Source organism: Cupressus sempervirens, chromosome 3, assembly GCF_028749045.1.
Source record: "Cupressus sempervirens isolate cs-2001-9-10 chromosome 3, ASM2874904v1, whole genome shotgun sequence".
NCBI classification, from domain to species: Eukaryota; Viridiplantae; Streptophyta; class Pinopsida; order Cupressales; family Cupressaceae; genus Cupressus; species Cupressus sempervirens.
In genome coordinates, this window is record NC_143120.1 from 825,600,248 (window position 1) to 825,672,336 (window position 72,089).

Sequence of the window (72,089 nt, forward strand, 5' to 3'; positions counted from 1 at the left end):
CTTGTTATCTCTTCTTCTCAAATCCTCTTAATCAATCAAATGATATGACACTCTACTCATGTAGCAATTGTCTCACTAGTAAGGTTTGTCATCAATGACAACATAACAATTGTCCCAATTGTAGTTTCCAATAGTTAAGGACTCTTCATAATTGTATAGTCTCATTGCATCTGTAAGGGCAAATGCACTAGAACAATACTATAATCCCAGGCAATATAGAGGGTTTTCTTCCCAAATCTTTTTCCCCTAGTGCTCACACTTTGTACATGGCAAAAAATGTAAAATATAATTTGATATATATATATATATATATATATATATATATATATATATATATATATATATATATATATATATATATATATATATTTCTTTTGTCATATGATTTTTTAATATAAAATTTGAATATTATTAAATTTTTATTACTACTAAATTTAATGGAAAAATATCTCTATTAATTATTAAAATTTACCAACATTGTAGTCCACATCTATATCTTTAAATATATTTCTTATTTTTATTTTAGATTTTTTAAATAATAGTAAATAATTGAAAAAATTTGATATCGGCAATTGATTTTAGAAAGTAGAATTAGTAAAATTAAAAGTCACATTAAAAAGTGAAAAATTTACATAAAAGACTGATGAAAATTGGAGAAATCAAAAGATGATAAAAGTATTATATAATCAAGATAAAAGACTTGTGAAAATTGGAGAAATCAAAAGATAATAAAAGTATTATATAATCAAGACTTTTATTTTACTGGGTTCATTTTATTTTAAACTATATTAATTTTAGTTTTGTAGGTTAACATTTTAGCTTTAGCAATTTTAATATAATTTATTTGTAAGTTGAATATTTTATTTGAAGTATAGGTTTTTATTTTTAAAATTCTATTTATTTAAGAATTTAATAATACTCTCATTTTATTATATAATTAAAAAATTTATTAATTTATTTTAAATTTAATATACAGACATGTAAAGACGAAAAGAGGAAAATAGCTAGGAAGAAACATAAGAGAGGTAGACAAATAAAATATATAGAAAATCAATATGAGAGAAAAGAGAAAAGAATGGGAGAAAGAGGGAGAGGGAGGAGGGGAGATAGAGAGTATCTCTATCTATGTGTGTGTGTGTGTGTGTGTGTACACACACACACACACACATATGTATATATTCTTCTCCATCTCCCATGTACTTGTTTTAATCTCCTTGTCTACTCTCTATCTATTTCTATTCCTCTTTTTCTCTTTCTCCCTTTTCTTATACCTCCATATCTCTCTACTTATATCTCTCCTACATGATTTCTCCGCATTTCTTCTCTAATATCTCCCTTCGTCTCCATATTTACATCACTTCATTCTCTCTTAACTTATATTTCTCCCTCTCTCTACCTCAATATATATCACTTTCTATCCATCCTCTCTGCATACTCCACGAGTCTATTGATAATGGAACTTGATTATGTTCTTCATTAATAACTTCATTACAAAAACAACAATTATGTTCTTCATTGCAAAAAAAACCTCATATATCGTACAAATATTTTAATCGATATGTTAAAATTTTCTTGATTGACCTTCCACATAAATTCAACATACCCGTTGCACAATAAAGTGCACTAATTAGTAGATTATGTAACGCCCTGCTAGGGAACCCAAAAGAAATTAACCTAAAGTTTTATTGATGTAACCGCAATATCATTAAACAATAAATCTGAATTTGACACAAGATAAGTGTTTTAGAATAACCAAGCTCTTCATTAAAAAAAATCCTCCAACTCTACTCTACCTCTACAATGAAAAAAAAATCTACTTATTACAATTTTGAAAATTACCATATTTGGTAGATTTTCAGGAAAAATGAAAAAATTCCATTTTTGGTAATTTTAAAAACTTATCCTATGAATCCCGATTTTTCCCAATAAAAGCCCCCAACTAAGGCAAGGCTAATTGCCAACTAATCAACGAAATCAAAGATACGATTTCAGATTTATTACAAAAATAAAATTCTAAAAAAACTAGAAAAAACACTAAAAGCCGATTTCAGAGGTCAAGATGAGTTTTTAGGATCCCAAAAAAATGTTGAAAGGATCACCTATTGAGCTGAGCTCATTGAAAATCCAAATAACTCCTTCTATTGCAACTACTTATAAAATTTCAGCCAAAACCCACATCCGAGTCAAAAGTTATGACCCCCAAAAGTAAATCTTCACTAAAACCCACATCTAAGTCAACAACCTTGACCCTCAAATGCCCTTGCATCATTTAATAAGTTTGTAAAACTTTTTTTTTTGAAAGATGATACCTTAACAACAAATATAATATAGTAGAAGTATTAACATTCACATAAACACATACCATAAAACACATTACAATTCTTAATGGTCCCATGACATTGCATTACATTTTTAAGTTTTAAATAATACTAACTCCAATATATAACACATGCATATTAAAGAATAACTTCAAGTAAAAATCCATTTAAATAATATACAATTATATAAGATGTCACTTGGCAATAAACAGAATGCACAATCATCCATTGTACAGGTCACAGGTTATGAAAGGTTAAAAGAAAATACATCATGAAATAGATTACATCATCTTATAAGATCTATGAAATCAAATACAATACACTTAACGGTATAACCATCCATCATAGTACATAAGAAACAAAATGAAATAGAGCACATAATAGGGAACTCCAACCATGGCATCGAACTATCGGATCTCAATGGTATAAGAAAAAGCACTACCACCCAACCTCGTGGAACTTAAATGGCCCACTCCCACTGCACTGAGGAGATAAACTCAAGTCCCAAATAGATAGTAAAATCAAAAGTCAAAACCAACATCTAGGTTCAAGGAATCGCCTAAAAGAAAACTATCTCAAAGGGTAACAAGATACAAGTATCAACTGATCCTAGAGGCAACATAAACACATAGGAAATCTACTATGCAAGTGGGCAAGTGTCATCGCGTGAGCCAACTCTAAGTTTACCATGGTAATCTTTTAATACTCCGGACCCCTTAGTGCCTCTATGTGATATTAGTATCCTTTTGTATATACAAGGCATACTAACAAGTCAACTCTAAGGTTACCACGGTAGTCATTTAATATTTTGAACCCCCTAGTGACTTTCTATGGTACCAATATCTTATTATTTCATTTCAAACCCATTTAATGAAATGTTATCATTTATTAAAATAACCTACAATGGGTTACCTGTCAACCTCTTTAGGGCCTCGACCTCCATTGAAAGCAACTTCCCAACATGACATACATAAAACCTACCGTAAGCTTAGCAAATGCAAAAGATCACAAATGGTCATAAGCCACACATCAATTCTTAAACAAGCAACTTGAACGTACTGAAAACGTCACTGATCATAATCACAGATTCCACCAATATGATCATCCTAACATGACTAATCCAAAATCAAGTAAGCATAAACCAAATCCATGTCATAACATGACATCACTAAGAACAAATCACATAATCACCTCAGTCCTATACAAGCAACTGAGAAGCAATATAAAGATAACTGATCGAAAACTGAAAGTTTATATTAGGAAAGACACATCATCCACCTCAGTTTCACGCAAGAACATTGGAAAGCAATAATCATCATTAGATCAAACTCATCATAGAAACACATGACACATCACCAAGGTTGGGTATAAAAGATCATATACAAACATCATCATGATATCACAGAACAAACCCCCAAACCTCTGGTAAACATCATAACTGGTTAAAGCTAAGTCAACCCTGAAACCCAACATCAGTAAATTACACCTCACATAAAACACATGCAATAATAACTTTTCATAATTCATTAGGTTTTGGAAAACACACAAGTTTAAATTTCACTATAAGTTTCCAAGTTTTCATTTTCGTTTTCAGGTATTATAGATTCACTAAAGTTCTCAAGTCCACCCAAGTCTCAACACTCAACAAAACATAACAAGGTGTTTAAACATAGTTTTCATAGTTCAATCCATTTTCTAAAGAAAACATAAGATTCAATATACAACTGGGTTTTCAATTTCTGTTTTCGAGTATTACAGTTGATAATATTTTCCATTTCAATCAGGGTTCTAGTTCTCATTTCTCTAGTTGTCAAATTCACTAAGGTTTCCAAGTTCACTAGAATCTCATATGGTTCAACAATTCAAATAAAGTTGTTTAAACATTATTTCATAGATCAATTCGTTGTCCAAACATAAGATTCAATAAATAAACAGGTGATAGTTTTTGCTTTTTCAAAGTAGTATATTTGTTAAGGTTTTTTTGAGTTTACAAAAACTCAAGAAGACTTATCAATTCATTTAGAAAACATTCAACTATAAAACCCCATTATTTTATATTAAGAAAAAGTTCCTTATGACTAAAACCCATTTCCCTGTTTAAACCAAACTTCACAACTTACAACTAGCTTAATAACACTAATGTATTTAGTAAATAATAATTTATTCAATTATTCAAAATAATAATTATAAAGTTATTAATAAAATTATACTAATTTATTAATAACTATAATTATTATTTAATAATATAATAAAAAATATTTTAAAATTACTAATCACATTTCATATTAATTAAATTAATTAACAATAATAATAAAATATATTAACTAAATTAATTACTAATAAAATAACTATATTAAAAAAATTAATAATTTAAAATTTTAATAAATTAAAATTATATATATAAAAAATTAATTATGCATTTTAGGCTCGCCAGCCGAATCCTAACTACTCATGGGCAGCCTTGAGCCTGTTGTGGTAGTACCAAGTCTACTTGTGACAGTCTTGGTATTGCATGCGGCAACCAAGATACCACTGAAACAAAGTGAAAGGAGGAGAAAGGGGGGTGGGCGGGTGGTGGCCCCCACCCACCCAAAACTATATTTATTATATTTTTATTTTTTTAAAACCCTTCTTGTGTCAAAACCCAAATTCACCCTAAAACGTTTTTAATTATTTATATAATTTTTAATAATGTAATTACTGTGGTGTGTGTGTGTGTGTGTGTGTGTGTGTGTGTGTATAAAAACCTGGTATAGAAATTTGGACCAAATAGTCAAAAATTATAAAATAAAATTGGTTTTCTTTTTCAAAAACTCACATCCCGATTTGAACAAATCCATATACAGATCCCCAATTCATCAAACAAGGGTTTCAAAACTAAATTCATTCATAGATGTTTTCAAAACAAACAAAGGGTTCAGATTCAATTCATAAATAGAGGTTTCTTAAATGAAGAATGATAAAATCACATATAAGAGTTTCAAATTCAATTCAATTCTAAAAATAGATTCGCAAACATGGAGAAGACATAAAAAAACAAGAACGAGCATCTACTGTACAAACCTACAGGATCCTACCTAGATCTAATGCTAAAATAATGAATGCACAAAACTCGCAAACAATTCCCTTTCCTTTCGAAATCCTCTTTTTGGAAATTCCTCCTCCAAATTCCCCAGTCCTTGCAAAATGAACTCTAGATCTCTCATAAAGAGTTCTCCCCTAAATTTAGGGCTTTGATTGTGTAATCACGCGAGAAGACTCATTGATCTATTTCTTTTATTATTTCATGCACACTTTTTGGCAATTTAAAATATCTTTATTAAATTAATTTTCTTTCTCTTTAATTAATTTATTATATTTTAATTTCATGCAAAAGCTTTATGCAATTTAATTAAAATAAACTTTATTAATATATGTTTTCTCTCTCTCTACTTAATTATGAGACGTTTTAATAATATATTTATTAATTCAACTAATAATATTATTTAGAGTTTATTATCAAAATAAATATTATTAAATAGAATAAATATAAATATGCCTAAATTATAACTTTAATAAAATCTTTAAATAAAATTATTTTATTTAATTAATTTCTCAATTAATTAAATATAATTAAATATTAAATTTTTTTAATAAAATTTCTATTAAATTAACTTTTAATTTGATTTAATTACAATAGAAAATCATCACAGACCACAAGACCAAATACGAAAATCCATCATAAAGTACAAAATACCAAAACAAACTCCAAGGTCAAAATCATGAATTCACATCACTTGACGAATTTGAAAAGGTGAAACTAACTTAGATACTTGTCCTATTTTCTAGGACAATTGGCTTAGGTTAGGATTTGGACTCAAGAGTTATCTCCCCACTTATACCATTGAAATACTGCAATAGGGTATGCTCATCTTGGTAATTTAGGGAAGTTGATACTCGATACTTGTAATTTGCATAAAATCCACGCACATACATACCCATATATTCTAAACTAAACAGGTAATGGCGGGGAGTGGTACATTGTGTAGATTTCGACTAGTAGGTGACTATGACTCCCTCTCTTAACCACATCAGGAATGTCAATCATAAAGTAAAATAGACACATACACCATACACATGCAAGTATGGGGTAAGTAACCATAAAATTGCATATAAACAATCCATCTACTAATCATCGTGAGATGACTGAAATCACTGAATGAACATACATCTATCATTATCAAAATAATCATGAAATAATTGAAATAACTAGGTAACACATCACATATATCAATTAAGTATAAACATTGAATCAAATCCGGTAACCAAGCACTGATAATCGTAAAACATAATTAGAAAATTGACCTAAAAGAATCTGGCACTACAACAGAAAAGTCAAGTAGGGGTAGGCATTCCAGATTATCAATGCAAGTGTTTTTTTTGGTGGAGGTTCAAACTTACGGGCATGAACCTGCAAGCAACCTAGTTGTAGCGAGGACCGCCGTGGAAAATTTCAAGAGCACGAGTCTATAGACATTAACCTCTTCAGCCAAGAACTAATGGTTGTGGGGTATCCATTTTGCCAAATTTAATGAGGCATGATCTCAATCTCATCCCTTATGATATCAAAGCCTTACATTTAAGAAAACTTGGGCATCGACTACAGTGCAACTTATTTGCATTGGATGCCATGCTTCTCACCGTCCCATGACATGCATGGATTTGTCAGCACCATACTCATACTGTCCGCGATCTGACAATGATTGTCAAATCCATTGAAGTAGATAACAATTGCGTTTACCATTTACCTCAATATTTTTGGAGGGTGGATATCAAACTTAAAAGAATAATAATATTTATTATATGTAACATTGTATAATATATTTAAATATTTAAATTTTAAATTTTATAAATTTTAAGTTGCTAATATATTATTAAATATTTTGTTTTTGTTTTTTTTGGATAGATAAACAGGCGAAGCCTAGGTTATTTATTATTATTAAGATTAATTATTATTATGTGCTAATCTTAGAATTTTAAATTAAATTAAATTTATCAAATATGGAAAAAATAATCATTTAAACAAAACTCTTCAAAAAATTTATTACGAAAAATTAATAAGAGAAATACAAAAAAATGATATGAAAAATAGAGACATCTCTAACAAATATTCTATTGACTAAATAAATTATAGAAATTGAAAAACAATATTTAAAAAAAAAACTAAACTAATATAATTTTTTTTTTTAAAACTAAAACCTAAATCAATTTAAAAAATCAAAAGTTTAATAAATAGAGATCACAACATAATCTAATGTGGAGATCACAAGTAATTATTTTTTAAATAAATAAGAAATAAATTTTTGACGAAAAATTTGCAAGTTGGCTGGAAAAGTTGTCAGTTAGGTTGGAAAATTGAAAATTTTTCCCGTTAATTATTTACCAGCTATTTTTTTTTAATCTTCATCCACTTTTAACTCTTGTTTTGATATTTATTAGTTATCTCCACTTATTGTTTTTCTTTTTCTATTTATTAGTTGTGATCTCCACATTACCTCATTTGTGATCTATTCATTTAACTTTTGATTTTTAAAATTGATCTAAATTGTAGTTTTCAAATTTTAAATTTTTATTTTTTTAATATTAGTTTAATTTTTTTTTAAACATTATTTTTTAGTTTCTATAATTTATTTAGTCAATAGAATATTTCTTAGACATATTATATTTTTATATTTCTCTTATTAATTTTTCATAATAATTTTTTTTGATGGATTTGTTAAATGATATTTGATAAATTTAATTTAAATAAATAATATTTATTAATTTTTTTAAAAGATTTTAATAAATATTATATTATTTAAATTAAAAATTATTAATAATCTATTTTGTTCGCATAAAATTATAATTTAAATATCCACTTTTAACTATTGTTTTTCTTTTCTTATTTATTTAAAAAATAGTTACTTGTGATCTCCACATTAGATTATGTTGTGATATCTATTTATTAAACTTTTGATTTTTAAAATTGATTTAGATTTTAATTTTTAAATTATTATTTTTATATTAATTTAGTTTTTCTTTAAATATTTTTAAAATTTTTTTATCATTTATTTAATCAATAAAATATTTATTAGAGATGTCATTATTTTTCATTTTTTTTTTTTTGTATTTCTTCGTAATAAATTTTTTGATGAGTTTTTTTAATGATTTTTTTTTCATATATGATAAATTGAATTTAATTGTAAAATCTTGAAATTGTTGAACATGTTTCTTAAGCAATATTCAAATTTCTTAAATATTGCAAATTTTATATCTATATTTTAATTTTCAACTTTTTTATTTTTGTATTTTTATTTAAAAAAATTTATATTTATATTATTTAATGTTCATTCTACATCGTTCTCTTAAATCTCATCTCCTATCGATGCACTCGTTGCATGTACAAAAGCATGCGATTGCTAGTTTATTATTATTATTAAGATTAATTATTATTATGTGTTAATCGCAAGTAGATTTGAACCCTAGACCTCTTTGATGAGAGACTCGCAATTTACCGATGGGTTGTGGGCTCTTGCCTAATATATTATTAAATATAATTTTTATATTGTATTGCTTATTTATTTTTAAAATATTATTTAATTTTGTGTATAAATTTTATGATTTTTTTTTAATGATTTGAGATATAATAATAAAAAATTTAGGTTCAAATTAATATATATTTGTATTAAATTTTTTAACTTAAAAAATTTAATATACTTTTCTCATTATAATTTTAACAAGGTAAGTATTTCTATTTTTTATTTTAATTTTTAATGTTTTCAATGTTTGTGTGAAATTTTTAAGTTTTAAGACTATTAAAATTAGTTTACATGGATTGCTTATAAAACATATACGAAGCTTACAAAACATATTTGATTAATACACTAAAATATATCTTATATGAATTTAAAATATTTTCATATTAACAAATATTATTTTTATACAATTTTTTATTAAGAAATAAAATATTAATCAAATGATATAATATTTTATTATTAAATCTTAATTTTTTTTACTCTAGTTAATTAAACTTAAAATTATGCAAAAAAAAAAAAAGAAAAAGAAAAAGAGTGATGCACAATACTAAAATGTCTTTATAAATTAAAGAAGTTTTCCTTATAATAAAGCCAAAATGAATATTATCTCGTTTAAGTTACATGATTCTCAACCCATTCGTCTTTAGTCAATGTTATATTAAAAATCTTCTTAAACTCTTTTTTTGAAATTTATTATAAATACTGTAATTTTTGTGAGATGGATGATTAATATACAAACTTTTAGTATCATATTAAATTTTATGGCCGTATATGAATTTAGATAATGCTTAATGTTAGTTTTCTCTCATTGATCTACAAAAGGTAAATGAATTTTCTTATATTCTACTTGTTGTGTTCTCTAAATCATCAACATATACATCATTTAATTTTATTTATACAATTAATGGTTGATTGAGGAAGAATATTAGAGCTAGAAGAGACACAACTCTTCAACTCTATTTTTTTATATAAATCAAATGATATTAAGTTTTATCATTACTATTAAATTTTTATCTTTATTATTCTATTTAATCACTTGTTTAATTTACTAAATGACGAGGTCTAATATATGTGTTCCAAAATTTAAAAAATAATTTCCTATATGATTTTTTTGTTAGAGGCCTAATATATGTGCTCTTATATCATTTTTAATCATGTTTGTTTTTATTTTGAACATTTTTTAATTCAATTAAATTGGTTATATTTCTAAAAAAACTAGAATTCTAGATATGTTTCACATAAAATATAGATTTAAATCAATATAAATTAATACTAAATCAAATAAGTTAATTTTTTTTTTGTCAACAATAAAAATAAATAAATTTATAATTATCTTAATTTTATATTTACAAATTACAAAATGAATTAATAAAATATTAAGTTACCATAAGTATATACATTTAAAATAATATATATATTAATAAAATTTAGAAACCCTAACTTATATATTTTTATTTATTTAAATCAATTATAAAATAAATTAAGAAATCAATTTATCTTATATTTTTAATAATATTTTTAAAACTTAAATTAGTGTCTTAATATATTTTAAATTAAAATAATAAGATTTCAAAATAAATTATTAATTTAATATAATTATATATTTTCAATATTTATATACTAAGTAAATAGTGTAAAAGATATATATATATACATATATATATATATATATATATATATATATATATATATATATATATATATATATATATATATATATATATATATATGTATACATATGTATATGTATATATATATCTATATATATATGTATATATATATATATGTATATATATATATATATATATATGTATACATATGTATATGTATATATATATACATATATATATATATACATATATATATAGATATATATATACATATACATATGTATACATATATATATATATATATATATATATATATATATATATATATATATATATATGTATGTATATATATATCTATATATATATGTATATATATATATATAATTTTAAAGTTTGAGTTAGAAAGGTATTGATCTTTAAATAAAGTAAAAAAAAAATATTTTTAACCCATTGCAACTATTTCACAGTCATTGTCAATGGTAGGACAATATGAGTAATGGTTGACAAATCCATGAATGTCATGGGATGGCTAGTGAGAAAACTTGATTCTTAGTGGTCTCATTTAGAAACATTCAATTTTACAAATAGACTAAGAGCCCTTTGACAATACAAATGTTTTAATTAAATTAAATAATTAGTGGTCTCATTTAGAAACATTCAATTTTACAAATAGACTAAGAACCCTTTGACTATACAAATGTTTTAATTAAATTAAATAAACTTTTAAAAATTAGAGTAAGAGAAAAGACCCAATACTTAAAAAGCACCTAGTAGAACCTTCCGCCAATGTCTATGCCGGCATCAAAACGACTATTTGTTGTTTTTAATAATTAAATTAATAAATTTAATTAAAAAATACTACCTTAATATATTAATTTATTTCAAACTGAAAAACAAGAACCCTAATTTTCTACGGAACTAGACTGTCGGTGGAGAATTCTTTCTGACCTCTTTTTAAATATGGTACGAGGTGGTCAAGTCGAATAGGCTGGATTGGTAACCGCAGGTTTCTGCGTTATTTACAGATGTAAATCTCATGCGGAACATGTGAAGAAGAATCCGTGCTGAGAAAGCAGTGGAAACACGTTTATTGATTCTTTTGAAAGGAATAAACGCTGTTTGGTTTGTCTCAGTTGGCAATAAGAACGAAGGATCTCCATAATTCAGCACTACCAAAATAAAAATTGGGAAGATCCTTTTGAATATACCAGACAGCGAGAGGCGTGACGCAACGTGTAATTGTTTTAAGTTTTTTCTACAAATTCGTGCGCCACCCTCTTTCGACCTCCTATTTTTTGGGAAAAGAGGCCAGCTTGGAGGGTTGAAAATTAAATTATCAGAGCCTATTCTACGTACTTCCGATTCCAGAAATTTGAAATTACGGATTCAGGGGTTTTATTTATCGATTGTTTTTGCGGACGGATTTGGGAAAACGTACACCGTTCAAGGCAGTTTTGTGGTTTGGAGGGTGTTTTTAAATTTATTTCCAAATTGGAGACCCTGAAATTGGGTTTTTTAGGGTCTGTACATAGGTTGCTTTTGTGCAGCGATTGAGAATTTATTGTCACAATGCGGCTGTTCTCAGCAGTGCCGAAGGCCGCGCTTGGGGTTATTTCTTCTCGACAGCAGAGGCTAGGTTTTCAGCTCGGTTCCGTTTTGGGGCAAGGGGATGTTTTTGGTTGTGATGTGGTTTTATTTGGGAACAGACAATTTAATAACATTGCAAGTAGTGATGCGAAGGGAATGCTTAAGGAGAAGAATTTGCTAAAGGAGTGGGTTCTGAGAAGGAACATTTCGACGAGGATGGGTTCTCAGCAGGCAAGGGGTTTCTTGGGATGCGGAGATGGGGATGAAGATTGTGGGCTCACGAAAACTCACGAAGAGAGACGTATTATAGGGTATGTACTGTATAACCTATGTCTTTGACATGCATATGTGAAATTTGACTTATCTTCAGGGAGTTTTATCATCTCTTGTTTGTTTTAGCTTCATGCGTTCTTCAAAATTTGTACCATTTGGTTCCACCTAATAACCAAAGTTCGGTTTGAACACACTTTTTATAAAATCTTGCTTTAGATGAATTTGGTGTTGTAATTTAAATTAATTGTACGCATACACAAACAATTATTTGTCCTGGAAAATGGTAGGGTTGTTTTGTTCAACTTGGACAGTTAACAGCTTACTTTTGCACTTATGTCTTTGATTTTGAAATCCTCTCCATAAGTTTTGGATTTCTGGACTTATGAGACGAAATATACTTTTCGATCAAATTGGTCTGTAGGACATACTAAAATGTGCAGAACAAGTAATTCATTATAAATCCTATCAGAAAAAATGTGAATTTGTTTATTTATTTTTGGTTGACTTCAACCATCTTTTTTTCTTTTCGGCAACTATTTTGTCGAGAGAAACGAACTTGGATCGCCAAACCTGTTTTAGTGTTTAAACAGTTGATTTGACGGGCATTTAGATTCAAATAAAACCTTAGTTTTTTGTTTGGCTGTTCCATTTTAGGTGTTTCTGAAGGAATAACAATTGCAGATCAAAGTTTGAAAATTCGGACTTGGACTCCACATGGCAGCTCAAAATATTGACTCGGACTCGAGACTCAGCACGGACTCCTCGGCATATAACTCTGGCACACACTTGGCAAAGAAATCCTCATAATTACAGAGAAGTACGAAATCAATGCATTTAGAGAACATAATAGTGTTATTTGATTATCAGTGTATCATAACATGGCACCTATCATGAGATGCTTAAACTTTGAGATTTCAGTTGCCATGCCTGTTATGCTTAGGCGCCAAAAGGGTCCAGGCTCAGGACTCAGGGGTCCAAGCCTAAGACTGGGGAAGTCTTAGAGCAGGACTTGGCCGAGTACTTGGCCAAGGAACCCTGGCTGACTTGCCTCGGCCACCCTGAGGACTTGCGAGTTGGGAGAGTCATGCCAAGTACTTGACGAGTCTTCAAACTATGCTGCAAATATCATTTGTATTCATGTCTTATATCACCGTGCAATGGGCATGTTATGGGGAAATAAGCTTCATTTTCCATTTCATTTGAGTTACACAGCTTAGAGTTTTGTTTTTCTCAAAGTCTTTTTGAAATTTTCCACATACATGTGTATGCATGTATGCAGACGTACAGGCATGTTTATATACTACAGACATGATATGAAGGTTAATTAATTGGTTACGGTCAAGCTGGATGCTAACTTGGTTTATCGGACCCTCTTGTGTAATGCCAAAAGAGGTCTTCTTTATAATCAATTTATATCTTGCCTAAAAATATAAATTTTCAATTTATATCTTACCTAAAAATATAATTATTCTTTTCAGATCTTATTATCAAGACCAAGTTTAATGGACATCTCTTTGTATTCTAGTTTTGTAATACTGGGGCCTTATCTTGCAACAGAGTGGGATAATTTTTAATCATCATTTTATAGGGTGCAAAACTGTGCTTTAAGGTGAATATGGAAATGCGAGATACATATAAAAGTAAATATACTACAGACATGATGTGAAGGTTAATTAATTGGTCACAGTCAAGCTGGATGCTAACTTGGCTTATTGGACCCTCTTGTGTAATGCCAAAAGAGGTCTTCTTTATAATCAATTTATATCTTGCCTAAAAATATAATTTTTCAATTTATATCGTACCTAAAAATATAATTTTTCTTTTCAGATCTTATTATCGAGACCAAGTTTAATGGACATCTCTTTGTATTCTAGTTTTGTAATACTGGGGCCTTATCTTGCAACAGAGTGCGGTAATTTTTAATCATCATTTTATAGGGTGCAAAACTGTGCTTTAAGGTGAAATTGGAAATGTGAGATACATATAAAAGTAGACTTTCTTGGACTGGAAGTATAACAAGTTTAGCTGATTAGGTTGCTTTACACATAAAGAAGCATTATATACAGAGTCAGATACAGAAGCATTATATACAGAGTCAGATACAGAAGCATTAGCATTAAAACATAAAATGAGGTCGGCCCTAATATGATTATATCAAAGGTTTTGTTTGCCTGCCAATTGTGCATTCTTTATCACAAGTTCTTTAAGCTATATCCTTAAGTTTTGTAAGCTCCTTTACAATTTAATTTATGCTTTGCATTTTTTTGATTGTTTTCAGATTAATTGTTTATTTTCAAGATAGAACCTCAATGAAATAAAATGTTTTAAAAAATAAAGTATCTCTTATGTATATGATCCCTATCTAAATTACATAGCATTATCTTGGTGCTATTTGGAACTTCTTTCAGTTTTCCATTTTAATTTTGAAAGTGTGTATGCATTTAAGAAATGATATTCTAGCAGACCTTGTGATGCAGTGAATTTCTACACCAAATGATATTCTAGGAAAGTTATTACTGGCAAGATTAAGTTTGGCTCTATATTCTAGTTTTTGTGAAACAGAAGTCATGAAACATTTCCTCAGTCAGGTTTTATTTAAATGGTATTAGATAGAGCTGCAATTTACTGTTTCTCATTAGGGAACCTATGTATGTGCAAGTTCCTTGTCAAAGCATTAATGAGTACTCATCTGGAAGACATCTGTTGGTGATTTTATTATTGTAGGGTCATACATGTTCACCTCACCAAAGGTGTTTTGCACATCAGTCGTGCATAGAGCTGATGCAGAGTAGCCAAATTGAGAAACTGTAGAAGATATAGCAAGAAGGGGAAAATTTAAAATAGTAGTTTTAGACCCTGCTAAGTCCCAGGGCAGAAAATAATCTATATTCTGTCAGGTCAACAGATCAATGAATTACAATATTTTAAAATCCATGTTGTGCTTGTTGGACATTCTTTGAGAAATTCTGCATGATACACTTACCCTGCTTGAGCAGACATCATTTGTAATCATGTCTGTTTTGCTCTACTGCCAATACTTTATGAATCCTTTGAAGGTCACGGCTGGAGTTCTGGTTCATTTTATTCAAGAGAAATTGGTTATTGCTATTTGAATGAGTTAGATTACATGTGATTGTTAATGCAAGCATTAAGAAAATGTAATATCCCTTGCCCAAATTGACTGATTTTAGCTCAAGGAATATTGTCAAACACTTGTATGCTGCCTTTTAATGCTAAGAAATTTGCAATTGATATTACAAGGCCTCTTACACTGAACTAATATGCAAGTGCAATCCTTTTGGTACTTTCAATGAATATGCACGGAAATTAGACATGGAATGCATACCTACAGCCAACTGACATTTTGACAAACAATTGACATACAACTATTATGCTGATCACATATGCTATTAGATGGACATTTCGTCAAACAAATGGTATGCAACATGTATCTCCTTAATTGAATTCATTCTCATGTACAGTGTTGCTATGAGTTTGTCGAGGCAAATGGGCTTACAATAATGAGTATAGTAATGCCAAAATCTGATTCTGAATTATCACAGCAAAATCATATGCCTAAAAATTACAATGCTAACTATTGATAGTTGCAAGAGGAACTTGATAATAGTGATGCCCAAGGATGGAGATGAATCAAGCATAAGTACTGTAGCGTGGCATTGTTCTTGCGTACTGTAGTAGCCAACAATAATTGCATTCTCCAATTTAAGCACAAACAAAGCTTTTGAATTGAAGCTCTCCTGAATATCAAATTCAGTGGATATTTCACCACCTCAAATGGTTGCAACACTGAAGAGTTGATGTTCTCCAATGGCTGACTGAAATAAAAAACTTTAGTTCCTTCTCCCAAGTTTATATCAAATGCAGTTCTTAATAATCGAATCATTAACAATGCAACTCTCACCTCTATTTATTCTTTTCCTTCACCCTTCTAGAAGGAAATAAAATATTATTCAATTGCATTCTCTAGAGGCTTCCCCCTTTCCAAATTAGTTGTATTTTTAGAAAATGCACTCTCTAGAAGCTTCTTCCTTGCAATACAATAATTAATTGTGCTTCTAGAAAATTAAATTAATTAAATATAAAGTCACTTTTTAATTTTAATTTATTTAATGACTTTATAAGAAATTAATTTAATCAATTTCTTCTTATTTCTCCACTTAGTCTTTGGAGAATGTAAAGGCTAAGAGCTCCACTGAGATGTTAAAAAGATGAGGACATTGCAGTCCGCCCTCCTTGAAATTGCTTGTCCTCAAGCAACTTCAAGTTCGGATGCTGCAAAATCTCCTCATTCTCCCATATCGCATCCTCTACAGGTAGGTCCTTCCATTTCACCAAATACTCCCTTATAGTACGCCGCCTCAAGTTCCTTTCCTTGTAATCAATGATAGCCTTTGGCACCAATACCAATTTTCCCTCATCATCCAAGGGTGGAAGCATTGTAGAAGGAACAATATGATGTTCTAGTGCCTTCTTGAGGTGTGACACATGAAAAACGTTGTGCATCTTGCTCTCCACTGGCAAATCTAACTCATAAGCCACCTCTCCCACTTTCTTGATAATCTTGAATGGACCATACTATTGTGGCTTAAGTTTCTCAACACCACTCTTCTTGAGAGTGGATTGACGATAAGGCTGCAACATAAGATACACCAGATCTCCAACCTCAAAAGTATTCTCAATCCTCTTTTGGTCTGCATACTGCTTCTGTTGATTCTGTGCATTGGTTATATTATCCTGCAGAGTCTAAACAATGTCTTGACTCTCCTGCAACATATCACTTGCATTGGGCACTTTATTGTCACTCAAAAGAAAATCCATAAAATTGGGTGCCTCATACTCATACACGACCATAAAGGGTGATATCTGAATAGATATGTGATAAGTGGTATTGTAGCAATACTCACAGAGATAAATCCACCTTACCCATGACTTCCGTTGTCTTGCTATATAATTTCTGAGCTATCCGTCCACCCATTTATTCACTATCTCCGTCTGACCATCTGTTTGAGGGTGGTAGCTAGTACTCGGAGTGAGCTTTGTCACACACAACCTGAATAGCTCTTGCCAAAAGTGACTCATAAACCTGCTGTGTTTGTCACTTACAATGCTCCGAGGTAATCCATGTAATCTAAATATCTCCTTGAAGAACAACTCTGCCACTTGTGTAGCAGTGTATGTAGCAGTGATCGGAAAGAAGTGTGCAAACTTCGTAAGGCGATCCACAACCACATATATGCAGTCCCTGCTTTGGGCTCTAGGTAGTCCTATGATGAAGTCCATAGATAAACACTCCCACTTCCTATTAGGAATCGGAAGTGGCTGGATAGGAGTGTTCCTGCTTATTCTGGTGGCAGATGGGACACTCCTTAACATATTGAAGTACCTCTGCTTTGAGCCCTTTCCATGTGAAGTGCTCTCCAATTTGCCGGTATGTCTTGTAGAAACCAGGATGTCCTGCCATAGGTGAATTATGAAAAGATTTCAGAACCATCCTCCTCACTGTTGAGCCTGGAACCAAAAATATTCACCCTTTGTAAATGATGAGCTCATTCACAAGGGTGTATCTACTGTCCTGAATAGTTCAATCTATGAATCCGATTGTCCACGCATCCTTTGCATACTCTGCCAGGATCAAGTGTCTCCAATCCTCTCATATATTTGTCAATAAGCTCAAATGGGGCCTAAAGCATCAACAATTACATTTTGCGTCCTCTTAAAATATGTAATATCAAAGTCAGAGAACTGTAACTTGCTCACCCACATCTGCTGCCTATCATTGAGATCTCGCTACCCCAAAAAGTGTTTTAGGTTATTATGGTCGGTTTTGATGCAAAACTTGCTACCTACCAAGTATTGCTTGAATTTAGCCACAACATGTATGATGGTTAATATCTCCTTATCATATATGCTGAAGCTCTGCTTTGGCCCTCTTAATTTCCTGCTCTCATATGCAATAGGGTGCTTCTCCTGCATAAGCACCGCTTCAATGCCCTCTCCGGAAGCATCATAGTGTAGCTCAAAAAGTTTGCTGAAATCTGGTAACGCTAACACTGGATAGGAAGTCGTCAACTCCTTAAATTTCTCAAAACACTCCTATGCCTCGGGAGTCGACAAGAAAGCTCCTTTTCTCATCAAATAAGTCAAGGGTGTTGCATGCCTGGAATATCCATCCACAAACCTCCTGTAGAAACCACATAATCCCAAAAAGCCCCTCAATTGTGTAAGGTTTATTGGTGAAGGCCACTCCACAATGGCACAAATCTTTTTAGGATCCATGTGTACGCCTTCTGCACTGATGATGTGACCCAAATACAACAACTTTGTCATACCCCAATCACATTTCGACTCCTTTGCATACAAGGACTCTTTGCCCAATATATCCAACATCATGTCAAAGTGAACCAAGTGCTCCTTCCAAGATCTACTGTACACCAAGATATCATCGAAGAAGACAAGTACAAATTTCCTTAACTGAGGATGGAAAACCCTATTCATTGTTGTTTGAAAAGTAGCATATGCGTTAGTTAGCCCAAATGGCATAACTACAAACTCAAAATGGCCATAATGAAATCTAAAAGCTGTCTTCTCGATGTCTTGCTCTCTAACTTTGATCTGGTGATAACCTGATCTCAAATCTATCTTTGAGAAGAAGCAAGCTCCATGTAGCTCATCTATCAACTCATCAATACTGGGAATGGGGTACTTGTTTTAAATTGTCTTCCTATTAAGCACCCTAATATCAATGCACTTCCTCAATGTCCCATCCTTCTTTTTCACCAACACCACTAAAGAAGCAAAAGGAGACTTACTTGGTCTAATGTGGCCCATAGCAAGTAACTCCTTTATGGTTTTTTCAATTTCATCCTTCAACCTCTTCGGATGCTTGTAAGGTGTAATCATAATGGGCTTAGCCCCCTCCTCTAACTCAATGATGTGCTCAATACCCGTTTCTGGTGGGCAACTTGGTGGAATGTCACTGAACACCTTAGAGTGTTTAACTCTAAGCTCTTGAATATCAGGAGGATATTTAGTCTTCTGCTGTCCCTCCTGTGATGGCATTAACATGCACTCTGCTGCCCACTCTACCTGATCATGTTGAATCAATCTAGCCATTTTCCGAAAAGAGACCATTCTGAAATCACTGTCCATGATTGCCTTAAGAATCTGTGTCTTCCCATTCACTTTAAACCTCATCTCCATCTCCTTGAGATTAAGAGCGAACTCACCAATATCGTGCACCCAACTCATCCCAAGGACTATATCTGTATCTCCCATAGGCACAACATAGAAATCTGCCTTAAAGGCATAATTATTAACTTCCAATGGGAGTCCAGTGATCTTACGATCACAATTGAGGACATAGCCATCAGCTACCCTCACTCTAATTCCCCCAAACTCCTTTGGTTGTATACCACGCTTCTCCACCAACCTAGGATCAATGAAATTATGAGTGGCACCGGTATCAACCAAAGTTATAACTAGCTGTCCAGCAAGTACTCCTCTCATTCGAAATGATCCTTCTTGCTTAATACTAGTGAGACGAGCTTCTCTAAGTTGCCCATCTCCTTCCCCATCCGTGGACTCCATTTTAGACACATTTTTAGCCTTGTCTTCCTTTTTTTAACCATCTATTTCCTATATATCAGACTGCTGGTTTGAATTATCTGATTCTGATTCCTCATAGTATGCCCACATAATTCTGTTAACTTTGCCCTTTGGTCTAAGAGGACAGTCATGGTTTGCATCATAGGGTCCCTTACAGGTAGAAACATAATTTTTTCTTCCTTAAATCATTTAATGTTTCCCTGTCAAAAGGTGTTGGAGTTTTATCTTTAGAATCATTTTTAAAATCAGTCCTCTAGTTTTTTATAAAATGATTTCTTATCCTTACTAGAAGATGCTCCTTTGGACTGTTTTGTTAGGATTGCAAGTTCCATACTTCTTGCCTTTTTCATAGCTTCTTGTAAAGAAATGGGATCCAATGCCTTTATCCAACCTCTTAGTGGTTTGGATAGGCCCTCAATGTAAAGAACTATCAATCTACGCTCTGAAATGTTTGGCATTATGACTGCTGAAATTCACCAATGAAATACTCCAAGTTGTCTGTTTGTTTCAGCTATGCTAATTTCTGGAAGTAAACTTCTGGATCTTTCTTGTCAAATCTTTCAACCAAACTATCCACGAAGTCTTAGTACTCTGTTACCTGATTATGCTGAAGTGTTACCATTCCATGGTACCACCAATCATGTGCTACTCCCTCCAAATGCAAAGTGGCGCATTTGATAGCTTCAATCTTTGTCATTGGCCTCAGTGCTAAGAATGTGTCAAGCATATGAATCCAAGCTTGAGCTGTCATCTTACCACTCCCATCGAATATAGGCATAGTAAGCTTGCTTGTAGCCCTCTTCAGCTCACTATTTGGACCCCTAGGCCTCCTATCCTATGTGAGTGACCTGTAATGTTCTCTCCTTTGATTTACAAAGTGTTCAAAGGTCATCCCTTGCGGTGCCAATAATTCCCATTCATCATTTGCAGCCATAAGGATATCTGCAAATGTCTCATCCTTAGCTTCCTCTGTTGGTTCTTGCACTGGTTCCTCTTTAACAAAAGTAGGATGTGCAGGCTTGTCTGCTATTCTGGAAAGAGTTCTATGAGTTCTAGGTGATCCCACTGCACTCCTGTTACCCCCTTGTTTCTGATTTCGTCTGTCTTGTGGGTTCATGCACTCAACCATGGTGGTGAGTGCTTGCAAAGCTTGAGCCATTCGCTCTTGTCCTATAACCATTGATCTGAAAAATTCCCTTGTTTTCTGATCCTCATTCCTATTGTCTCTTGGTGGGTTACGCTCTTGCCTGTCACCCATGGTGTCTGACTGTTTGATAAAATCTTGTTCCTTGTCAAACAAAGCTCGCCTGACAGTGAAAAATCTGCGAGAGCCAACCGCAGGTGGCTTGTGATTGCTAAACCCTCGAGATGGCAGTATTTAACTCTAATACCAATGTAATACCTCTTGCCCAAACTGACTAATTTTAGCTCAAGGAATATTGTCAAACACTTGTATGCTGCCTTTTTAATGCTAAGAAATTTGCAAATGGTATTACAATGCCTCTTACAATGAACTAATATGCAAGTGCAATTCTTTTGGTACTTTCAATGCATATACATGGAAATTAGATATGGAATGCATACTTACAGCCAATTGACATTTTGACAAACAATTGACATACAACTATTATGTTGATCATATATGCTATTAGAGGGACATTTCGTCAAACAAATGGTATGCAACATGTATATCTTTTATTGAATTCATTCTCATGTACAATGTTGCTATGAGTTTGCCAAGACAAATGGGCTTACAATAATGACTATAGTAATGCCAAAATCTAATTATGAATTATCACAGCAAAATCGTATGCCTAAAAATTAAAATGCTAACTACTAATAGTTGCAAGAGGAACCTGATAACAGTGATGCCCAAGGATGGAGATGAATCAAGCATAAGTACTGTAGTGCGACATTGTTCTTGTGTATTGTAGTAGCCAATAATAATTGTATTCTCCAATTTAAGCACAATAGAACTCCTGAATTGAAGCTCTCTAGAATACCAAATTCAATGGATATTTCACCACCTCAAATGGTTGCAACACTGAAGAGTTGATGTTCTCCAATGGCTGATTGAAATTATAAACCTTAGTTTCTTCTCCCAAGTTTTTATCAAATGCAATTCACAATAATCGGATCATTAACAATGAAGCTTTCACCTCGATTTATTCTTTTCCTTCACCCTTCTAGAAGGAAATAAAATATTATTTGATTGCATTCTCTAGAAGCTTCCCCCTTACCAAATTAGTTGTATTTCTAGAAAATGCACTCTCTAGAAGCTTCTCCCTTGCAATACAATAATTAATTGTGCTTCTAGAAAATTAAATTAATTAAATATAATTTCACCTTTTAATTTAAATTTATTTAATGACTTTATAAGAAATTAATTTAATCAAATTTTTTTTATTTCTCCACTTAGCCTTCGGAGAATGTAAAGGCGAAGAGCTCCATTGAGTTGCTAAAAAGATGGAGACATTACAGAAAACATGCTGTCTGGAAATTTGACTTTGTAAAAAGAAAAGAATTCTTTCAGGTATCTTTAGTGCATTATATTAAAATGCTACAGATTATTACTAGTATATCTTTATTAGACTAGGATGTCCTGTTCGCCCCCTTAGGCCCCTGGTCAAGCCACGATACAAATTGGTAGATGGTTTTGGTCCTGTCCGCCTGTGGGTTCAGATAGGGGCCATTCCAAGGAGGGTGGTTTGAACCAAACCACCCCCAGTTTGGACTTGGTTTTAGAAATAGATAATACTGAGGCGGGGGGAGGGGGGGGGGTGTGGGTTCGGATAGGGATCATTCCAAGGGACCAAACCACCCCCAGTTCGGACTTGGTGTTAGAAATAGATAATATTGAGGGGGGGTGGTGAATCAGTATTCTAAACATTTTTGCCCACAATTGGATATTGTTAATTACTTTATAACTTGCATAAGAAAGTAAACCAACAATGCTGAACAATAAATAAAACCATACACATAGAGAACTCATAACACCATTATTTTGTTAACTAGGGAAACCCTGGCCAAGGGAAAACCCCAGTGGGGATGATACCCACAAGGTGATCCACTAAATAAAAGAATCTTGTTAAGGATATTGACCCTATTAGGAGTCTATCAAGTACATATAGTGTCTCGAGTCCTTGTTAAAAGCCTCAACCTTGTTAGGAGTTGGTAGATCAAATACAAAGTATGCAAGAAGAGCTCACTGCCTAAATGCAATATGCAAATAAGTTTCTTCACAAATATAGATATACATACGGTACTGTCTCACTATTGCAGTTTGTGAATCTTCTGATCATACACCAAATCTTGCATCATACAAAGCTTGTATATCATATAAACTTCCTTCACAATAGTTCACATCACATGTCACTTCATCATTTGTTGCACAAGATATGATTTTTACTTATACCTTTCAATTTAAGAAAACTCTTGATTAGTCGGCCTTGCAACTTCCATACGCTTGGCTAATTATAAAATAACTTCGGGGTTAACATCTAGGATGTTAGCACATCATGGCTAAGTAATTATTTTGATAACAAAATAATTCCTTAAGCCGTACAATCAATTATACTGTCGTGCTCTGTTTTGTTCTATTAATTACCTGTACTGGTAATTCCTTTGTAACTGTTGCCATACTGTCTGTACAGATCTGTGCACTGACATACGTCATCATGACACTGTTGTTTATACTCGAACTCTGTCATCCGTACTTACCAAATCTCTCTATGTGCTGCTGCAAAGTCCAATAGACAATTTTCTAACACTGATTTCATAATGAAATACCAAAATATGTATCTTGCCATAAATGACAACACTTACGCATCTACTTAGCCATATTGCCAACAATCTCCCCCTTTGACATTGATGGCAACATTTGGGATAATTGACTAAGTCGCAAAATGATGTCATACAAAACAACAATAAATACAAAAAAATAACTCTTCAAAATTGCCTCTAAAATTTCAAAATTTTATTCAAGTTTTGATTGAGCATTACATTCCTTATCACTTCTTTACAATGATTTCCTCTATATATAGCTAAGCTCCCTCTTACATGTATATGTATCTTCTATACAATTATCCTTTACATTCTTCTCCCCCTTTGACATCAATGACAAAGGTGTCAAAACAATAAGTCAAAACTGTGTTACCTTCCTTTGATCAACTTGAAATTCTTGATATACAGTTTGCAAAACCAAGTTTCAGCTTATCAAGATCCTTCTTCCAATTCTCTTTAACTTTATTAGATATACTGATAAGTGCGCAAAATGCATAAGATGCAACTTCAATTGCGCTCAAGTCAGTATAAGCAAATTTGTCATAGGATGCCTTAGCTACAAGACACTCCTCCAATTGCCTCTACAAAATGATAACTTTAGGAGACAAATATTCTCTAAGAACAAAGAATCTCTTTATTACGTTCTTTTCAAATTCAATGCCTCTGATAGCATTGTGAACCACTCCATTTCAGCTTCAATGCTTTCAATACTTGCATCAGGTTGCTGTAATCTGATTGTGAGTGTTTGAAGCTCACTCATTTTGCCTTTGATTTGGATATCAAAATCTGTCAAGTAATTGTATGACAATGCGCATTGTCCATACAATTTCTTCCCTTCATCTAAGCTCTTCCTCAGCTCCTTTATGCAAACATTCAAGGTCTGCAAGTCATTCCTGACATTAGTGCATATGGTATCATATCGTGATGCATCATGCTTAGTTTGAGCTTGCACTGAGGCAGTATTAGACAATGTGGTGAATTCTGCATCAAAAGATCTCATCATCTCTTTCGCCTAAATCGGAATATCTGGTTCTATAAAAGTGATCTGCACTGTCCTCTGCATTCTTTCCAGAACTTTTGCTAATCTTTTTTCTAAAGTCTTCATATACTTGTTCTACTTCAGTAACTTGCTTAAGGAGGTCATCAGACCTTTCTGATCATCGTCCTTATCAGACACTATAGGCAATATAGTAACTGCTGCTGCTGCTGGGGTAGCTATTAGAATGGGTGTGACTGCTTTTAGTCTAGTACTTTTCTTCTCTTCCTCTTGACTTTACTTCTCCGTTTCTTCTTCTTTCATTTTGTCTTCTTTCTTTCTTTTCTCTTCCTCTATCTTCTTCTTTTCTGTGCTTTCATCCTCTTCATCTGAGTTGGAATAAGCAGTAATATTGTCAACAATGTTGGTCCCATATTCTGCAAAAGGATTCTCTTTAGCATCTACAGTTATGTGAGTACTATCCACTTGCATGGATTCAGTAATGTAGAGGAGAGTTAATTTGCTGAGATTCCTCAACCTCTTCTTCATCATTAGTAGGTGTGCTGGCCTCAATGTACACGACTTGCACTTTCTGGTTGTGCACTTTCTTTAGTGGCTTTTGGCATAGAAGTCATATAACTGACTATGGCTCCCTCAGTTTCCTTATTTACTTCTTCATAATTTCCTCCCATAAGAAGAATTACTCTTCTTTTATTCCTCAACAAAGGCTCAATACCTTTCAAAATCCTTTCTATATCCTCATATGTGCTAACATCACACAATCTCTTAATCATATTTGTTCTTAACTTAATATCGTCCTCTATAACTCTTCTTTTCCTATTAAGTAGTCTATTGTACAAGTCTTCAGGAATTTTATTCTGAATGCTATCAAACCTTTTATTCTTAAGAATCACATTCCTTACTATAGCATTTTCTAATTGCCTCTTATCCATGTTACTGTAGAAATTGTAATACTTATTTAACTGAACAAAATTATCATTCTCAATAATCTGCATATTCAAATTTTCAACCTTAGGTTTCCAAGCTTTCTTACTAGATGGTGTTCTTCCTTCACTAACTACCTGTTCTACGGCTTTTTCTTCAGTTTCTTCCTCAGATTCATCAACCTCATTGATCTACAGTGTTTTTCTTCTCTTTCTTGGACCACTGGTGGTTTTCTTGGTCCTCTTTCTAGGGGATAATGTAGGTTCTTGGTGTACCTTTACCAATCTCTCAGAGTTCCTTTGTGCAGATGTTACTGTTATCACATCTTCATCATCTATAAAGTAGATCTTGCTACTGTCACTCCTCCTGAAGGAGCTGCAATGGCAATAGGAGTAGCTGCCAATACCTCTGATTGCCTACTAGCCTTCATTTCCAAAGCTATACCTTTGATCTCATCAAATTCTTGTCTTGTCATACCTGATTCCTTGAGAATGGTTTCTATCTTTTTCTCCACATTCTTCTTGATTCCTTTGCAATGAAGTTCAGAGTGAACTTCCTTCATCTTTTCATCATATGGTCCCCATCCAGGACATTCAATATCTCTCTTTGATTGCAATATAATCTATGCATAACCTTCAATGAGTTCTTCACTCATTTCATAGCCCATAGGTTCTATAAATTTCACTCTCGGTTCTACTACCTCCATACAAGTTGTATCAGTTTTTACTATAAAACATATATCATCCTCGTACTTTTCTACCATAGCAAGAGGGATTCTGTATCTTTTCTTCATTTCCACTTGAAAACTCTTCATCAGTCTGTTAATGTCTCTGTCTTTGACATCTTCAAGTTTGGCCCTGTAACACTGGTTGACCATCTTCATAGTACATTCATTACCATCCCAATTTGTCATTCCGGGAAATTGCTTGGTTGTATAGAAGAACAAATGTGTCAATAAAGATTCAAATCTAAAAATTTCATTCTTAGATTTCTTCAGCTTAGCAATGTTATCCAACAATTACACTCTGACAATCTCACACATATTTACTATTGTCTTTTCAACAGCCATCACATATGCTGCATGTAGAAATCCTGCAGGCACAAAATTTACCCTTGAACTGTGATTGAGCTTATATCCAATAATCTTGCTCAACACTCTTAACTCCAATGTTCTCAATTAGGTCAACCTTCATATTTCTTCCATCAAACTTTGTCTTCAAGTTTCTCTCAACAATCTTCTTGACATTTTTGTCATTTACTGGATTATGACCTTCATTGCTCAGTCCTAACCTTAGAATTAGGTCATTATCAATTATGATAGGTATATCACCTACCCAAAATATTTCTACATGTACTTTGTTCAGGATAATCGTACTCCACTCATGATTATCAAATTTCGTATAAAACATATACTTGATTAGGTTTAACTCATTCAAGTACGCGTACTTGGGTTTAAGGGTAGGCTTCCATTGCATATAACTCCTAAATCCTTGTGAATGTCTTCATCACCAATACTCTCAAATTTACACTGAATGTAGCTTCTCACATCTTCTATGTGAAGTACATTAGGTGGGATTTGAGAAAATGCTCCCAAAGTTTAATCAATAAGGGAAACAGACGGGTGCTTCTTAAACTTGTACCTTAGTCTCTCACCAACGTCACATACTGAATGGCTTGCCATAATGCTAATTGTTTATACTGAAAATTCCAATTGAAAGCTTTGTAAAATACCTTAGTTATCGCGTATTAGGGCTTTTGCAACTTCCCACTTTCGGATGCTTCAATTCACTCACAATTCATTGTCAAATCGCTCACAAATGCTCCAAATTCTTTACACGAACAAATGGTACTGACAATCTTGTTTGCAATCCTTAAATCATTTCAAACTTAACTTTGCATTAAATGCGTATCTACTTTATCTTCACAATCGATTTCTGATTACTAGTAAGATTTATTTCTTCCATACGACTTATTGTGATCACAAAAGCGCTTGTGCACTTTACCATAGCTTCCTCACAATGTCTTCTACCGTGTGCTGACTACCCAACTTCTAATTAGCTTTCTACCATCAATTCTGATCAATTGACGCTCTGCTACTACTAGAAATGCTTAATTCAAATAGGATGAGTCACAAACAGTTGCTGATTTTAATCTTCCATCAGGTGCATCGAAATATTGCTCTTCTAAAACTGTATAAGAACTTCTTGGATTATTAGCTTTCACAAATGCTTCCTTGAATTCATCAATGTGCTCTTTAAGTGCTTCCTTCTGATTGTTATCATTGCCATTGTCATTTCCTCTGTCATTTATGTTATTGTTCCTTTTGTGATTAGGATTCCTGTTGAAATTTCTTCTATCCATTTTGCAAAACTTTGCTGTGTGTCCAAAGTTATTGCATAACTGACATACAAGTGCATTCCTTCTCTGATTGGTTCCATTTTGACTATCAGGTGCTTTGCAATTCCTTGCAGTATGTCTAGTGTTGTTGCATTTGTAACATACAACCTGGTTCCTTCCTCCATTAGGTCTTTCACGATCATTGGATTTTCTTTGTGATCTCCTTCTTTCATTACCTACAGGGTTAGTGCTCCTAAACATTCTACTATTTCCATTACTACTATCAATCTTAGGATTCTTACAATCTATTGCTTTATGACCATAAACATGACAATTATAACAATAGAAATTAGTGATAGGTTTAAATTGTTAATTTTTTAGTGTCAGTAGAAGTAAAACGTTGATTATTTGATATATTAATCTGTGTCTATGTTTTTCAAAGAAATTGTTATTGGTGATTCTTATATATACAATATATATTATATGTAATATAATATATATTATATATTATGCATTATATATCTTATATATAATATATATATGATATATGTAATATAATATGTATATTATGCATTATATATTATTATATATAATATAATAATATTATATTATATTACATATATGGTTAATATATTAATATTATATATATGAGATGAGATATGCGTATAGTTATTTATACGCTAAATGGTGATTAACTATAGAGACATGTCTCCTCCTCTCATATTATACATATATGAGATCCAAATCTGCATTTGGAAATCATCAATTACAATGGCAATGAAAATACATTTGCAGATACGATCTAAGTTATTTCAACATGGTATTAGAGCCTAATTGCAAATGTAAATTGAATGAAGAATATATGAAAAGGATCATACGATGTATAATAAGAGGACACCTAGAAATACATATGTGGCACACCAAATAGGGGAACAAGTGGTCCAAAGTGGGTGAATATGATTATCTTTACCAGTAATGCATTGCATAGTAGACAACGCAGACAGTGACTTGAATATTGAAGATTTACAGATGGAGGAGCGTTGATTAGAAAGGGTCATATAGAGGCAACAATTTGTCCTATACGATGGAAATATTTTTCTACTATTTGGGTATTTTGACTAAATCAACACAGAAATGGATGAAAGTTAAGATGGAAGTTGAGACCAAGATAAACACATGTTACTTTGTAATCTTGTATACTCCATATTTTGGGTGAGCCCTCTACGCTAAGAGTGACTAGGTGACTATGACAGCAAATGAGTTTGATAAGATTGACAAAAGTATGTTGATTGTGTTGTGGACTAAAAATAGCTTGGAACAAGGGTTTGAACATACTCAAGGAAAATGACATAACCGTAATTCATAAGAGAGTGCTCTGGACTGTAGAAGAGGGAAAACTAGGTATTAACATTATGCTACGATTAGGAACAATCAAGATAATCAATTCAGGAGTCCATCTTCGATTATCCCACCCCTTAAATAGAAGGAAAAATGAATAAGGAAGAAGCTTTTGGACACTCATCATAAATAAAGAGAATTATTAAGAGGATTTGAATACCAGGAATAGAAATGATAATAAAATGATATTAATCAACTATCCCTTATAAGAGATAATGATGGGTCGTCTTCCACGTGAATGCCACCACTGTGGCAAGACTGTGTGAATACCGCCAATGGAAGGAAGTTTAGAAGAAAGATTTTCGAGTGTGCCATCTCATACACCACTGAAGTAGAGAGGACTAACCTCCAATGTGGACCAGTTACAATTTTATAAGAACAAAAAATACATTATAAAAGGAACTTGGAAATTAAGTTTAAAAAGAAGCATGATATAGTCAGTGCAGTACCCGCACAAAGTACAGACATAGGAAAATCACCATAGGTAGAGGGCAGTAACATGAATGTGACATTCGTTGCCAAAGGTAAACCAAACCGCTCACCTCAAATAAGGATGATAGGTAAAATTGGGTAACGATACCCCAATTAACGGTCAAATGACCGAGGAGACCGTTTGTGAAGCACAGAGTGTTAGGACCACATAAAAGGTAAACTAAGGTAACATATTCTCCTTTTAAAGGCAACCAACATATATAATCCTCTTTAAAAAATAAAAATTAAATGATAATAGAAAAATGTTTATATATATAGGAGAAATAATGTAATAAACAATTATGTTGGATTACAATAGAAATAGAATGAAACTCAAAGATTATTAGATATATGAGTATGAATTAGAATTGTTAGTAATCATTAAAAGTGTGAATTGATAATCAATAGAGGATACATTCATATATTATTTAATTATACTTTGATAAATATTAATTTGTATAAGATATGATACATGTAAATAACAATAATTGTGTATTATTGTTATATAACTAGCAATTGCACCTTAAGGTGGTGCAATGGGTACGCCGAAGATATATTAAAAGGTCAATTTGGGAAAATATTTGGTTTGTTTGTTTAGATAATAACACATATTGAGCTAATTCATTACGCCAACAACCAAAGTGATTTTATTTAGGGTTTCAAATACCTATATTGTTATTTGAAGTTTATTTAGTTTAAAGCATACACGCATATTGGGTTTGTTTGGACTAAGGGATATTTGAGGTTTTAGCTTTTTAAGCTTTATGGATTTAATATGGATGGATCCAAGCAAATGAGATTAGGAAGGAATTTTTTTTTCTATTTTTACTATTATCTATCATAAACCTCAATTAAATATAAGTAAACTTATTAATGTGGAAGATAATCATGCTCAACATTAACCTTGAATCTTAATATATTAAGCCATATTGATCTAAACCATAATTATAATACTATATATAATCAAAACCCATATTGTAAATACACCTCTAGCTTTGAGATAAATTGAAACCATTGTCCTACCTTTAATAATAGCCCTAACTTTAACCATAAATTAGCTATATCCCTGAAAAAACCTCAACCTATAACCCCAACCATAATAGAACGCATAATGTAAAACCTTACCCTAACAATGTCTATAGTACTAATCCAATACATAAAGATCTCCTTTATTATAGAAGTTTGGTGAGCACTATTATTATTTTTTTAATGTAAGATAAAAGAAAAATGAGATTATGTATCACAATCATTACAACATTCACTAATACACACTAAGGAGGAGATAGAGTGAATGTTTATTACAAGTGATCAAATTAAATCAATTTTCCTAAATTAGAGTTAAGTAGATTAGAAATGAAACATTAGAAATGCAATGACCATAAAATCATTAAAATGCAATGAATTATAGACTCTTTTAAACATTAAAATCATAAATGATTTTATGGTCTATAATATAAAAATTAATAAATCAAATTGGCTTCAATGGAAATGAATCACCAATTTGATGATTTTATGGTCTATAATCTAAAATTAGCAAAACTTTAACTTCAATGAAAATGAATCACCAATTTAATTAAAACAATAACTAAGGAAGCGTTTTAATGTCATTTGATTGAATTGACATATTTGTATTTCAAATTCTAATAGATTAAAGTAGTATACGGGATAATTATTAATGCAAATGAAATAGTAAGCTTGACAAAATCTATTGCAACTCATCTTCTATTGTAGAGTACTCCATTTGACCCCATAAACAAAAACAAATAATCATAACAGATAATGACTAATACTTTAAACTAATTATTATTATTACCATAAATGTTAATAAAACGATGGAAAGAATGAATAAGAAAAATATAACAACGGCTAAAATAGGAATCCCCAATCCTCGTCTATTTTAATATAATAAAATTTGAGCCCGTGTGAATATAACAAATATAAAATAATAATAATAATAATAACGAGGAAGCATATATTTTCGGCAAAGGCAAGACTGAGGACAGGCAAGACTGAGAGGACAGCACACAGGATGCCACTTAGTACACGCCTAATCAAATAACCAGGCACTGTATGGTGCAGATTCATTCCGGAGCTCTTGGAGGGAATGTAGACCATGTTTTAAGACTATAAATACACACTAATCTAGAAACATCGTGGATAAAATTTTAATTTCTTCGTTGATGGGAGTTGGTGAAAGGATGGTTTGACGTGGGGCGGCAAAATCCGACGATCAATAACAATTCCATCGTCTTGCATTGCCCTTTAGCAAACGTAGACCATGGATGGAATTCTGAAGTTTTAAAACTTCAGTATAGGAACGCCTTCGGCGTAATAAATTGGTAATATAAATATTTAATTTTTGCAAATGTGATAAGCAATAATATAAATATAAATATAAGTGAATATAGATTAAAGATATATACTTAGTAGATTGAATATACACACGTATATTTTCAAAGTAAATTTTTTTTTTATCAATATTATATTGGGATGATCTTATATTATTATGTAGAAATATATAAAAACCATCGGATCTCACACTCAACATTGGTATATATTGAATCATAATTAATCCAGTTGATATGTTTGATGGAATACTTTTGAAAGGCCATCTCATAATCATCCGATTAGAGTAGTTGACCCATGATAAAAGAAAATGGGAGGCAAGTATAAAAGGTGTATTACTATTTTAAGTCTTCTTTATACATGATTTTTTATATAGATATTTATATAAATGAGAATTTATAAGGAGAATATCTTAATGATATTTAATAATTTAATATTATATTTTGTTACGTATAAATATGTTAAACAATATAAGTTATTAGTATTAATGTGAAGTACTAATATTGTTATTGAAATATAAATGAAATGGGAGGAGAATATGTCATAGGGGGGAAAGTCATATATATAGAAACTGAGCATTGTGTTATCTTAATTCTATTATTGAGAATAAAGAGAGATGTTATAATCATTTATGTTGTTAGTAATGAGCATGAATTCAATTACTAACATGCATGTTGACATTTTGATTTATACAACCAAGAGCTATATACTTGGATTTTTTCCTCTGAGAATGTTCTTGCAGAAATAGAGGGAAATTGAGATTCAGAGGGAGGTTAGTATTTCAAGCAACATTGAAATAGAGGGAGAAGATAGAGAATATGATTCAGTCAATCTTCGGTGATCTCGATTATATTGATTCAGAGGGGGTAAATCGTGTTGTGATAGAATCTTCAATGATCGATAAAATGTAATAGTTAAAAGGATTGTAATTTCATGCAACTATGTGATTTAATGGGTCTATCCCTTATGGAAAAGTTTGAGTTCGCTTATACTACTAAGCTTAAGGTTTTGAACGTCTATGGATGAAAAGAGCAAGTTGGGACTTAGAAAGAAGTTGTCAAATTTGATGTGATATTAAAGTGTTCAACGATATAAGAGTAAGAATTTTACATTGTGGGGGGAATAATGGGCAATGTTTCATTCCCACTTGAACCATCCTTAAAAAAGGAGATATTCCATGATACTCATGGGTAGATAAGTACTTGTATCTTTTACATTTATCTATTCATTTATTTGTAATTCTATACATACTATAAGGGTCATTTGCTTTGATCTTTTCCTTTATGTTTGAGGATAGTCTTATAGGAAAAGAAGGCTGGTACTTCAAAATGCTACCAAATATTGTGCAGACTAAGTCTAATGATAATAGTTCCAAAGACCCTGATGATCAAGTGTGGCTTTTGATGCAAGTATCTTTGATGATTGAGATTATGAGATTCTTCTACATTAAGAGGGAGTGTGACACTTCTTCGAAGGCAATGCTGGAGCTTTAAAAATTGGGAGTCTAGAAATCCATGTGGGTGACTGCATGATGTTGATGGGCCTATTCCTACGTATATCATGAGGGAGTGATGAGTTTGTCAAGCATCCTTGGGAAAAGAGAGTTTTTTTGAGGAAGTAACAAGAGGACTTGACATCTCGGGATCTATATTCAGAGGGAGAAATTTTGAGATGCAATCCCTTATGGATGATATCTTCTCTATGAGGAGAAGTTCTAAAGGGAAATGTTAAATTGAAATATTTCAAAGGTAAAAATTGATATGTTGATTTTAGTCTATATCTGGTTATATAATTGTTGTTTCAGATATGTAATGAAAGGTGACAATCTTTCATTGGCATAGATAATCATAAGGTAATAATTGTAAGGTGACGATCTTACATATGATAGGTCTGTTATCATGGTTCTTTGGGCTAGAATTTGCCGGACACCATGATAACAAACAAAAGGTAATCTTTGTAAGGTGACGATCTTACAAATGATAGTCTTGTTATCATGGACATCTCTAGACATTGCTTAAGTGCAAGTAGAGATCATATGTGTATCATGAACATCTCTAGACATTGCTTAAGTGCAAGTAGAGATCATATGTGTATCATGAACATCGCTAGACATTGCTTAAGTGCAAGTAGAGATCATGAGTGTGTTATGGGCATCTCTAGACATTGCTTAAGTGCAAGTAGAGATCATGAACTGCAAATGTGTCATGGACATCTTTAGACATTGCTTAAGTGCAAGTAGAGATCATGAAAATTTTAATCACTATGCACATCTCTAGACATTGCTTAAGTGCAAGTAGAGACCATACGAAATACTTTATGTTGCTAAGAGATTTTAATATACATTGTGTTGATTACATAATGATTTTGATTCTAATCTAATGATGTTTTACTTCTCCCTTGCTAAAGAGGGAGTGTTAATGTTTTAGCGTCAGTAGAAGTAAAACATTGATTATTTGATATATTAATCTATGTTTATGTTTTTTAGATAAATTGTTATTGGTGATTCTTATATATAATATATATTATATATTATGCATTATATATCTTATATATATAATATAATATGTATATTATGCATTATATATTAATATATAATAATATTATATTATATTACATATATGGTTAATATATTAATATTATATATATAAGATGAGATTGCATATAGTTATTTATAAATTAAATGGTGATTAACAATAGAGACATGTCTCTTCATGTCTCTTGAAGAGACATGTCTCGTCCTCTCATATTATACATATATGAGATCCAAATCTGCATTTGGAAATCATCAATTACAATGGCAATGAAAATACATTTGCAGATATGATCTAAGTGATTTCAACATAAACGACTTACCTGTGCAATCTCTCTTCATATGACCAACTTCATCGCATATAAAACATCTACCTCTGAATTCATGTCTAACTTCCTTAGGTTCTGTTTGCTTAGGTTCATCTTGTTTCTCAGATAGATTGATTTGCTCTATTTCCTTAGGTACTTTTGTGGATATGCTTGATTCTATCCTACTCTAATCAGTTTCTTTAGGCTTAGGGGTCTCAACAACTGGATGTGGTTTTGTCCTAACTTTAGTTTTCTTGGCTGACTTTTCTCCAATAAGATATCCAAGGCCTGTCTTATCATAAGATCTTTGGTAAAATAACTGTTCATCAATTTCTCACTACTACAATAAAGCTTCTCTAACTGCTGTTTAGCTTGTGTCAATTCTCCTTTCACAATAGTATTGTACTTTTCTAGTGCTGCATACTCTATCTTAATAGAGTCTAGTTAAGTTCAACAATTTTCAACTCATGCTTCAAGATCTCATTTTCTTTCTTGACAGTTCCTATTTCATCATTGTTACTAATCTGTTCTTGTGATTCCTCCCTAGATCTCAAATCATCAATCTTATCTTTCAGTTTGCCAATGTAAACTTTTGCATTTTCATACCTATCTTTCAGGTTATCTCTTTCTTTAGTAAGAAGATCAATTTGCTCAAGAGCTTTTTCAAGATTTCTCTTCAACTATTCCATATCCATAGGGATCTTACTCAAGCTGTTAAGCCTCTTTTGAGCAATTGTGCTCTGATACCAATTGTTAGAAATAGATAATACTGAGAGGGGGGGTGGGCGGGTGAGGGAGGGGGTGAATCAATATTCTACAAGCTTTTGCCCACAACTGAATATTGTTAATTACTTGATAACTTGCATAAGAAAGTGAACCAACAATGCTGAACAATAAATAAAACCATACACATAGAGAACTCTTAACACCATTATTTGTTAACTGGGGAACCATGGCTAAGGAAAAACCCCGGTGGGGATGAATCCCACAAGATGATCCACTAAACAAAAGAATCTTGTTGAGGGTTTTGACCCTATTAGGAGTCTATCAAGTACATATAGTGTCTCGAGTCCTTTGTAGAGGACTAGGCCCTGTTAAAAGCCTCAACCCTGTTAGGAGTTGGTAGATCAAATACAAAGTATGTAAGAAGAGCTCACTGCCCTAACATGCAATATACAAATAAGTTTCTTCACAAGTATAGATATACATATAGTACTATCTCACTGCTGCACTTTGCGAATCTTCTGATCATATATTAGGTCTTGCATCATACAAAGCTCGTATATCATATAAACTTCCTTCACAATAGTTTGCATCACATGTCGCTTCATCATTTGTTGCACAAGAAATGATCTTTACTTATACCTTGCAATTTAACAAAACTCTTGATCAGTCGGCCTTACAACTTCCACACACTTGGCTAATTATAAATAACTTCGGGGTTAATATCTAGGATGTCAGCCCATCATGGCTAAGTAATTATTTTGATAACAAAATAATTCCTTAAGCCGTACAATCGGTTATACTGTCATGCTCTGTTCGGTTTTGTTAATTACCTGTATTGGTAATTCCTCTGTAACTGTCGCCATACTGTCCGTACAAATCTGCAAACTGACATACGTCATCATGACATTGTCGTCTATCAGTCCTTAACTGCACATGAGCTAACTCAAACTCTGTCATCCGTACTTATCGAATCTCTCTATGGGCTGTGGAAAACTGTCCAATACTTGGACAATTTTCTAACACTGATTTCATAATGAAATACCAAAATATGTATGTTGCCATAAATGACAACACTTACTCATCTACTTAGCCATATTGCCAACACTTGGGTGAAGCTTGGCGAATTTCTGAGAACCACTCTTCCACATATGTCCTATATTCAAATTACAAATACATTCTAGACATTGACTGAAATGAAAAATAGACGAGTTTGCAGGGTAAAGGGATCACGTTGTGAGAAGATGATCACTGATTGTACAAATCAATAGCTCAAGTGGCTCATAGAAGTCCCAAATGCTCCTATTACACATGGACCTAGTATTTATAATTTACTTTCATTACACATCCTAGAGAAATGTAGAACAATGGAGAATCACCCAATATTCTTTCAACTGTTGCAGTTTGAAAATGGTTCATTTTCTGAATCTTATGAGTTTGCATGCTAAATATTGTTTGGAAGTCTTATCAAGTTGTTGAGAAGCCAACATAAACATCAAATTTATTCATTTCCTTTGCATGCATTCTTCTTTGGCCTTGTCTTCATCTCTTGCATTTGCCGTTGATTGAAATTTTAAACTGCTATATAGTTGTTGACAAGGTGCTTTGAAGACCCTCAAGCCATAATTTACTTGAAATCTTTGAAACGTGACTCTAGTAATTGATCAAATGGAATACAAATTGCTTTGAATCCTTTCATCTCACAAAGCCGTTGGTTGGCTATATTAAAATATATTTTGAAGCATTGACGGCATGATCAATGGCTTACAAGCCGCTTCTTGTTTTTATTATAGTATGTGACATTCTAATCTTAACTCACGCTTCTAGGCTGCATAAGTGTGTGTGTGTGTGTGTGTGTGTGTGTATGGTATTTTTACATGTTTTTGTACTACCGAACCCCCCTTTTCAATATATTGGGGTACCAGTAAACCGATTCTTCAAACCTGAACTTCCTGAACCCCGAGTTTAGTACGGAATTTTTGTTGTTATATCTTGGGAAAATCTCTGCCGTCTACTCTTTTGGGAAGTTATTTATTTGTCATGATGTAATTAATATAAATGGGCTGATATGTTGGCATTGCTGCATTGCTTTAGAATTTTAATGTCAAATCTGTTTTTGAGCTGCGAGTTCTTTCTTTTCAGCCTTAGGAAACAATTTTCCTTTGTCGTGAAATGATTATTAGCAGTATGATTTAAGCAATTCATATCAATCCACCCTCCTACAGATGTTTGCTATGTTCCTTTTTTAGTTTTAAATTTTAAGAATTTGCTTGGTGCGGTAGTAATTTACCATATTAATTTACTTTGATATGAATGGTTATAATCTAAGATACCGATTCGTCCTTAGATTAGGTGGATTCAGAGGTGGATACGTTTGAATTCCAGATGCCTCTGGATTCCCTGTGTAATCAGGCTAGAAGCCTGCCACAAGCCTCTACATAGGCCGGATTCCGGCCAGATTACACAGGGAATCAGGACGCATCCAGAGGAATCCATGGGCCGATCGCCCGGAAAACTAATAAAAAATGCCCAAACTTAAGTTACGTTTTATTTATGGGTACATCGCCCAGAAAACTAATAAAAAATGCCCAAACTTAAGTAACTTTTTATTTATGGGTCCATCGCCCAGAAAACTAATAAAATGCGCCCAAACTTAAAGTTTCTTTTTATTTGCATGTGCTCTAACAATCTTTCAGCAGTTGGAGAGGATGATGAGAATGTGGATTTTCTTGTGAATCCTTATGATTCAGACTCTGATGCATATTAGTTGATTGAATCTTCAATCATGAACTAAGTTTTTATTTTGTTGGAATCTTGAACATGATCCCTTGGAACTTATTTGCTTTAGACTAAACTCTAATGTTGAACAAACACATATTGATATATCATCTGAATTTTTAAATATCTTCAATTTTGATAAAGGGTGAAGTATCATAGTCATACTAACAAATAATTTGTTTTTGTATATTTCTTGCATTTCTTTGCATATATTATGCATACATACATACATACATACATATATATAATAATATTATAATTACACGCGCGCGCGCGTGCTTCCTCCCGCATCCGCATCCAATATCCGCTCTCGAATCTGCATCCGGATCGGTAACTTAGGTTATAATTGTTGTCTTGTGATTAAGATGTTAGCAAACAGATGCAAAACTGACAGGAAAGAGCATGTGCAGGTATTCTCCAGAACAATTGTTTGCTGTTGTAGCAGCTGTTGATTTGTATGAAGATTTTGTTCCATGGTGTCAAAGATCAACTATATTATATCACAAGAACTCTGAATCGTTTGATGCAGAGCTTCAAATAGGATTTAAATTTCTTGTTGAGCGCTATATATCACATGTGGAACTGAAGAAACCCAACTATGTGAAGGTATTGCTTTTAATTGGTTTTATTACTACCTAGTTCAGGAAGTTCAGAACTTATAATTGTCTTTCAACCTTAAATATGAATGATCAGGAAGTTCAGAACTTATATATCTTTTAGTTTCTGACCCGGATTAACAAGAAATTATAGTCTTTTAGTCATTTTATCTGTTGCAGCAAAAAATGCTTGTGAAAAATAAAAAAATGGGTAAAGCAAAGTAAAATTTTATTTTGAAAAATTAGAGTTGAAAAATAACATAAAGAATTGTAGAAAAGGAGACAAAGTCAACTTATTTTTAATTTTTTCTGAGCATTTCCATAGCATAGAGTTATGGAGAACAAATATAATAGAGTTTACTGTTTAACCCATGAATTCAGGCCCTAGGTTTTCGTTGTTTATACTCTTATCACATGAATAATCAAATGTTTTATGGAACAAGAAATAAATAAAGCTAACAGTAGCATTTAAGCAACTCAACACTCTCTTCCTATATAATTTTAAAATATAAGCATCCATCCTCCTCCTATCAATAATAACTCCTCTCCTAAAATTGTCTTACGTGAGGTAACCTCTCCTTATTTTTCTGCTTACCTTTTCCTAATGATTTGTATGCCTTTCACATTTGTTCTCTTTCTTCCCCTACTGCCCTAGGTGAGGGTCCTTTTACCAATTTTAATGTTGTTAACCACTTGTGGCACTAGGTTTAGTAGAAGGAATCTTCATGTTACTATTTATTTGCTGAAAGAACAGAAGGGGAAACCCTAAGTTGTATATCGCATTAGGATCAATAGATTGTTTCTATAATATTTATTAGCACAGACCAAATTTAAACATGAAAGCATTATAATTTGATCTATATTATCAAATATATGAGCTAAGAAATGGTGAAGGCATCATAATAAAATTAGGAAATTTGTATTAAAAGGATTAAACAATAGAAAATGCAGGCATGCTCAAGTTTCAATGTCAAGTCTAGAACTAGAAATGGCGTCAATGGGTCTCGAAGAAGCTCTGGCTTGAAATTGGAAGTTACTAGGGAATTTTTCTTGAAAGTTGACTGGTGCAAACAATTAAAGGTGATGTTGGACATTGTATCAATTTTAAGAGCTAATGATTTCCACTTTAATGCTCTACAATTCTTTGGAAAGTTCTATTCTCACTTGTAGACCTCAATCTTGCTTACAAAATAGGCACATCACTCTAAAGTTTTAAAAAGCTCAAATTGTAACGTAGGGAACATGAGGAAATAGTGACGCTTTTTTATTAATTACCTTGGACAGTTTCCTATATGGTGCCACTTGAGCCTAACAATAGCAGTCATATGAAATTTGGTTCATAAAGTATCTTGATATATTCAGTGGGAGTAAGATATGATAAAATTTCTCCCATAAGAGAAAAAGTCACACATTGAATGAAGGGTTTTTTATATAGACAATGAATATTTGTTACGAGCCTATTTTTGGGAACACGAATGTATTGTCCTCCATTTCTGAACATAATATTTCATGAATTGCCAAACTGAGTTGTATACTTAATAGCAAGAAGAATAAATTCTTAAACAAATGTGCTTAGATAATTAGAGGGAAGATACCACAATGATCACATAAATTTGTGACACAAGTTGTGAGGAATCTACAGCTTAACTACTTGTTTTCTATGTTTGAATTTTTTTGAATATAAATATTGATTTTTGTGTTCAAAATTTATTTGAATTCATACATTGCAAATTTCTTTTGTACCCCAAAAATTGCATAGTTGGGAAATGAGCTAAGGATTGGTCCTTGATGAGCAATAAAATGTTGAAAAATTACGTTTTTTCAAGTTTGGGCTTTTGAAAACCTCATTCCAGCTGGAAACACATCTGAGAGTGGTTGGAATGCATGATATATGGCAAGAGCTATGACTTGAGAGCACAAGAACTGGAAAACGAGATACAACTATTGATAACAATTATTCAATTGTATATTCTCATTGATTGTACACAAATGTTATACTCTAACCGAGCACTGCCAGTTGGAATCGAGTTCAAAAGACTCTAGTATCAGTCGAGCAAGTTTAGGATCCTGTGTAAACCGAGTCAGGTTGGTTACCGAAGGAGTTTAGTGTAAACTGAGTCAGGTCGGATACCAAGGAACTCAGTGGTAACCGAGTGACCTAGTTTTAGTTGACCTGTAGCAGATTAGTTTTATCTATTAGTTGGTTTATGCAAGCTGACTCAATGGATGTTGTTTGAAAGGGTATTCAAGCTGACTTGACATTGAATTTCATATATATGAAAGGTCAAGATGTGGATTGAAATATGAGAAAGTGGAGAATAAGATAAGATGTGAGTAAAGAAGGATATCTGATTTAGAGCAGAGTATCCAAGGAGCTGCAAAGAATATTCTGATCAGGGAGGGTCCAGAGGATAAGCTAGAACAGTGATTTGAATTTGCAATTCAGTTGCTTCGTCAATCAGGTCAATCATTGTTACTCTCTAACAGTTGTAGCAGTGAAGAAATCTCTTAACAAAGTCGACTTAACAGTCATTTTGTAAATCCTCTAACTAGGTAGCATTTCTAGATTGAAGTGTCTTAAGACCTCTAACAAGGCCACTCCTAACAGAGTGATTGAGATCCTTTAACAGAGTAACACCTAACAGTGTGTTTTGTAATCTTTGACAGGGTTGGTTCTTAACAGGGCTCATTTCAGAAGCCTGAAAAGTTATAACTAGTTACATTGGTGGTTTTTCTAAATTGGGTTTCCACGTTAAATCTTAGTATCTCACGTGTTCATGTTATTTGCTTACTGCTTTATCTTTCTGCAACTAAGTTACTAAAGGTTAATGCACATCATTATCTTAAGATTGCTTTGTTAACCGAGTTACAGTGAATATCTAGTTCTAACTGAGCTGTGAGTTAAAAGGAAGTTTGTTTTGACATCTAAGCGTTTTGGAATTGTTTGTGGTAACTGATTCACCCCTCCTCTCTTAGTTACTCCTCCTATATTTCCAACAGCAGCTTTGTGAAATTAACAACGTGGATAAGTTGCTTTATTACTCTTTTTGTTCCACACACGTGTTGGATCAGGCTTAGCAAACCAAAGAGACATTTTGGCAGCCAAGTTTGGGATCATGAAGGCCCAATGTTTTGCACATATAAAACCATTCTTCACAATGACCAGCTGTCCATCTCCTTAGGAGGTGGCCTTATTTGTCAGATGCAACCTCAGCCATATAAAAGTTCCCATTGTGGACACACTTAGCATTAGGCAGTTCCACAATTGACTTCCAAAGAAGAGTCCTTTCAATTTCAGCATTTGAAGCATAACTGTTGACAATCCCAAAGGCTTTACTATTGATGTTGAAAAGATCACTGAAGCCTTTGTATGATAGGTTAAATCGATGTTAACATAGTTGGACTGCATTTTAACAGTGACAAATGTTACCATATCAACATGCTGCTACTCAAGATTACTTTGGAAGCATATGCTCCCTCGGCATATTACATGGCACACGGTGGAGAGCAGAGAAGCAACTGCCTTAATATCTTGAATGCAGCTTTTCCAGGTACCTGACAATCTGTTGAAATTCCCTCACAATGAACATATGGTGTGGGTCCATCAGTCCTTGTTATTCCAAAAGAAACAGTTATAGAAAAATGAGGCTCTAAGGATATAGTCATAGAGTCCAACTCTTGTAAAGCAGCAATCACTGTTCTGCAGAAACTGGCTTTCATTCTGCAGAGAGAAAAAACTCCATATGCAATTTTTCCAAACTTGCAACCACTGAAATTTGTGGGGGGGAGGCATGTCAAGTCAAGCTAGATGTTAGCAAAAGAGACAATGAAACAAATGAAACGTAGACAACTCATGAAAATATCTATAATTGTAGAAATATATTGGCTAGCTTAGATCAGACAATTTAAAAAACATACAGAGCTTTGATTATCTTATTTAAAGATAAAATGAGAATATAATGAATCACTATTACATCTTAGCATCTATCCCATGGTTTACTGAGTTTCAAGGACAAGGGAATGGCAGGATGTGATTCTGGGACAGGATTTTGTCAGGCCTTATTTTGGAGACAGCTAACACACAGACACAGACACAAAAACTTTAAATTTTAAAAATTTAGGGAAGTTTCATTTACTGACTACTTAGTAAAATGCAACAGTTAGTACTGCTTAATTGCTTTGGTAATTGATAACTTATGTCAAACATTCAATGTGCATATGATTTAAATAATATTGCTTTAACCAAAATGCCCAAAGACTATAAAACCTAATGTTAAAATGATGAAGTTACAAATGTCCAAAACACAGTAATAGAAGGTATGATGGCTGCCTGTAACCGACATCTGCCAACATATCATATAAATTAGTGTCTGAGTCATTGCAACTATGAGTATTAGAGGCTGTTTCATCAAATGAACCTCCAACCAATCACTCCTATGTCTACTTCTCATTAGTCTGGGTGGCTAGATCAACATCCCATTGTAATACTAGGGTTTGTTGATACTTTAAAGTTTGACGATTCTGGAGTTGTGAAGCACTAGGGATGACCACTAATTTCTGTGCACATCTAGAGGTCAGCCAATTCCTCTTGATAGAGTGTATCAAGCTGTATATGATCCAATGTCTTTCTGCAGCAGAGTAACTAGCAGCCCGTGAAAGAAGCTGAAAAATAAATTGTTAATCAGGACATTCAATTTTTTATTATTATCAAATTATATAAACGAGTAACACTAATCAAATTAATAAATTATGTCAATGTATTACTTGCATTTTCAACTCTAGTGCATCATTCCCAAGACATGTCCACCATTCAATAGGATCCTTTCGAGCTAATGTTTTATCTATTGTTACCCCGAAGTCTATAAAAGTTAGTCCATTGTGGGTGAAGTATTCTTGCCCCCTCACTGGAATGCATTTTTACAAGGGCCTTTACAAATCCTTCTTTTACCTCTTTGCCATCCTTACAGGTCTTGGTGCATACTGTTTGGAATCGAGGGCAAAGGGTGCTGGATGAAGTGGAATGTTCTTAGTGCTCCATGTTAATATTTTGCCCATATATAATGATAAACAACAATAAACAAAAGTAAAATAAGAAAGCACATACAGACACCAACAACTTAGCCTGGGAAAACCCTTCAACTTAAGGGAAAATCATAGCCACACCAGAAAAATATCTCTTTTATTAATATAAGAAATGTTCAAGTATAATGCTTTCAATTGAATACCATTTCTTAACACACAAAGCAATCACATATATATTGAATTGAGAGGCTCCTCATATCACAACCGAAGGTCTATTTAATTTTTAAAGCAAGTTTCTTTATATTTCTGGACTCATGTCACATGTCTCTTCACATAATAAAATGTCAAATATGTATAGTAGTACACCTAGCACTTATTAAATGCTCACTTGCAAACATCATCATAAATCTTATCTTAATTTCAACATATAGCAATATCAGAGATAAAGATCTCTATCGCAGCTATAATCTTCAACACTTCCTCTTAGCAAGAGAGGGATCTTTAGTATGGTAGACACACACAGCTGCAACCAAAAATGTTAATGACAAATTCTCATCACAAATTTTCTCAATAAAGCATCATATCGAATTCACCATAGCCTCTTCTAGTGTGTGAATCATAAAAGCATAAGATTAAAGTCATGGAGTCACACACACGACTTCCACCATGTCTCCTTGCAAAGGGTGGATCCACCATGCCCATTCATAGAGGGTGGAACAAGTGCTTTCACCTTAAACTTCTCTCAGAGGAGAATGCATTTTCACCATGCCTACTTGTAGAGGGTGGAACGAGGGCTTTCACCTTAGACTTCTCCCATAGAAGAATGCATTTCCACTTTCCTTACTCACAGAGGGTGGATCCACCATACCTACTCGCAAAGTGTGGAACAAGGGATTTCACCTCGAACTTCTCTTATAGAGAAGAATTCGTTAGCAACATGTATAAGAATGACTGAAATTCTCTATCAACAAAGACTCCCTCTCAGTAGGAGTAGCATACATTGTTCTTGGCTACCACAATAATAGAGCCGATTCCAAGTTGACCAAATGAGGAGCTTTAGTAGTCACACTACCACACAAGCTTGCAAAGAATTAGACATCTCCCTCTGTTATGTAACCTCCCTGTGAATATCATTTCCTGAACATGATCTTCCTCTTTCAATGAAGATATGCATCATCAATTCAGTCCCATATGACTACAAGCAACGTCCTCAAGCTCATGACTTTTGCATATAATCTCATGGCTTTTGCATATAATGTCTCATGCTCATGACTTTTGCATATAATCCATAGTTACACCACCCTGGGGGACAGGGGGACGGCGAAACGGGGGGACAAGTTTCCGGGACGGGGGGACAGAGGGGCCTTAATTTGGGGACGGCGGGGGGACGGTGGGGGGACGGCGGCAGGGGACAAGAGGGGTGTATATATCTATGCATATGGTATTTAAAAATGTTAGTTATGAAAATATGTATTGCAATATAGGATGTAAAGATGTAAAAGAGTGAATACTTGAAACATTGCATTGAATTGGATCATTGAACATTAAACATAAATAGTTGAATTTGCAAATAGTGAATAGCAGGATGTCCCCCATCCTCGGTGGAGGTGGTGGAATCTAGTGGCACCGCTGGGGACGGGGAGACGGAGTCCCCAAGTCTCCGATGCGTTGAAGTCTCCGAGACGTCGGGCAAAAAGGGGGGGGACGCGTCCCCGTGTTACTATGATATAATCTCTTATTATCTCATCGCTCCTTGACGTGTCCTTCAACCAAGAGATATTAGTAATAACTCATAAAATCAAATATAGAGATCAATGCTAAAAGTATACACTATTCCCATTGATATAAAAATTCATAATCAATATTTAGGATTTGATCATAGAATACTTATCTGAACTGCATGGTCCAATGTTTAGAAAAGTAAATGAAAAATGGAAGGTCATGTGATCTGGATCTACAGCATCTTTACCAATGCCCATAAGAACTTGTGAGTCACATTCTTAAAAAGTGAATATCATCACTAAAGTTCAGAAGTTAATTAGATCAACAAGGGTCCTAAGAAAATCATTTATACTTGGAAGAGTGAAAAATGATGCCAAAAACTTATCCAAGACTTAAGAAAGAATGAAGATATTCATCGATTCCAGCCCTGTGACCGATTTAAATACTTACACATTGTATCAAGGATAAAATAATGTTCAGGCTGTAATTTATTCACATGAAAAAACTTCTGCTAACAAAATCACGCTTAACACGCACACAAACACTCAGGTAGTTCTGCACAGAAGTTATCAACGCTGATGTTTCTTCACTTTACAGAAGATATCTAACATGTCACATACAGAGTTGTCTGTCTATTTCTAGATTTTGCACAGCAGGAGGTTGGATCCACACAATGAAATTGCTCCCTCCAGAGTTAAATAAATTCACAATCATCAATTACTTTGCCCATTTGAATGGTGATTATCTGCTGTCCCAACACTTTGCTATGAAAAACACTGATTATTATAATCATAAAGAACACAGAACTTTCATCATCGCTGCTGTTCGCTCCAAATGCTAACTGTGCCTAAACTTGGAAGAATAATCATTGAATGCTGAAGATTCACAAAACAACATGATGAAGCTAAATACTGATGAACGATAATACATAACTGACAAGTATAGCAAGAATGACCAACAATGATAAGAAAGAACAAAAATTAAGTGCCAACAAATTGAGTGGCTTCAAACGCTGACTAGGTTGCCAAGAAGATAAGGAAACTGAAAGAAGAATACAGAATACATGAACACTACTGAGAATACTCAAAACAGCAATGATCAAAATGAAAAACCAAATAAAAGACGGAGAAAAATAAAGCACAATAGGTTATGCCACGATCATATCAAATATGAATAACATAAGAGTTAAGCTACAGAAAAATGGACTTTACAGAATGTCTCACAAAAAGGTTGGACAGGGATTATAATATCTTCACTTTGAAACAATAAATCTTTTCCCATACAGAAGAGTCAAGGATCTCTTAGCACAAATAACCAAAAAATCTCTGCACACATAGAAATGATATGGAAATGACCAGAACATTTTGCAAGATATCAAGTGAAATATGATTCTGACATCAGAACTTATTAGAAGATGAACATCACTGCTGAATAGATAATAAAATGACTTCAACAAAAGACTTAAAGTAAGATGATGATTAAAAAACTGCAACACATATACACATTAAAACTGAAACTTCCAGACTATAGTCACGATCACCTGAATGCTGAGTAGTAATGGAATAGTTTACAGATTACAAACAACCACCATCAGAAAGCTTTGAAGTGATAAACGAATTCTTTGACTGCAATATAGATTATGCCCCAAAAGAAATGCTGAATAACTCGTGCTCTTTTTAAAAAGAATTTCTTTTCTTTAATTGTCTCAATAGAGGTAATGTGACAGAGGAGACACACGATTCTTCATCTTGCTGTTACATAATAAAAGTCACTCTAAAAGTGAATTGGCATAGCTGACTTAAAATACGCAAGCAATTTATTGATCATTGAAAGAGCTGATGGAAGGAAAATCATATGAGACAAAAAATGACTGGGAGTACATGTAGGCTTTAAGAAATGAAACCAACTCAACATACACAAGGATCAGACTTAGCAAAATATAGACAAACAGAAGCAGACATATTTAGAGGAGAAATGAGAAAACATAAAGGAGGTAGGTGAGCCTTTCTGAACTTCTAATACAATGCTGCCAGTAAGAATGATAATAAACTCTTTAAATAAAGACAGGATCAACCAAAATATAGCCAAAGAATCAGCAGATACAAGAGAAATAAAAAATTGTAAAGCTGAAAAATAATAAGATCTGACTCGCAGTTACAGCAGTTTTCAACATGCTTACATTGCTGCAACACAACTCCCAACACTACAGGGCTGGTGGTTCCTCTGCTCTGATATCATGTTCATGTATTCCCCAGAAATAATGATAAACAACAACAAATAAAAGTAGAATAAAAAACAAACTTATAACAGACACAACAACTTCTTGGGAAAGTCTTTTAACTTGAAGAGAAAACCCCAGCCACACTAGAAAAAAATCTCTTTTATTAATATAACAAATGTTGAAGTACAATGTTCTTAACTGAATACCATTTCTGAACACAAAAAGCAATCACACACACACACACACATATATTGAATTGACACTCTTCATATCGCAACCAAAGGTCTCTTTAATTTCCAAAAACAAGTCTATTCATATTTTTGGATGCACGACTCTTTGTATGTTGCACGTCTCATCATATAATAAAATGTCAAATATTTAGAGTGTGACACCTAGCACACATTGAATGCTTACTTGAAAATATCATCATAAATCTTTTCTCTATTTCAACATATAGCAATATCAGAGGTGAAGATCTCTATTGCAGCTATAATCTTCTACATTCCAGTGCCACATCACATTGGGCTTAATTTCTTGCTCGTATAATCCTAAATTGGGATCCCTATCAGAAATTGATTGCTCCATTTTTTAAAGTGTGCTATTAAATGTCTCATAAATCTCTCCAAGACTTGGAGAGTATGTATTGACATGTCTCATGACATCCACAATTGGTGAGATGATGGAGCAAATACATTCAAAAATACAAGTCAGAAAATTGATTTTTTTTTTTTGAAATAAAATCACCAATAAAAAAGGTTATTAATAAAATAAAAATTAGCATGTTATCAAAAAATATTAATCACAATTTCTTTTAACTCACATTCCACCAATTATCATCACAAGTTTTAGTTTGATGCTTTTACAGTTTTACCTTCTGCAGTGGCTGCCTTAGGTCATCTATTCGAAACCAGTGTAACCCAGAGACTCTCACCCCCTCCCAAACCTTGAAGTACCCATCCCCGAGACGTACCCGCACTGGGTACTTGAGTAACCAAGCACCCCCACCTCCACCATTCCACAACCATGCCGCCGCTGGGATGTGTACTTCAATTTCTATTTGAGTTTTGATTTTTGAATGTTACTATTGGGTATGTAATGCGTTACTATGCTGAATGTCAATGGTTCTTATTCATGTTGCAATTTTGCTATGTTTAAGTATTTTAATTTTGTATGTTCTAGTGAACTACTGAAACATCATTAACTAGCATTTCAAGTTCTATATGTATACAACACTCCTCTCTGGCGCGTCCTCCCATTGCAGCCGTCCCCCCGCCGTCCCCAAATGAGACCCATTTTCCCCATGTCCCAGAAACTCGCCCCAGTGTCCCACCGTCCCAAAGTACCCCCGTACTGGTGTAACACTGTTCCACACTGAATTAACCATCATCAACTCTAGAGCCTCTGGCACTTCAAGCATCCTCTCTAACAAAATAGCACGGCAGCATATCTTGTCTTTATAGGATTTAGGAAATAATTCTTTGAATATGTCCTTTAGAGAGCGAGGTACGATGGTTGCAAATAAACATCTGAATATTTCTAGCCTTGGCAATTACCTGCTGCACCTGATCAGTAGTCCCTTTCTCTCAATGAATTGTTCAACACATGACACAAGGAGTCCAAAATATGTGCTTGTAATCACCCTCGGGCCTCAAACATCAAACAAGCTAATTTGCACACACATGCTGGTTTAGTGACCTTTGCGGCATCTCTCAAAATATGAAATTGGAATATTTGCATCAACAATCAATGTCTCCAAGGAAATCTGCGCCAGCTAAACATGTGACTATGATTTTGATGAGTGGACAGTGTGTAATATCGGTCCTCCAATCCATGATAATAGAGCAACTTGTCCTAATCAAACACTTTCTCATATCCTCTATCACCACACTCAGGTTGGAATAATTCTAGTCAAGGAGTGCAGTGCATAGTTTGTTTTCCTCCTGGGGGGTGAATGAGGTACCAACAACCGCTACATCTCTAAGCATTTGTTTGAAGTAGGCAGAACGTGCTACACGGAATGGGCAAAGGAAAATTTGGCTATTGGGGACTTTGCCACATCTTGTGCATGCATATTGAACAAATTAGGAACTGTATTTGACTGCTCACTAGAAATACTAGTAGCCTTGCTCTTCCTAGTGGAAATATGAATATCACTACTAGTAACAACAATAGGACTACCAAGCATAGAGGGCATACGCATAGCTGATTGTGTGGATTGTGTTTTATTTCTTTATGAACCTTGATCTTGTGGCCTATAAAACCCAGTAGATGAGAATCAGAATATACTGTTATGTAGCTTCCATTATGTTTTTATTTTTACTTATATTACATAACCGCAATCTACTGCCCACCTTGTTTTTCCTTTTTAAACTTTGTCTAGCTGTGTTTTCAATTGATTTAGAGGGTATTTAGGATACAAATGGCCTTTTGCATATTTTTTTAAAGCTTCAGAAGGGCATTAAATTAAATTTTTTGGAGTCCGCCCCAATCAACTAATCCCACTTAACTGATTCCTCCCTTCAACTGATCCCATTTAACTGATTGGCTTTCATTTTTGTTCTCCCCTTTCAGCAGCTCACTACTTTCACTACTGCCGGCCTTGCTGGACATTATGTTTTATTTTGATTTTTGCAAACTGAAAATTGAAAAAAATAAAAAATACATTTTACCATTTAAACTTTAAAAAATTGGAAAAAATGAAAGATTAGTGGAACAATTACTCACCTCTTGCTGGTTTCTAGCATTATTGCTCTGCTACTGAATGCTGGTTTTCGATCTTCAGCAGCACCAGCAAACCCTCTGTCTTTCTCACTTTCCTTTTAGCTGCATTTTCTTTTGGAATGTAAAAATGAACTCATATGGTTTAGAAAAGAATTTTTATGGTTCATTTTAGGGTTCTAAGGGTGTGGGGTCCTCCTAGAAAGAATACAAATTAAACAGAAATTTTTGGTGAGTTTTATCGCAAAAAACATGCTGGGAATGCTGGCCATCCTCATGGAGTTTCTGGGACATACCTGCCAATCGAGGGCTTCCTGTCTGCAAAAGCTGTTTTTCTTGGAGCACCGGGGAACATCCCCAAGGCATCCCTCATCTAGGAATGTCTTTGCATTGGGGGCAGGGGCCAAAAATGCAGGTGACATATCCCCATTTACAGCTGCATGTATCATATTTTTGAAAGCATATTATAAAGCTGAATCAGTGGTCACTTTTGCCTAAATAACTCATTGAAGATATCTAATGACACACTTTAACAAGGCAACCCTCTCTGCACTGTCTACTGTATCAATTATTTCCCATTTTCAACCATTCTCCCTCTGGGTTGATGTTTTGACTTTTGAGTCAAGAATTTAAGTTTTTGTGTGCAAGAGGAAAGTCTACTTTTTACAATGGATTATCATTAAACAAAGCTATAGGTGGTCTAGCTTGTCTCAACGGTTCAGGAACTAAAAAGTTTGTTACAATAATAACTTACTTCTTAACTCTTTTAGTTATTGATTTTCCATCATTGTAAGTAATTCTACATGATTATGGCATTTGATTGGAGCCATTGTGTTTAACGAAAGATGATAATTGTTAATGGAGCATTGTGCAGAAAGCCTCATCAGACACGCCTTTGAGATTGTGGTCTCAGAAGCTGCCCCTCTGGGTTTCATCTTTAATGGGAGCCACGCTGACAGTGTTCCTTTCTTGATTCCATTTTTTGGTGTCAATGGGAGAGATCCATTCATTGTGTTGTGTCCCCTAATATATTAATTGTCAAAGTTCTGTTCAAAGATTCTCACAGTATGTCTGATATGCTCCTATGGATTTGTGGATGTCTCATATAACCAAAGTCACACGGTGACAGGGGTACCTAGGGTATGTGTACGGGTACAGCTGTTTTCCATAATAAGGGACAGGGGTACTTGGGTATGTTGAACTTTATTTTTGATTATACTTTTATATTTATAGAAAATCTGAAACTATGAGTAATGACAAATGTCATTCAAAACAAGAATATCAATAAAGTTTGCAAATGTAATGTATTGTTTTCAGTTTCAGATTTGCTGTATGTTTCTGATAATAATATATGATAAATGTTTAGATGCATAACGGAGAAGGACTTTAAACATGAACAAGATCCTAAATCGTATGACAATGACATATTGCAAACGATAAACTTTTGACTTGAACACTGAATTTTTTTATTGTTAATCAATACTGTATCATAGTTTCAAACTGATTAGTTATTGAATTAAGCTTGATAAACAACAAGCTGATATACAAACAGAAAACCCAAAAAAATAAATCAGAAATCTTAATCAAGGTCCTTAGATATGATGTTCTCTGCCAAGTATCCGGTACTTGCGAAACATGTACCTGGTACTCGGGTACGTGGGTACGTGTACAAGTACCCATGCAACCTTGCATATAACTGTTAAGTTTAATTGCACTGCTTGCTGTTTATCTTTTAAAGAGATATACTTGGGAGATTCAATATGTTAATTCATAGGCGATAGCCGAGTCACTAGAAGTTTTTGTATGCAATCTCATGAATTATAAGTATTGTCAAACCAGGATTAAGAATTATGGTCTGTACAGTGAAAGCATCCACTGAAAGTCTTTTTTTAACTTCACCATGTCACCATAATCTATTGAACAATTGCTATTGTAGTTTACTCATTTTGAATTACTATCTTGCAGAGTACTACATCTGATAGCAATCTTTTTAAACACCTGATAAATATATGGGAATTCAAGAATGGTCCAGTTCCTGGAAGTTGCAATCTTCATTTCTTTGTAGACTTCCAATTTCAATCGCCTCTTTACCGGCAGGTATGAAATGCGCGCCTTGTATAGGTTTTCCTTTTCCGTATTCATATTAGTGAGATGTTGGTTTTGGCCATCTGTTAATGAGCCAAGAATGAATAATTTGAATTAAATAGTTGTTTAGTCTTGGAAGATCGTTAAGTGCCTGTGCATTGTTATTAAGTGTTTTAAAGTGAAAGGACTAAATTATTCGTTTGAACACTACTTATTATTTGGAGGGGCTAGAAAAAGCACAGGTCTGTATTGATTGATGCATAAATAATCTTGTTTCTGACATGTGGGAATACCGTAAGCATTATATCATCACAAACATACCCACTGTGGATATCAACTTCCCTATGCTCTTTTGTACATATTCTACCCTAGTATATTAAACTCTTACCAAAAGCAAAAAGAACTGCTGCATGAACTATTCATGCTTGTGAGAGTTAGATTCTTGTGAATCAGTGGGTCAATGAGTTAGTCCCATGGTCAAATTCTGATTCAAGAACATAGTTCTACCAACAATTTGCATTTTTAAGGGTGTTGCTTGCATTTTAACATGGATAGCCGAAGACCTGGCAGCCTGTTAAAGTTGGTAGCCTTCAATGCTAATGGTTGTTCATAAATATCAGTTCATGTTAAACCGAGATTCTACCTTGAATTGTTTTATCATAGAAATGATCTTCTATGAAGATTTTGTGAGCTCGAGTTCAGGTTTGTATGGCTTGAATTGTTTCTCCTGTGTATGGATATCTAACTAATTCAATCCCTGTAAGAATCTCTTAACTGTTGTAGATGCAAATCTGCACATGCTATTTTCATTCGAGATTTGAAGAGTGGAACAATGGTCCTTCTACTTCTGATTATGCATCTAAGGTTAAACATATTACATGCCTCTTAAATCGGGCACTATTAAGGTTTTTGAATAATGGATGTGAATCATGATTGAGCACTGGCCTTTTCTGGCTCATCATACAGGGTCAAGATAAATCCGTGTTGTTTGCAAAGCTCATTCTTTTTACTTGAATACTATTTTACTGAGTTCAGGCTGGCTTACCATGAGTTTTTTTAACAGGTAGCTGATATGTTTTTCACGGAAGTAGTTCACCGCCTTGTCGGATCATTTGAGCAACGTTGTCATATGGTATATGGACCAGCTGTGAAGATTGTGGAAGATGCGTATAGTAGTCAAAGAGTTTAACATACTGTTAATTGTTTTGTACTATTCATTTAAAGGCACGAGGCACATTGCTTCATATAACCAGGTGGAAAGCTTTGAAGTGGACAGGCAGAAGTCAAAATTGAATTGATTTTCACTGTTGTAATATTTTTGAAGACAACTGTGGCACAAACATGTTGCTTCTGTAGTTGTATCCGATTCTTATGATTACATCGTCATGGAAGATAAGAAATATCAAATACACCAGTTTTTTAAAAATTTATTATTTCATTCTTTCCTATTTTCAGCTGTTCAATGGTAACCCCATACTTGTACATGCCAGAGGCAAATGATATGGTACCTTTGATATTTAATTTCACCAAAAATGGCTGCTTTGGAATGGATATAAATATATGATTTTTGGTGTGAATAATATTTTTTCTAACATATTGCAATACATTTTTGAAATTTAACATGGCTGGTTACATTACTTCTTTTTTACTTGGACAAAGTTATAAATAAATTGTATGATGGACTAGCCATTCCAACTGATAATTTTTGATAGTTTTTCTATAAATACTTCACATAGTATTCATGGAATGTATAAAATCTCATTAGTTTTCATAATAGTTTTAAAGTTCGGTGGAGATTATTCTTCATTTACTGATAGTAATGAGCATGACACTTGGAATAGACAACGGTGTCTATTGCTCAAATCATATATTAAATTTAAGTTTTATTCCATCACAAACTTTAAGCTTGAGCACAAGGTAAGATTGAATCTGGACAAATGTGTTTTTAGATTGACCAAAGGCTGGCTTACGGTGTTGGATTTTCCAGTTGCAATGTCGGTAAATGGTTTTTGTTGGTAAATACTAAAACCATACAAATATTTGCCTCCTGATTGCCCTTTTTGGCTCTAATTCAGGGTGGCTAAGCTGAGGTATCAAATTCCTTTTCAGTCCAAGTCCCAATTGTAAGAGCGTATCTAGAAAAAATGCAATGTTGGTTTGTCCACAGTTAATGTCCGTGAAATCATAGAAATATTTGCCTCCCTACTTCTAGCTAAAAGTCATGGTGGCTAGGCTGAGGTATCAAATTTTTATGTCCTAGTCCCACTTTTCTGCAACATTGCTCGATAGCTTTTATTTATGACCTGGAAGTTGGGTTCAGTGAAGAAGAAATGATGGAATCTGCCATTACCTCCAAAACTTTTCAGTAATTCGGATGATTGGGATCTCATTTGATTTAATTGTGAGGTCCATGGTTTTACATTTTCTTTTTTTATGAGACCCTGGCTTCGGGGGTTCAATTTTGACAGCAGCTCAAATAAATGGATGATTTTATATTTATTTTGTAGGTTTGATACTAGAGAGTCGAGTGTAGCTATTTTGTAGGTTTGATGATAATATTATATTGTCATTCAATATATGCCGGCTAGATAACGGTTGACAAATTGATGGCATCGTAGGACTGATTTTGTGCAAACATGTGCAAATGCCATTATTTTTTGAGAAGACTTATCCATCAGAAATCCAAAACCCTTTATTATCTATCAAGAATTCAAGATCCCCTACAAGTTCAAATGGAAGTATACCAAAATCCTGTACATTCTTTAGTTGGCAACTAGCGGAAAATTCAAAACTTGGGGGTACGGTGTTTGAAATGAGGTTCTGTGGACCCTGTTTATACAACATTTTCATAGAAGATGGATTTTTCAGGATGGGACAGGTACTAAAACCCAAGGATGAATAGCAAACATCGGGCAGCATATCCAATACATGGATTATACTCACGACTCCAAGATCTAGGGAACAATATTTTTCTGCAGACGAGAAATTTACATGGATAAGAAGAATTGAACGAGGACTGCGGTGCAGATGTACTCCTGTCAAGGGCTGCAAATATGGAAATAGAAAATTTATCTTTTTTGCAAAATCTAGAAGCAGTTTATTGGCCACTGGTCTGCCTAAAGAGCCTGGTCTCTGCATTTGATCTGAAGGAACCTTTAAGAAATTGCCTACAGACGAGGAGAGTGCTGCTTTTCAAAAAATAAAATCAGAACAGAAAATTTGCATATGTCCAATGTGAAGAATTTTTAATGTTCAATTTGAAATTTTCTATAATTTATGAAATTCTGCTGTTATGTATTTGCATTCATTGATTTATCATCATTTCTTTGGGTCATATTGCTTAAATAGTGGTTGATTAATCATTTCATTGCTATATTGCCTTGTTTAGCCACTTGTTTCATTGGTATAGTTGCATATCATTTCTAGTTAGGTGTATTTTCATTTACAATTGTACAGAAGACATTGAGAGCATAAAACCAATTCCTTTTCCATTGCATCTAGCATTCCTTGTTTTCTAGGAACAATTGTGTGTCGTACTGTATGAGTTTCATAATCTGTTTTTCTGAATCCAATATCAATGCGAGAAGTTATAGATCAATATTCATGTGAGTTCTTCTAAACTCGTGACTTCTGATGGTCTAAACATGTAACGTATTCGAGTCCGAGTTGGTTGTTGGTTTATTCTTTCTAATGAGCTTTGGGTGGAAATCCTCCTCTTAATTCAACTCCTGCTACGCCTTAACATAGTTGAGATTTTTTGTCTCCACGCTTCTTATGACAAGGATGACTCTTCAGTACAAGTGCTATATTGAACAATTGGGAAAGACTGAATTAGAAGATCCAACAACTTGGATGGTGAGATTACCCCCTTCATTGAAACTTTAAGGAAAACGTTTCAAAATGTGTAACATGGTGTAGATGTTTTATGTGGTGTAACTCACGCAGTCGATCATAACGCTATGAAGTTGGTTGTTTGCTCAAATGTTTGGGGTCGTCCTTGTTTTTCAACCCAAGTTAAAATATCCTTGCTTATACTTGTTGATGTGAGTTTTGTTCCACTTCAACATACATAATAGAATACTTAGTATTTCAAGATAAATTACCAAATCTCTCGTATAATGTTGCTTCTTATGCTAAGCTTGCAATGTAAGATCATGAAAATGACTTAAAGTTTATTTCAATTTTGGATAATTGCTCATTGAGATAATGCGATTTGTGAATCACCTAGGGGTTGATGCTATTCATTCAATAGGTATCATCTGCTTGCACTTCCAAAGATTTAGCTTCACATGTGCAATGAAAAAATATTTTGATTTTCAGACTTTCCACTTAAAACTTAATCTTCTATTGCTCCTTCTAACCACGAGTACAAGGAAGTATGGATGAACTTGGATGTGACTTTATCAATGACTCCACCCATCAAGTGCAAGCATTTAAGGAATACTCAAATGGTTTTCAAGCCAATATCTCCCCTTCAATTTCTTCAAAGGGATGCAAACTAAAGTGAAAATATCAATTGAAATACAAATCACTAGCTCACTACACAAGGCATTCCTACCATTAGCAAGAGGCTAGTAACCTAGTTTATATCAGTCAATCATGTAAACATCTATAATTTCTTTTACCAAGTTGCTTCAACATGAAATGAAATCTACTCCAAGTGAGGATTTAAGAAATCATGCAACACTTCAAAGCAACAATAAGTAATTCACCATGAAGACTAACAATGAATCATCAATCACTTTGATAGCATCACAACAACAATTTAATCACATATCTCTTTGAGCTAACTTATATCCTCCTCTAACTCTCTAATCTAATTTCCGTCAATCAATGAATAACAAATGAGAAGGCCTTGGCCTTTTATAGTTGTTCAACTATAATGAAGGGCTAAGACCTATTCAAGGATCATGATTAATCCCTACAAATCATAATTAGAGTTGTATAATATAACCAATTGCATGTAGACACCACCTTGTAGGGAAATAAGAAAATTATGGAGCTTTTGAGAGCTAATGAGAAAATTGTTCACTTGGCATGATATGATTGAATATGCTTTTATTTGAATTTCTTTTAGGTGTCACCTAAGCATCTTTATCTTGTAGGCTTAATCAATCCTTTTCATAATGACAAAATATATCTTGATATTCACCATTGTCAAGCTCTTTAACATGATGAAAAAATTCCAATCATTTTCATCTTTTCTAATCTACTTCATCTACTTTCCGGTCATTGCACATCACACTCTATTTGAGAACACAATTGGTGAATTGGAGAAGGACCACGACACATGTATTACTCAACTGTTTGAAAAAATGACTCCTCCACTCAATCTAATCCCATGGCAGCAGATTGCGAACTGTCTTGAAATAATAGAGAAAGACAGTGCAACATTAAAAGATACAATGTTCACTATATCTAACCTCTCTCACAAATTAACAGAATGGGTTCTTACACTAGAATCTCAGGTTAAATCTGACCTACAACTCAAAGACACGGTCGAGTCTCTCTCAACATCAATCCTAGAACATAAGCAACTAACAACCTCTAATACAACTGCTATTGATAATCTCTCAGCAACTTTCAACACTATAATTGCAAACCTCACAACTATTAAGGAGAGAGAAACTAAAATTATTGATAAACATTCATCACTCATCTGAAACTGAACACAAGGTAAAAACTTGGGCTGCATTGTGTAACACTACTATTGCAACACCTGTCGTAGGTGTTGAGAAGTTGGTCCAAGGGAATACAGATGAGCAGTGGATGAGACGAACTAGAGAACTAAACCTGTAGGTCCGTGGTCTCCCTTCCACTTTTGACCCTCTTGCTGTTGGACATTCTTTCCTTACATACTAGCTTGACATCTCAGATATTTCACTAGATAGATGTTGGCTAGGCCTAGACGACACCCTCTTTCTCTGGTTTCATTCCCTCTCAAATGCACTATAGGCTCTTAGAGCAAAGAAGATGCTATTCTCCCTTCCTACTAAAACTTTTTTTGATGAAGATCTCACTAATCACAAGGGGCAAAGCTAAAGTACTTGAGGGGCCTAGTTGCTGAGGCTAGGAGTAGTGGGAAGTGGGCTGTGATTCAGAATCTCAAGGTAGTTATCCGTGATTCCCCCCTAGTGGTTGGGTGTCGAGACATACCAACAGTCTGACAAGATTGGGTCCTCCTCTGGCTCTATGCTTGTTAATTGTTGGAATGGTAGTGGCTCGCTATGACCCCTACCTGGCCTATTTTAGGACACAGTTGGCTTAGTAGATATCATTATCGTCATGGAGACTAATGAGAGTTTGAACCGTCCCCTTCCAGGGTTTGTTGGCTATTAGTGGCTATCCATATGCAGAGAGGAGGTTCGTAACTCAGGTGGAGTTCGAGGATCTAGAGGCGTGACTTTTCTGATCAGGGATGATCTTTTCGAGGCTATCTCGATCGTCTATACTGATGTCCATACTAGATTCCTTTGGATTCACATTAGACATACCAATCACACTAGACATTGTCAGAGAGATATCTTCATCATTGCTTGTTACTGCCTATTTGCCTCTTCTCAGTACGCTATTCATAGCGCAAAGGACATAGACCCTTTCTTAGAGGAGGAGTGCATTTCCATGTTTACGGATAGGGGTGGCATCATCATTTTAGGAGGCTTTAACGCCGGGACCAGAGACTTGTAGACACCTTTACATGACCATGGTTCAGATTGGTCTTGCACTTCGAAGGTTGATCCAGCTAGTCTTGGACTCCAGCGCACCTCCAAAGACAGTTGTGGACTTCTATCTAGTTATGGGCGCCACCTCCTCCAGATGTGTGAGTCTTTCGATGTGTGGTGATTCTGAATGACCTCTCGTGCTTCCTAGGTTTTGAGCTCTTCACTTGTTGGCCACACTCTGGTGGTGCGAGTGTTGTGGACTACGCTCTTGCTTCAGCCTCCTACATTCAGTCGGTTTGCCACTTCTCCATCTCCTGCCTTCCCTTGGCTGATCACGCTCTACTCAACCTTTCACTTATCTTTTCCCCCCACCCTCAGCTTCCTTCCCCCCCCCCACCCGCCCCAACCCTCCTCTTGTTCGGGCCCGCACCCCTGCCCACTTTTGCTTCCCCAAGAGCAACCCTGCCCTCTTCACCTTCCATCTCAAGCGACTTCTTCTCCCCGGTAGCTTCTCCAAGATCGAAAAAGTTATTGTTTTGTTTGACTTGCTGACAGCTGCAACATGGGAGTCCACTCTTTTTTCCATCCCCCACTATCCTTTTTGTCGCTCCAAGCGAAGTAATACATGCCCTATGAACTAATGGTTCAATGATAACTGTAAGTCTTATCATCATCACTTGCGTTCGACCTTTGAGACTTGCTTCGCTAAATTTCACCAATCTTCGTCCTGCTTACCACTGTTTCCTTCGCTCCAAGAAACAGTCATTCATTAATTCCCATTGTCGCTCCTTGTGTGCCACACTTTCTCAAGATCCCAAGCTGTTTTGACGTACTTTATTCCCTTGTTGTTCCACCACCCTGCTCTCCTCCCTTGATTTCATCTCCTTCACCGCTCATGCCTCCACTTTGTACGAAATCTTGGGGCAACCCCATCCCCCCCCCCCTTCACCTCACCCTACCTTCCCATTGCTGTCATCTTTTTACCCCTCTAGCATTCTTGAGGCCATTAGATACATGAGATGCAACAGAGCGGCCAATGAGGAGGGTTTTTAGGCGGAGCTCCTCAAGCTTGGCACCTCGGTGTTGTTCTCCTTTCTTCCCACACTATTTAACAGAGTGGTCTGCACTAGCTTCCTAGACTCCTGGTCGAGGCATGTTATCAATCTAATCCACAAGTTTGGGCTGACTTTGGACCCCAACAACTATAGGAATATCATGATTGGACACACATTTGCCAAGCTCTATGCCACGACACTGAACACTATTCTTACTAAAGAGCTTGACAAGAGAGATTGTAGAGATAGAGGCCAGGCTGGGTTCCAGACAGGTTACCAGACCATGGAACACATAATGACATTACGGGCTATTATTGAGGAGGCTCGACACCACTCCACGGAAGTTTACTATTGTTTTGTAGACTTTCGTAAGGCTTTTGACATTGTCCCATCAGGGGCCCTTTTCTAGCAGCTCAAAGACATCAGGATTTCATAGATCTTATTAACGACTATTATGAGGTTATACGAGAATGTTGTGGGTAGATTCAGGACCATTGAGGGTTTCTCGGATCCTATCCAGAGCACTATTGGGGGAAAATAGGGTTGCCCTCTTTCCCCCACACTGTTTGGCATTTATATTGATGAGCTCGAGACCTTCCTCAGAGAGTCTTCGCTCCCAGGTGATGGTTGCTACTTAAACCAGGTTTTGAGCTCCATTCTCCTATATGTTGACGATGTGGTCCTTTTAGCATCTTCTCCTGAGAGTCTTCAAAGGCTCCTAGATGGTCTGGGCTCCTTATGTGACTTACGATAGCTGACTGTGAACCTGAATAAGACTTGAGTTATGGTATTCAACCGTCTAAAGAGTCTGATCTGCACTTTTATTTTCAGGGATAGGAGATTGAGATCACCTCTTCTTACACATACCTTGGTGTCAAGTTTTTGGGACATCACTTTAGTATGAGACCGACCATCCAGCCTAGAGTTAACAAGGGGATGTGTTGCCTTGCTATGCTAGAGAGATGATGCTTCAGACACCACTTTTTGGACACAATGTCCAAGTTGTCCCTCCAGGACCCCTCGATTAGACCAATAGTGCTTTATGGTTCAATGGTTTGGGGACTGTCTCTTCTCGACTCAAATTGGGCCTCTATTGAGTGTGTTCAAACTTTGCTTCTTAGATGCATTATTAGATGGAATAGATTCATCCCCCATGACATTATTTTGGCAAAATTTGGAGCTCATCCTTTCAGACTAGGTGCCATTTTTGATATGGTTTGGTTTCTTCACCATCTCCATGGCTTTGGGAACTCAGCGGTTGGTCATCACCAATATTCTTATTTGGTGTATTGCTCCTTTGTTGTCGTTGTTGCTTCGGATCCCTCCCCTAAAGGTCGATTTTGGTATGCTCAGGTGACCTCTTTGTTGAGCTCAATAGGGATTGATATTGACCACCTCCCTCCCTTCCAGTTCTCATTGGATGCTCCTACTCATTTCCTCCCTTCACCACAAGAGTTGAATGGGCATGTCAAGACATATATTGACAGACGGTACATCATTGCGACCTGGAGTAACCTGGCTGGGGGGTTATGTCCTAAGATGGCCTTTTATGCTAACCACTTTTTGGTTATCACTGATGGGGTTACTACACGACCTAGCTACTTATCACGATGTTGGTGTCACGCCTTACACATCTCCCTTGGATCTTTCAGAGTCGACTCCTACCGGTTACTGATCTAGACCGATCATCATATGAGTAGAGAGGACTAGGTCTATCACTTATGCTCCTTATCAGAGATTGAGACAGAGACCCATTTCATCTTCCACTTTCCGTCCGATTATGAGATTAGAGGGAGGTTCTATTGCCTATTCAGAGATTGTAGTTCCCTCACAACATTCTTCATGTATATGGATCAGAGATGCCTAACGCTCTATCTTAGGGAGGCGATGTAGTTTTGGGACTCCACTTTGTAGCGCTTGACCCCCCAGAAGGTCACCGATCGGCCCCTCATCACGATCTTCTTCTCTCCCTTGTCTCCGACGAGGGGGGTGAAGCCAGTAGTACCTGCATGGCTGGCCACTCTAGATCAATAAGACCCCGCACTAGGTTTAGTACTACTACTACTCTTACTCCTCAGCGACACTACTCCCACAACTCACAACGACAAACCAAAGGTCCTTTATGTCCAGATTTATCTCGTTCGGTTCTTTTGGCAAAGGAAGGGTCCCTAGTTCTTTCTTCCTTGTTGGCCCCTTTGTTGTTTTGTTTATTTTGTTCTCGCTTACTCTCTCTTAGACACCGTTTGGTGTCTTGTAGTTCACTGCTTCCTTGCTTGTATGCTCTCAGTCCCTTAGACCCTTGGTGGTTCTTTGTTGGACATTAATAGATTTATCTTATCTTTCCTAATTTTTTTCTCATGGATCACTTGTATCTTAGAACTAGTAAACCTAGTTTAAATTTGTATTTTGATGAATTTTTAACTCATTGAAAACTTTCTAGCTTAAGCTTTGAAGCATCCACTTGAAGCCTCGAAGTTTTAAGCTTGATCTTTCCACTAGTTATTTGCCCCCATCGTCTCTCCAAAGCTTCTCCTTCTTCTTTGATCACCTTGCAAAATTAAAAAAGAAATTGCATTAAGTTTTGTAAAGTTAATAATTGTTGGAGTTGATGAAATCCAACTCTGAAGACACCCAAGATCACTTGCATGCAAATAACCTGTCAAAGGGAAGCCAAGGAAGGAAGAGTGTGGAGCTAGGGAAAAATCGTAAACGGACATGAGAGAGAAAATATGCAAACACAAGAAAATATGTATTTACAATGAGAATGCAATATGAGTTGTGAAATACAATGAGGGAGCTCGAATATAAAGAGCTCAAGGAATCTCTTAGAACAAGCTAGAAGATGCTAGGAGATAAGTGTGACAACTAAGCATACATCCACATGAGGTGGAAAGTCCTCAAATAAGGTGAGAGGATAAGTATGACTTAGGAGAGAACAAACTCTCGTATTGTTAACAACTTATAACTAACTCCTAGACTACAAATAATAAATGAAATGCATTTACCTAAGTAAGCTTAAGTAAATAGAATAAATAATTAATAAATTAATTATTTACTCTAACACCCCCCCTTAAGTGCAACTTAGGGAAATGCCTTATGCTCACAAAACTAAGAAATGCAGAAATGGGTCTCGACAACAAGGCCATGTTAAGTACCCATGTACAATGTGAAAGATGCAACCTTTGAAAACGGGAAAAGAGAGAAAACCACGTGGGAAACCCACCCCCCCCCCCAAAAGAGGTAAGAACTTAGTGAAGAACTGAAGAAGCCTCCAACTAGGGAAATGTCCCCATAAAACAGGAACAAAGAGTGATCATGAAGAGCATCATTGAAGCAAGAAGAAGCTGCAAAATCTGTCATCGAAAGAAAACTGCTGATCTGAAGAACCTCCAAGGAAGAAGAAGGCACAAACCGAGCATGTCTATATGGTAGATGATCCATCTCACTAAAATGCATAGGTAGCCAGCCACTGCAATCGCCTCGTATATAAGATCAACCACTAAATACATAGTTCACACTATCGAACCATCGAACCACAGATGCATTAGAACAACAACATAACTCCCCCTTAATGCAGACGGGGTGAGATGACAGGCAACTGAGAAGGTGGGCCAAAAATCTCCTGCAGACAAACCAAGAACGACGAGAGAGGAAGAGGTACAAACACCTATAAAGGCACGGTCACAACGACGCTGCATGGGGCTAATGTCGTACAAGGGACACTCACTTGATAAAGAGAGAAGGCCTAAAACAACAAACAACTATCCCCCCCCCTCATGGTGCTTTATAAAAAAAGTGCATGTACCATTGACTCAAAACAACGTTCATGACCCCGAAATACAAAAGTGACATTTTATCTCAGTGTGTATACATAAAAGTGCTTCAAAATGATAGCTACAATGATTAAAACAAGAAAAAGTTGAGAAAAAAGAAAGTACAGCCCAAAACAAAAGAAACCATGCCAGGAAAATGATCATCGAACCTGAAACACCCAAGATATCCATCATAGAGCAAAAATGCCAAAATCATGATAGAAAGAGCATGGGCCAAAATTTAAAGAAAATGACTACATTTCTGAAAATATGACAAAACCAACTTTCCAAAAATATAAAGTTTAAAAAAAAATTTGGACTTCAACTGAAAAAATAGTCAACAAAACTACATCAAAACCTAAAAATACCTGCACAATGTCTCCATCTCGGAACTAGCTTTTCGACGCTTCTTTCGGATTGAAAAAATACCTCTGTATGCTCAAGTTATGGCCAAAAAATCAAGAGTAGGTCCAAAATGACCCGAAGAGGTGTTAAGGGATGATGCAGGTGACATCATGCTGACGCCAACAAATCACTGTGCTAAATTTGATGGCCTAGCAGCCGTTGCAGCAAAAAAAAAGCCACGTGGCAAAATTCTGATGTGGCAGTCTACGTGGCAAGGTGCCACATGGCACCTAGGCCACGTGTCACCCCCACATTGTGCCAAGTGGCGGCAAAACCTGCGGACAGTGTTGGGTGATCCGATTGTGCTGCTGGAGGTGCTAACTAGACCGGTCGCTGAGTTGGTCCTACTGACGAAGCAAATATCCTCCACGCATCAGTCACAGGTTAGTTGACTGTGTAGTAGAGCCGGGCGGAGATTTGGGAAGAGAATGACCAAAGTGGAGGGAACAAATCACCAGTGGAGCGGAGGGAGAAGGGGGCACCGCCGGTGTTAGGGGAGGCGTAGGCGGAGGCGGGGGCCGAGAGGAGCTCCAGTGGTGCAGCCTCTCGTAGTGAGGTTCGGGCGGAGTGCGAGCGGCCCTGCGATGGCCACTGGGCAGAGCCGCACTTTGTGCTAATTTTTTTATAGTTTTTTTTAAAGCCTACGCGTCTGTACGACCATATGGAAGGTCCTCCGAGCTAAATTTTGTTGCCTCTCGGAGCCCTATCTCCAAAATTGACAAATTTTATATGGATCCTAGCTGAAAAATGCCTTTTGAATCCAATGATAGCATCTGTTTAGCTCCAAAGTGCTCCAAAAATTCGTTGTTCCCCTGATTTGAAGAAAAATGCACAAACAAACTAGGGTTTGTGACTTCAAATCATGGCTTCAAAAATCCTTCAACGAAGCAGCAGCAGGAAGGCTCTGATACCATGTTGGAGTTGATGAAATCCAACTCCAAAGATGCCCAAGATCACTTGCATGCAAATAACCTGTCAAAGAGAAGCCAAGGAAGGAAGAGCGTGGAGCTAGGGAAAAACCCTAAACATAAATGAGAGAGAAAATATGCAAACACAAGAAAATATGTATTTACAATGAGAATGCAATATGAGTTGTGAAATACAATGAAGGAGCTCAAATATAAAGAGCTCAAGGAATCTCCTAGAACAAGCTAGAAGACACTAAGAGATAAGTGTGACAACTAAGAAAACATCCACATGAGGTGGAAAGTCCTCAAACAAGGTGAGAGGATAAGTATGACTTAGGAGAGAACAAACTCCTGTATTTTCAACAACTTATAACTAATTTCTAGACTACAACTAATAAATGAAATGCATTTACCTAAGTAAGCTTAAGTAAATAGAATAAATAATTAATAAATTAATTATTTACTCTAACAATAACAACACGAAATCTGAATAATTGCATCAACATAAAAAATGGGAAAGATTTCCCTTAGTCATAACATTAAATCCCTTTTCCTCCTCTTGTGAATTTCTACTCCATAATTTGGATAAGAATTCAACTAAGGTCTTGTTGCATGTTAACCCATTTTTATTGATTTTCACCTTTCGAGATTTTATGTGAATCCAATTTCTCTCACAAAACACCTATCATTTTGGTTTGAATGGATTGAACCAAGCAATTTAGATATGCAATTATATATTTGAATGGAATCAAATGTGGGAAATGATAGACTCGTTTGCATTGTAGCTAGCTCATATTGCCATCTAAAGCTCATTTAATCATCTCCAATCACTTGCTTACTTAATCACCATGTAATTTGGGAGCAAATGGATCGTCTTTCAAGCCTTGGATTAAAGGTGAAAATCAGCTTGCCAAGAGGAATTAAGATTCTTTGTTGATCTCTTTTCTTCCCATTGTCACCAACTTCATCTTTTGAACTCCATCCCACACCTATCATCTTATTTCATTTTTCTCCCTCCTCAAATCAATCACGCTTGCTCCAAATCAATCTTTCTTCTTTCATACAAGGGTGGAAGATTACGTTTTGGAAAGGAAATGTGATAGTTCTCTAGGTGGTAGATTCATCTACAAAGGAATTTTCCTTTGACCACTCCATTTCCTACCAACACACTTCGTTCTCAAACCTGCCCAATCACTGCATTGTTCACTTTGTTTTAACATCCTGCAAATTAGAAAGGTATTGAATTTGTGTATCTCTAGGATTTCAAGCGCATTTTTTGCTTTTATTGATGGACAAAATTATGAGTGTTTCAAGATTATCAATCCTGGGAAAGCCGAGAAGGTCGCTGCTTCCCAAGGATTCCCTCTCACATATTCATCATTACCCTTTTGTTCTTCAAGCCTTCATGACTTTCCCCATTTGATGAATCCATCATTGCTTTTTAGTAATTGCCATTGCTTTTCCTTAGATGCTAGCCTCAATTTGATTCAAGTTATTCTTGTTTTGGGTGATGAGACTAGGTGGATTTCAAGGATGTCCCAAGATTGTGAATACCGAGAGGGAAGCAGATTCCGCTATCCTGCTAGGATTTTACCTTATTTTCACCACCTCAACTTGTCTTCCAAAAATTACCCCTATTTCATCTTTGATTGATCTTTTCCTTTCCTGAATTGACCTTGCCTAGCATTTCAAACTATAACTTAAATTACTTGTTAGATTGCGCACCTGCTCAGGATTGTTTATTTTCCCTAAAACTTCACCCTTCGTTATATTTGAAACCAACCCATTCCTCCTCTGATACAATCAACTCCTTTTTTGTTATAAGGTGAATTGATAGTGATTCCAATCTGAATTAGTCTATCAAAAAGTATGATAGTTATTCCAATTTGAATTAGCTTCTCCAAGGATCCTAGGACTTAGAAAACAAGGCAAAAATTAGAGGTAGACCATGGTTAAGACAAGGGCATGACTGATTTTGATCTCACTTCCACTTCTATGACTTCATCAAACTCAATTTAGTATTTAGTAAGGCCTAGTGGCTTGAAATTGCTGCTAGCTAAAATCTTTAAAATTGATCTACTTCTATAACTAAAGCAAAAGAGGGATCAAGATTGCAATGGGGCAATTATATGAAATCTCATAACAATACCATCATAACTACGATTGTACAAAATGGTAACATTAGCTATGTTAGTAGTTAGGGAAATACTAATCAATATGGTTATGTTCCACCCTCAACAAACTCCGCTTTGTTTATGACAACATACACAAACAAATTCCTCCACCCACCTACTACAATATTCCACTTACCTACAATGCTACATATTCCAATCCTTCATCACAAGCCAACTTTTCTCAATTCAATTCATATATCTAAGCTACCATAAAAATCACTTGTTGCATAATGTTTCATCTTTATAACAACAATTAGCTACTAGCAGTCACATGCTTTTGTGCATGCAATGTGAGCCAATAGGAATTTTTAGAAAGTAAGATATAAGATACACTAAATATAATTATTACGATAGTTTATAGATTTTTTTTGGATTAAAGGAAAAAATAATTTTTGAAGGGACATAAAACCCTTTATAACAAAAGCCTCTTACAGGCAGATACACATGATAAAGATAGTCATGAAGCAGTTACCAGCAAGAAAGAAAAAGACAACTAGCAACAATAAACTACACAACATCATAAACAAAAGCAACGAGAGTGAAACAATCCAACAAAGACAGAAAAAAAAAGACCTGAACAAAAAAAAACCAGGAAACTAGACCAAGTCTAGGAGAAGATGCTCTATTTGATTTTTTAGATCTTCCAGCTTCTGCAAATTTTGAAGGATAGAGTTTCCTTTAGACTCTTCCACTTTGGTGTCCTCTGTCTTCTTTCTCATATTGGCCCTTTCTCTCTTGCTAGGACCCATGATTTCATGAGTGTCTTCCTCATCCCTGTCCAGATTAATGACCTTCTATTTTTGCAACATTTCGTAAAGCTTTTTATGGTTCATCCTAGATGCCTTTAGTTGCTTGTGATTATGAAGCAAAATGGTAACCAACAAATCTTGATTCTTCTTTTTCCTTTCAATCAAGTTCTTAATATTGTTCTCAATTTCCTTAACCAGACTACTCAAATCAATATTATTCTCATCACCAATTTCCCTTTATAGCACCCTTCTTTTCCATCTTAATCGACTGAACTTCATTGACTAGTTAGTTGTCAAATTGAAGGGAATTAGAATATCTGGCTTGAGAAATGTCAAGAATCTTCAAGTTAATCGTTGCCTTGTCCTTATTTCTAGTCTGGGGCTGGTCCAATGACGTAATAACCTAGTCTTTGACACTATCCTGTTCAATATTAGTATTACAGTCCAACCTATTATAACTAATTTCATTTAGGGCTTTCATTGCAATGACTTCCAAATTGGTGTGCTAACTACATTTCTTATTTTCTTGAGACCTAGGAGATAGCCCCTTAGCTTCCTCAGTATAGTCAATCTCATCACTGGCATAATTATCCTCCTCTAGGATCTCCTTGTCTTCCACACAATATCCTATGTCAAAATCAACATTACAGTTCACATTATTATCATCTTTATTTTTCTAGCTTTTCTGCTCCCTTATCCTTGTGGAGTGTGAGATCTTCATTACCTTCCCCACATTCATCTTCCATGCTAATCTTTTCCTCTTCCTCAGAATTGGCTTGTTCATCATCATCAAGAGTGCTAACCTCATCCCCTTCAGAACTACCATTTTTCTCAATATCCTAGTCCTCAGTCTCCAAGGAGGTAGAATTATCCTCCAAACTATCAGTAGAAGTGGATGAAGCAGTCTCTTCCAATTCAGACACTTTGAGTTTCTTTTTCTTCTTAAGGTCCTTATCTGAATCAGAGGAGCCATCCAAGGAGTCCTTCGGGTTCGAGATGACAACCCTACTTTTCTTGTCTTGTTTCATCTCCCTCTTCTTTTTCCTGCAAGACTCCTCTTTGGACTTCTCTTGGTTTTTAGTCTCCAAAAAGTCCCCAACTTTGTGCTTCTCACAATACTCAACAATCAATCGCATTAAACTGTCATGAAGAACAGGGTTAGACAGGTTCTTGCAATGCTGTTCAAGGTCCTTAACTAGAGAATTGTAAAGATAGAAAGGAAAATAAACTTTAACCTCATGTCTAGTGATTAAGAAAAACAAAGTGGTAGTTACAGACTCTTGTGAACCTACCATCAAGAGTGATATACTCCATAATCACTCTTACAACATTACACCATTTCTTCTTAATTTGGTGGATTTCTAAGAAACTAGCACACTTCTTTACTAGAAGACCCTTTTCCTTTTTCTTAGTTGGGAATCTATTAAGGGCTTCCTTTGCATACTTAATATATTTAATTTTTCTTAATCCAAAATTTGACAACCCACTAACTTGAGAAATCAGGTTGATGTTGATAATAACCCTTCAGTTATGTAGAATTACCTGACCATTCTCCCATGTCTTCACAAATTGCCGAGTAATCTCCTTGTTTGCACCATGGAACTTCTCTAAAAAATCTGCAATACCACCTTTCTTTAAAATTCTCCAAGTATTTTAATGCTCCTTCCACTAACAAGCCTCCACCTCAAGAAAATTTAGATCAATCCCCATGGTCTGCTTCATTTTGTGGATATTAAGCCCTTGCAACGCCCAAACTTTGTATACACCCCATTTTACTTATACAATCCTCTTTACAATCTGAATGAGTCTTGAACCCCATGCAATCCCAAAACCTAGTGTTGTGCCTTGTGAACATAGTACTAGTGTCAAAAAATAATTAACTCTTTCCTTCATTCTGATTAATAATAACCCTTGCTCGAGAGTTTAATCTGTCATGATTAATGATATTAATGAACTCATCCCCCATATTTTCTGTGCCTTTCCACTTTATAATATCATTACTTATGGCCAAATTAGCCAGCTTGTCAACAACTTTATTTGCTTCTATAAATTCATGAGAAACATAGATTTCTTCAAAAGTTTGGATTTTAGTTTTAATATTTGTCTATAATATGACTAATCGTAATACTAGGATTCTACTACCCTTTTATAAAATTAACTATAGTTTTAGAATATTCAACAAGCCAAACACAATTACATCCAATTTCCCTTGCCATACTGATAAGATTGAGAGCTAGCATTGCTTCCACACAATGACTAGTTTGAGTACTCAAAGGCGCAACAATCACACAAAGACAACTCCAGTACTCATTTCTCAAAATACCACCATAACCAACAATACCTAGGTTCCCTTTGGCAGCACCATCAAAGTTAGCTTTGATCTAGCCATGGGGGGTGGGGAGGGGGGGTGCGGGGGGGGGGGGGGGGGAGGAAGTTGAGACCACATCTTCCCTATTTTTGTTGGAGTCTTTCTTGAACTTAGAAATCTCCCATCTCTTAACGCTTTCCTTATTGCTCGCCTTACAATAATTGTTTTCATCATTAGAAATATGAATATTTTCATTAATGAAAGAAAAATTCTTTCCACATTATCTTTAGCCTTCCTATGCTTATCCTTGAAAATAAGGTTGTTTCTCTCTTTCCAAGTGTGCCAAATGATATGGGGGGCTATGAAATTCCAAAGCTTTTGAAAATTTGAGTTATTCACTGGCTTCGCCATTGCTAAAAAATAATCTTGAATGGAGTTAGGAAAGATCGAGGATAGGTCACTTTTAGCAAGGATCAAATTTTGAATTTCCTCCATGTATTGACATTTCAACAGAAGAAGATCAACACCTTCCACCTCCCGTTGACACAAGTAACATCTATTAGGAATTATCATTCCCTTACTTCCTAGATTATCAATAGTCAATATTTTATTCTAAAGAAAGAGCCAATAAAAGGTATTGATTTTTGGAGTAAGGTTTTTGACCCAAGCCTTAGCCCAAAAGGGTTTTCTCTCAGTTCCAAAGCTTTCCTTATAGGCAAAATTCACACTATAGATTCCATCTGCGTTAAGTTTCTAGATAAAATTATCTTTCATATTCTCTCTTATGAACCATTGATTAAAGATTATTTGATATCAGATTCAGATCTTGGCTAATGACATTCAGGTTCACCCAAGTATCATTCCTCTAGTAGTTGGCCACTTTCCTCCCAAAACTGAAAAACACAAGTATTTTGATGAATAGCAAGGTTAGGATAATTCTTCATTGGTTTCTCCATCAACCATTGATCATCTAAAAAATCAATCTTTAGACCATTACCCAGAACCCATCCACTACCAATTTTTGCTTGATTTCTACTCTTTTGAATAGGATTGCAAATGACCGAACCATTAATTATATCTTTAGAATCT

The 72,089-nt window shown here is 34.6% G+C and overlaps 1 protein-coding gene across 2 annotated transcripts; it reads left to right on the forward strand.

The window, feature by feature from the left end:
- The first annotated feature begins 11,377 nt into the window (after nt 1-11,377).
- Nucleotides 11,378-54,507, forward strand: LOC149569322 (Polyketide cyclase / dehydrase and lipid transport protein). Of its 2 annotated transcripts, XM_089822059.1 has the most exons (4): nt 11,378-12,380; nt 38,974-39,169; nt 52,808-52,939; nt 53,991-54,507. In XM_089822059.1, the coding sequence occupies exons 1-4, from the start codon at nt 12,052-12,054 to the stop codon at nt 54,114-54,116; spliced, it is 783 nt and encodes a 260-aa protein (XP_089678185.1). In that variant the 5' UTR covers nt 11,378-12,051; the 3' UTR covers nt 54,117-54,507. The 2 variants fall into 2 exon arrangements, with proteins under 2 accessions (XP_089678185.1, XP_089678186.1); XM_089822060.1 differs by lacking the exon at nt 52,808-52,939 and having other exon boundaries at nt 11,446-12,380.
- Nucleotides 54,508-72,089: the final 17,582 nt, after the last annotated feature.

What these genes read in the sequence shown, in the direction of transcription:
- LOC149569322 (XM_089822059.1), top strand. Translation starts at nt 12,052, where the DNA reads ATGCGGCTGTTCTCAGCAGTGCCGAAGGCCGCGCTTGGGGTTATTTCT. An exon ending in GAAGAGAGACGTATTATAGG is followed by an intron (nt 12,381 to 38,973) that starts GTATGTACTGTA and finishes GAGCATGTGCAG; the next exon opens with GTATTCTCCAGAACAATTGT. An exon ending in AGAAACCCAACTATGTGAAG is followed by an intron (nt 39,170 to 52,807) that starts GTATTGCTTTTA and finishes ACTATCTTGCAG; the next exon opens with AGTACTACATCTGATAGCAA.